We start from the raw sequence: 72,089 nt of genomic DNA on the forward strand, positions 1-72,089 counted from the left end.
ACAATTGTGGCATTCTGTGGTTTAAATCTGCATTTATCTTATGAGAGAGGGTAAGCAAACTTTCATTTGTTTAATACTTCCTTGCATTTATTTTCATTATTGTGAACTTTGTCTTTAGATCCTTCACCTTCTTTTATATGTCGTTTTGGCCTCTTTATTATTCTCTTACAGGAGCTTTTTAACGTACAACCTTCCATTCAACAGACATCTGCCCACAGCAGAAGCTCTCTCAAACCAACCACCTGCTCCCACAGGGCTGTCCTCACTGGTCCTTGCCTTTCTTTATTTTATGTTTAATTAAATTTTGTTTTTTTAAGTTTTCAGTTGCAATTGACATTCAATATATTAGTTTCAGGTGTACAACATAGTGATTAGACATTTATATACCTTACAAAGTATTCACCCCAAATAAGTCTAGGACTCATCTAACACCATGCATAGTTATTACAGTATTATTGACTATATTCCCTAAGCTGTACTTTACATCCTGTGACTATTTTCATACCTGCCAATTTGTACTTATTAGTTCCTTTCACCTTTTTCACCCATTCCCCCAGCCTCCCTTCCATCTAACCACCATCAATTTGTTCTCTGTATCTATGGGTTAGTTTCTGTTTTCTTTGGTTATTTTTACTTTGTTTTTTAGATTTCACACATAAGCAAAATCATATGGTATCGTCTTATTCTATTCTGACAATTTTCAACAACACAATGGACCTAGAGAGTATTATGCTTTTTCCTCCTTTATTTCCCAAACACTTCCAACAGGTTCTTTCAAATGTCCATTTCACAGCAAACCTTTTAAATACATACTTATATACATGTATACACACATACATACATATATACACACATACATAATTAGCACTTCATCTGTGACACTAGCTGCAATTTCTTCCCAGTTTACTATCTATACTTTGACTTTGTTTTTACTGTATCTTTCCTCACAGAATTCTTTTTCAAAAAGTCACATCTTTCAATAGTTCTTTCATTTTCTCCTAAATTTTATGGTTTCTTGTTTTAATATTTAAAACTTTGATTCATCTGACATTTTAGTAGAAGACCAGGGACCCAACTTTACTGTGTCTTCAGACTTATTTTCCAGTATGCCAAACCCATGATCTAACTTCTCCCCAATGAAATAAAATTTATAATACACAAATCTCCCCTATGCAGTTGGACCTACTTCTGAACTTCGCACAATTAGCCCTTTGAATTGGCTATCTGCCTATAGGTTCTTTCTCTCCCATTAAACTGCGAACTTCCTCAGGGTACTGTGGGGTCTGAGATTTCATTTTACATTTTTTTACAAACTGATGGGTCAGCCTGATGCTATGACAGGCATGCTGGCGGAGGACATGAGCTTCTCAGATCTGAGATTTCTGGCCAGAAACTCGCTTCTGTTCCTCTTGCTCCCCTCTCCCCAAGCACGATGACGGTGACACGGAGAGGCCCAATGGACACTACCCCAATGGACACTACCCCTGCAGGCGCATTTTCACAGCTGACACACTGGGCTTGAGGCATCCACCTTTTTTGTAGCAGGAAATAAGCAAGCCAGCTGCTTGTCCTAGAGGGAGCCATTATTTTATGGGCTAAGGTGATTGGCTGCAAAAGCAATCCCTAGAGGTGGCTTGAATAGATTAAAGGGAGGCCAGGGACATGCAAATTTCACTTGCCCAGCAAAAGGTTGGGGAAATGGAAGACTTCCCTACCAGCTGAAACAGGCGGAAGGGCTGTTGTAGGCTTGCATTTTGGTGTCCACAGGACCATACACACAGTGCTAACACAAAGTAGATGCTTGAAACATATTGACACATTTAAAAGAATCCAATATTCCATGGGGTAAATATGAATTTACCAGACTACGTAATTGGGAACCTCACTGTTATTCCATACTAAGAAGATAATTCCTTGTACTCTAGACCTAGGCAGAATCAATAGTATAAAACACTAGCTTTAAAAAAATTAACCTAAAAATAGACTAAATAGAATTACTGATGTTTGACTAATTAAAACTAATTTCCATGAAACGAAATTTAGAAACTTTATTTACAATTTCATTCCCTGCCAAGTACTCAGCTGATAACCTTGAAAGCACGCCCTGAGTTTAAGCACCCTTAATAGCTTTTAAATGGATATGTCTTATTTATAAAATGGGCGCTTGGTTATAACCATTAAAATGTTGCAATTACGCATTATTATGTTTGAAACTGTAATCCAATCATGATTGGGGATACTATCCAGAAAACAAACTCAGGGAGACTAAAAAGGGTTTTCCCCTCCTACGAAATTAGTTAGGATGCAAACACCATGTAGAAGAGAGAAAAGTGAACTTGTTTAAGAACTTTTGAAAAAAGAACCAATGGGAAATTAACAGTGAGACACCAATAGCAAATAGTTTCATTATATTTAAGGAGCATTTGGAAGTGAGTGGCAGGGACTTCAGTATCGTTACAAATGGAGGTGTTACTCTTTAACTGAACACTGAATAATGGGGCAGCCACGGTGATGCGTCTGTGGGGCACACTGAGGATGCCTAACAGCAAGGTGGCTGTGGGAGACACCACAGGAAGCTGCAGGATCCGGTCGCTTGCAAACCAATGAGGATATTAACTGCTCAATATCTAACATCAATCAAATAAAATAACCTTTAAAATAACATGAATTTTAAAGTTGTCCCACTTTATCTTTTACTTTATTCCCTCTCTTTTAAGTGCAAACAAAATTTTAATTAAAATTTAGTTCTAGTTAGTCAAAATGAAGTCCAGTTCTTCTTTTCTTAGTATATTTTCATGTCACCTTTTCCTAGAATTTTTCTGAATATGATGTGACATATGATATTTTGTGAAACTTCCTGGGGTCAAGATAAAAATCATTTTATCTACCATGCAGTATTAGTACGAAGAGGCTAATATAGCAACATTAGGAATTAAAATAAAGCATTAAGGAAATGAAGAAAAATGCCAGATAATGGTTTTAATAACATATAACAGTTTTTGTTTCCAAATTATGTAACAATATTTAACAAAGGTACAAGAAAAAGAAATCAGTAGTATAAAAGCATTAGTTTTTTAAAAATTAACCTAAAAATAGATTAAATAAAATTATTGATGTTTGACTCATTAAAACTAATTTCCATGAAACGAAATTTAGAGACTTTACTTACAATTTCATTCCCTGCAAAATATTCAGCTGATAACTTTGAAAGCACTCTCTGAGTTTAAACACCCTTAGTAGCTTTTAAATAGATGTGTCTTATTTATAAAATGAACGACAAGGACTTCAATATCATTAAAATGTAGTTGTTACTCCAACATAAATAATTTAAGAAAAATAGTGCCTTATTATTTAGATAGAAAATGCAAGGGGCAAAGACCTGTTTTAGATAATTCCTAAAATATGCTTGATAATTAACAAATACTTAACACATGTTTAGTAATTCAATGTTTGCTGATTTTTTTTAATATTTTGACTTGAGAAAGATATAAATTCACCTGCATAATAAACGATAATCCTACTTTTTAATTATTCTATAACTGAAAAGTAATGAGGATCAATGACAATCTGCATATTAATTTCCCTTTATTTTATACTGTGAAGGATATGGGTGCAACTTTGAAATTGGGATACATTTTTAGTTTGTACAAGTTTTAAAACCAGGTACACATTTACCAAAATAAAAACAGAAGAATCTCATGTCTCAAAATATTCATATATTTTATTTTCTGTGTGCTGCTTTTCAGGATGGATAACATGACTTTTTAATTCTTATTCTTTACTATCTAAAAAGACATCCCTGCAATATAAAACGTAATTTTAAGAAAAATTTAATGTATTTCTTATTTTTTCTCTCATTTAGCAAGACAATAAGCTGACATCTTATTTAAGAAGTAGCAAACTCGAAATACAGGCTGATGCTTACACTTCCAGTAGTAATTCTTAGAATGTGTTTATCTAAACTGAAATCTCTGTTTAACATTTAACAGTCCTCGGGAAATGGCAAAAGGTGGCATCTGCTTTAATTTCACAAGTTGTTGCTTTATCTATTTTCTTGTGAACCTCACTAATCCATATTTCTTCAAGTCACTTTAGTTAATATCATTTGTGTTGTAATTGTTCTAAACAAGGCAAAAAAACATAATGCATATGTAAATAGCTAATCATGCTTCTTAAACATGTATGTGCACTCACAGGACAGGTTAGAAAAGATTACCCAGTAGAGGAATTTAAAGACCTAGGCTCCATGCTCAGTTGTGTTAGAATCATAGATTTATCATATATTTATAATACTGGCATTATGGGGAAGATAATATATTTTTTATTTATCCCATAGACTGGTAAGAATCAAATGGCTTAACTTACATAAATACACTGGTAAACGACTCTCACTAGTTATTATTATTTTTATTATTGCTATTTTATATACAAGCTTTTTTTCCACCCACAAAAAAAGGTACCTGAAGAACATGTTTGATAGCAAATAAATTGTCTTCTGATCCCCCCACTCTATTTGGATAAATTAGCTCTAAATACCATCACTAACTTGAATATCTCTATCATTTGCATTGTCTAAAGACAGACTAAAGCAATTAAGATAGAAGATGTAATTTATACATTTAGAGTTGATAAATAAGTCCTGAGTACATAAGTCCAAATTATTTTAATAAAAAAGATAGCTACATTTGACATAATTACTGCTATTTGTCATTTAAAGTTTTAAAATGTTTCCATTATTTATAGTTTTCAAATATATTTTATTTCCCATCCATACTTTTTTCAAATTTTGCTTTTCAATAGGACTTGGCTTCCTCTTAAAAAAATGAAAAACGAGGCTGATAGGCCAATTTAGGGGAGAGATATAATTAAATGTTTACCTACAAGACAAGCAAATCTGGATTGTAACTCTTAGGATTACTATAGCAAACATTCTAAAACAATCATGAGTGTAGGTTCTTGTTTGTTTTTATTTTGTTGGCTAGATAGTTTTCTAAAATCTTACAAACTGGCACAGAAAATATGCAAATTGAGCTATAAAACGTATTAGAAAATGTGAACACATTAGCTTAACACGTACTCAACCACAAAAATAAGTTGGTAAACTTACTAATGTATCCATTCCTTATTTGTCATCTGATATCGTTCTTAGTCACTCATTGTCAATATTTCTTTGTTTTATTTCAAATTGTTTCTATCAACTTATTTAAAGATTTGTACCCCGCCCCCCCCAAAATGTATGTTAGGTTGTAACCAGGTTTCAAAAAAGCAGCCCCCACTCTGGCTGTGACAACTGGCAGGAGAGCCGGGTTCTGCCTTGGGAAGAAACACTGCCAGTTGGTGGCAGCATTCACAAGAGCGGGTCACATTTCCTCTGTTATCTTTGGGTTGGATTTCAAAACAACTCCAGAAAACAGACTCAAAGGCAAGCCTGGAAACAGCACGTGAACGGCAGAAAAGTGGAAGATTTCTGATTAAAACTCCGTTCCACAAAAACAGTAGAGCATCTGGCGGAAAAGGTAGCTCGTGTCCTGTTCACCTCCTGAGCAGTTTTGGAAAAACAGGTGAAAGCTTACTCCTAGAACAAACAGTGGGATCAATGACCAGGGGGCTGGTCTTTCCCCTCCCTAACATTTGCTCTCGGTTCAAGGACACTACCAGCCATCCTCACTGCTCATCCCCCCTCCCTCTCCTAGAAAATAGCTGTGTCATTTTAGAGACTTTTTCTTCTGTCACCTGCTCATGAGCTACAGATTGGGAAGCAGGCAATTTTGTTCTGTTCTGATAGAAAACAGCAACAACAAACAAACGTTTTTAACTCAGTAGCTAGAACACGAACAGCCATCACCACACCAGGCATCAATTTAGTCATGCAAAATGTGAGTGATTAGGTTACAGGGCCAGCATTCCCAGGAAGAGGAGTGTTCTAAGAGGAAACCTTTTGCTTTTTTTATGATTCAGTAATGTCATACAGTAAATAATGTAAAATTTTTATTTCAAACATTCAAACATAGCAAAATCCAGTGGTGAATTACTAAGAATTTTAAGTTACTAACTGTAGTCACTTTGTAATTGGTTGTTTATATGTTTAAATTTCTTCAACATAATTATATTTAAAACAAAAAATGTTTTTAATATTCGGTTAGCTGTTCTTGTGCCTACTGAATGAGTATTCTTCAAAACAGAATTAATTTTTATCGGTGAAAGTGGGTTATCTATAGTAGTTTGCTCTGTTTGTATGCACATGAAATATGCCTTTATTATGGAAAATCCTTCCTCTCTAAATGAATATTTAAGAAAAAGACTATTGGAAATATATCAGTATTTTTTTTTAAATATATTTTTATTGATTTTTAGAGAGGAAGGAAGTGGAAGAGATAGAAACACCATTCATCCACTGCCTCCTGCACGCCCCCTACTGGAGATTGAGCCTACAACCCGGGAATGTGCACTGACCAGGAATCAAATTATTGACCTCTTGATTCCTGGGTCGACCTTCAGCCACTGAGCCATATCAGCTGGACTATATCAGTATTTTTAATGATCAAAATAAATACTAAAGTGGAAAGTCTTTACAATTTCCAAGGAACTGATATGATCTATTAACAAATCCTGATCTTTTAGGCCAGTGGTTCTCAACCTTCCTAATGCCGCGACCCTTTAATACAGTTCCTCATGTTGTGGTGACCCCCAACCATAAAATTATTTTCGTTGCTACTTCATAATTGTAATTTTGCTACTGTTATGATGAATCATAATGTAAATATCTAATATACAGGATGTATTTTCATTGTTACAAATTGAATATAATTAAAGCATAGTGATTAATCACAAAAATATGTAATTGTATATGTGTTTTCCGATGGTCTTAGGCGACCCCTGTGGAAGGGTTGTTTGACCCCCAAAGGGGTTGCGACCCACAGGTTGAGAACCGCTGCTTTAGACATTTGGAATGCCATACATTAGATAACAAGTGATCTGCCAGTTTACATTCTTTCATATAAAGCATTGCTGCTCAGAATTAGCATGTTACAAAACTCTTGTGAAATTTCAGTTGAAACATATTAGCAAATATATTTGTGAAGGAAAAAAAAAACACCTAGCCACTATAATGTAGAAAGTCCCTTTATGAATCCTAGATGAGGAAAACTCTGTCTTTGCATGGCTCATTCATCAGAGAAAGGGAAACTTACTAAATGAGTTACTAAAGCACTTTATTTATAAAGCAAAATGTGATGAAATGTTGCCATTCTTTTAAAAGACAAATATATCCTGTGACATGAACCTCTGAAGTTAAAATCTATACCTCCTAAAGTACATTTTAATTTAAAGCTATTTTAACTGGTCATATAGTATTCCACTGAACGATCTCCCTAGGAAGTTTTCAGGTAGAGTTAATCTAGATAGAAAATACTGTCAAGCAGTTACAGTGTTATGAATTAAAAAGAAAAAAAATCCCCTAAGCACTGAATGTTATCTATTTTCTCTTCCTAACATGCCCTTTCTATATGAAACAGAGAAAGTACAAATGATGCTTACTATTATAAGTAGTATAGATTTTTATACATTTTAACATCTATATTTTAATGAATGGACTATTTTCTGAAAGGCAATTAAATTATCCCAGGAAAGGCTTTTTTTTGTTTTTAAATAAAAAGGGTCATTGCATACAATTTTATGGAAAAAAAAACCCAGAAACAAAACACACCCACACAAACAAAACACACACACAGAGAGACACACAGACACAGACATACACACACACACACACACACACACAACAAAAACGCTCCTTGCTAAGAGATATGGCCATTTTGTTATCCATGAAAGGAAAGAGGACTTCCAATGAAAGATCCTGGACCATGAGAAAAAAATGTCATCCAGGCTGCTTGCTGGCAACAGGCCACACAAGCAGTACCCAGCCTGCATGGAGAGCAGGTTGGCAGATGTTGTTAGCTGACTTTTGCTGAAAGAGTATGGGAGAACAGTTGGAAAATCACAAGGTGTCGAACAAGCTTTAAGGAAATAAATAGCTTATCTGGCAATAGAAAGGGAGAAAGACAACGAGTTCCTTCGTGGAGGAGGAAGACTGGGATACTTCCAATTACAGAGTTTCATGAACTGACTTCTTAATAAGAATAGAATTTGTATTTAGAGGTTCTAAGATGTCGGGAAGACAAGTAGTTTGCAGTTTTGCTGTAGGTTTGTGATCTTCTTGTATGAGAACACCACTGATACCGGTGATAATTCCTCCCCCTTCCCTCTTCTGCCCCTAACTGGTGACTGAGACAGCACATGGGGAAAGTGCAAACAGCCAACTTAGAGCCCCTGACACCTTAACCTGAATACTGGCATTTGACACTAGAATCGTCCTAAGGGAAAAAAACAGGACACTGTGAACACCTGATGGGCACAGCAAGTAAATATTCAATAAATATGTGAAAATCTAATTTTGTATTAAAGTCTGAATCAAAAAGAAAATATGAGACAATTGCAAAGGTACTTTTCAGAAGAAAGCATTATTGCATGATGCTGAAAAGAGGTTGCCCCATGATCATTGTCTGCTAGTTAGCATCAGTGAACATACAGGCAGGCCTGTTAACATCCCTTATAGTGGGATGTAAATCATCACAAAGCCAATAAAACGGAACCACATTTTCTTCAAGCCCTAAGATAAGAATCCTTTCATCTGAGTAGACATATTGCTAGGCAACATTTGTTAACATAGAAAGAGCAACAGGGTCTAAAAGAATAAAAAGGCCAGAGTACAATGTCCATAAAGGTGGGTCCCCCAGCATACACACAATTATACATGTATAGGTATACATATACATACCCATACAGACACACATATACATACACACATGCCTACATGCCTACATGCACACCTATATATACATACATACACAAATGCATACATACACACACACACTTACAAATGGCATTCTTGCCGTATTTTTTAAAGCATGGTTTCAAATGGAGGTGCAACTTCAAATATACTTCTTTGAGCAAATTCTATTGTTTGCCTCACTTATTCTTCCTAAATGTATGCTTCTCATAAGTGTATGCATGCTATAAATGCTATGATCTTCGTGTAAGTAGGGTTCTCTTTACACATGTTAGCTAGCAGAATCTTTGCCACATTCTTACACATATGTTATATTACAATATGTTATATTATAATATGTTTTCAAAAATTACAATCTTTACTTATTTTCCTTAGATTTAAGATTTCATTACATCTTAAAAAAATAAAGGCTTCTATAGACTACAGAGGACATTCAAAGGCAGGGCTTAATAAAAAAAATAGCCACATTATTGTTTCAAATTATTTCATGAAGACACATTTTTTTTTTTTTTTTAAGTAGACAGGGGTTGGTTTTGTTAGCTTTCTTAGTTTCTGCAAGCCCCTGAGCCTGATAGGATCTCAACCCAGGGACTCCCACCCTCACCGGTAGCCCTCACTTCTGTCATTTTCGAGAAGCCATTGTATGGGTTCTTATTTGTAATCCACTTTGAAAGTCAAAAGCGGCGCAGATATAAAAATAAAAGCACTTATTCAAGGGCATCTTCAACACAGCAGTTGCTGCCTGGTAAGGACGTACAGGTCTGGAGCCGCCCATTCCCAGCGCCTCTGTGCAGGCAGTCCAGGGTCGGAGGGGGGACAGGGGTACCCCGGGCGGGGGGATACCCCGCCATGGGCACAGGATCCCGAAGCTGTTTTCTCGCTGGAGCTCACCCTCTTCCCGGCACTATGGAAACAGCATTTTTTTTTTATTTTTTTTTTTACGTCCTCCTCTTTCTATTACATCCCTAACCGAGAATTTCAACTTCTCAAGACAAGTGAATGGTGCTGATGACGCCCGGAAAAAAGCCCTCGACCCGAGTGCGGGGGAAGGGCACCCCTGGCGGGTGGGGCCCTGGGAGCCACCCGCGACTGGTGTGGCCGGGAGTTGGGGGCGCCACGGCCCCTCCCGCACCCCGGCTCTCCTTCCAGGAAGGGGCACGAAGCTGATATCGATCCAGAGCTCACCGGTGACTAATGTGATGATCGTAAACAAGCCGCCGGCGGGGCACCAAGGAACCACCCAGGCGCAAACCCGCTGCGGCGGGCGGGCGCGCGCCCACCCTGAGTCTGGGCGCAGGATCCGCTCGCCGAAGTGTGTGTTGGTAGGAGGGGATTACGAGAGGGCAGCCAAGTTCATTACCCTTTCTTGCCCGCCGCGAGTGTGGCGGTGGCGGGGCCATGAGAGGCCAAAGTGGGGTGTCCCCCAATTCCCTGCGCCCAGAGCCGAGGGCGGTATCGGGCCTGGATCGTCACCGGCCCCCGTCCCCTGCAGTGTCTCCTCCTCCGAGCCCCTCCCAGGCGGACGTTCCGAGCCCAATTAATTGAGTAAAAGCGGGAGGGAAGGACCCTCCGCACCGCGGCTGGCCCCCGCCCCTTCTGCGCGCCCCTTTTCCCGCCCTGGGTGGCATCTCCTCCGCCTGCATCCACAAGGAGCCTCTGATTAATGAGGTTTGGGCCGGCCCCCACCCCGCCCCGGCCCCAGCCTCCGCGGGAGAGGGCGGGGACGGCGGGAAACGCAGCCCGGGGAGAAAGGGGGGCGGGGCGGGGGCGCGCGGTCCACCCCCCCGCGCCTCACGCCCATTGGTCGCGCGTGCCATCCGTCGGGAGGCGCGGCGCCAATGCAGGCGGCGGGGCGGGGCGGCCGCGCAGTGTGTGCCTGCGTAACGCCGAGTCACATGTTGTTTTGCTCTTCTTAGTTCAGTCACTCGGTGCGCGATGTGTTACTCACAGTGCGGCGGGGACCGCGAAGAGCCCTGGTCGCCGTTGGCAGCAGCAGCAGCAGCAGCAGCAGCCCCGGCAGCAGCGCGGACCCGGAGTGCCCAGGAGCACCCCGGCACCCCGAGCGCGGTGCGGCGGCGGGACTAGTGCGGCCGCGCGAGCCTTAGGCTCGGCCCCTCGACTAGGGGACCCCGACTCTCCGCCCAGCCAGCGAGTCCCCAGGCGCCGCCCGAGAGCCCGGGAGGCAGCGGCCACGGGCAGCCGGGCCAGGCGGCGGCCACCGCCGGCGCTGGGCATCCTCTGGGGCTCCGGATCGCGGAGGGTGCTGCGCCACCGCTCGGTGTCGGCCCCCGCCGGCCTCCCCGAACCTTCCCCACCTCCTGGGCCCAAGGGACCTGGGCTCGAGCGGGCGAGCAGGGGTGAGGGAGCAGCCCCCGCCTGCGCCCCCTCTGCTCCCCCCGAGCCCCTTGACACTGGGCTGGGCATCGCGGCCTGAAGTGCCCGGGATGGCGAGCCCGCCGCTGCACGGGCCCCCGGCGCCGGCGGGCGGCGATGGCCCCAACCTCAACAACAACAACAACAACAACAACCACAGCGTGCGCAAGTGCGGCTACCTGCGCAAGCAGAAGCACGGTCACAAGCGCTTTTTCGTGCTGCGCGGGCCCGGCGCGAGCAGCGACGAGGCGACAGCGGGCGGGGGTCCGGCGCCACAGCCTCCGCGGCTCGAGTACTATGAGAGCGAGAAGAAGTGGCGGAGCAAGGCGGGCGCCCCGAAGCGGGTCATCTCGCTGGACTGCTGCCTGAACATCAACAAGCGCGCGGACGCCAAGCACAAGTACCTGATCGCCCTCTACACCAAGGACGAGTACTTCGCCGTGGCCGCCGAGAACGAGCAGGAGCAGGAGGGCTGGTACCGCGCGCTCACCGACCTGGTCAGTGAGGGCCGCGCGGGTGCCGGCGACTCGGCCCCCACCGCGACCCACGCCGGGTCCTGCAGCGCCTCCTTGCCCGGCACCCTGGGCGGCTCTGCCGGCTCCGATGACAGCTACGGGCTGGTGGCGCCCGCCACGGCCGCCTACCGCGAGGTGTGGCAGGTGAACCTGAAGCCCAAGGGCCTGGGCCAGAGCAAGAACCTGACAGGCGTGTACCGCCTGTGCCTGTCTGCGCGCACCATCGGCTTCGTGAAGCTGAACTGCGAGCAGCCGTCGGTGACGCTGCAGCTCATGAACATCCGCCGCTGCGGCCACTCCGACAGCTTCTTCTTCATCGAGGTGGGCCGCTCGGCTGTCACCGGCCCCGGCGAACTGTGGATGCAGGCTGACGACTCCGTGGTGGCCCAGAACATCCATGAGACCATCCTGGAGGCCATGAAGGCGCTCAAGGAGCTCTTTGAGTTCCGGCCGCGCAGCAAGAGCCAGTCGTCTGGCTCCTCTGCCACTCACCCCATCAGCGTCCCCGGCGCGCGCCGCCACCACCACCTGGTTAACCTGCCTCCCAGCCAGACGGGCCTGGTGCGCCGCACGCGCACCGACAGCCTGGCTGCCACCCCGCCGGCCACCAAGTGCAACTCATGCCGGGTGCGCACGGCCAGCGAGGGCGACGGCGGCGCGGCGGCCGGGACCGGGGCGGCGGGCGGCAGGCCGGTGTCGGTGGCCGGGAGCCCCTTGAGCCCGGGGCCGGTGCGTACACCTCTGAGCCGCTCACACACCCTGAGCGCCGGCTGCGGCAACCGCGCGAGCAAGGTGACGCTGGCGCCGGCAGGGGGCGCCCTGCAACACAGCCGCTCCATGTCTATGCCCGTGGCGCACTCGCCCCCAGCAGCCACCAGCCCAGGCAGCCTGTCGTCCAGCAGCGGGCATGGTTCGGGCTCCTACCCGCTGCCTCCAGGCCCGCACCCGCACCTGCAGCATCCCCTGCACCACCACGCGGGCCAGCGGCCCTCCAGCGGCAGCGCTTCAGCCTCTGGCTCCCCCAGCGATCCCGGCTTCATGTCCCTGGATGAGTACGGCTCCAGCCCTGGGGACTTGAGAGCCTTCTGCAGCCACAGGAGCAACACGCCTGAGTCCATCGCCGAGACACCCCCTGCCAAGGATGGGAGTGGGAGCGAGCTATACGGGTACATGACCATGGACAGGCCTCTGAGCCACTGTGGCCGCCCCTACCGTCGAGTCTCAGGGGATGGAGCCCAGGACTTGGACAGAGGGTTGAGGAAGAGGACTTACTCCCTGACCACACCTGCCCGGCAGCGGGCGGTGCCCCAGCCCTCCTCTGCGTCCCTGGATGAATACACCCTGATGAGGGCCACCTTTTCTGGCAGCTCTGGCCGCCTCTGCCCATCCTGCCCCACCTCTTCTCCCAGAGTGGCCTATCACCCTTATCCGGAGGACTATGGTGACATTGAGATTGGGTCCCATAGGAGCTCCAGCAGCAACCTGGGCACGGATGATGGTTACATGCCCATGACCCCTGGAGCGGCCCTCATGGGTGGTGGCAGTGGCAGCTGCAAGAGTGACGACTACATGCCCATGAGCCCCACCAGCGTGTCTGCCCCGAAGCAGATCCTGCACCCACGGGTTGCTGCTGCAGCTCTGCCCCCCACCGGCCCTGCCGCGCCGGCACCCACCAATGTGGCCGGCAGGGCCTTTCCGGTGAACAGGGCCAGCTACAAGGCTAGCTCCCCGGCGGAAAGCTCTCCTGAGGACAGTGGCTACATGCGCATGTGGTGTGGCTCCAAGCTGCCTACGGAGAGCACCGACAGCAAGCAGCTTCCCAACGGGGACTACCTCAACATGTCCCCCAGCGACGCGGGCACCGCGGGAACCCCACCCGACTTCTTCACCGCAGCCTTGCACGGCGCTGGAGAGATGCTCAGGAGCGTCCCTGGCTACTGCTACAGCTCCTTACCCCGCTCCTACAAGGCTCCCTACACCTGCAATGGGGACAACGACCAGTACGTGCTCATGAGCTCCCCCGTGGGGCGCATTCTGGAAGAGGAGAGGCTGGAGCCTCAGGCCAGCGTGGGGACCACGCAACCGGCCAGCAGCGTGGTGGCTGGGGTCGGTGGGGGCAGCCACGCTCAGCCTCCTCACTCCGTAGTGCCTTCTGCAGGGAGGCAGAGTGGCAGTGGCAGTGGCCGCCCCGAGGGCTTCCTGAACCAGCGCTGCCGGGCAGTGAGGCCCACGCGCCTGTCCCTGGAGGGGCTTCAGACCCTGCCCAGCATGCACGAGTGCCCCCTACCGCCCGAGCCCAAGAGCCCGGGCGAGTACATCAATATTGACTTTGGCGAGGCTGGAGCGCGCTTGTCGCCCCCGGCCCCTCCGATGATGCTGGCTTCGGCGGCCTCGTCGTCCTCGCTGCTGTCTGCCAGCAGCCCAGCCTCGTCCCTGGGCTCTGGCACCCCGGGCACGAGCAGTGACAGCCGGCAGCGCTCCCCGCTCTCTGACTACATGAACCTGGACTTCAATTCCCCCAAGTCACCCAAGGCTGAGACCCAGAGCGGGGACCCAGTGGGCTCCTTGGATGGTCTCCTGTCCCCTGAGGCCTCCTCCGGGTACCCGCCACTGCCCCCGCGCCCTGCCGCCCCCTCCTCCAGTTCGCAGCTGCAGCCACCTCCGCCACCCCCTCCAGGGGAGCTGTACCGCCTGCCTCCTGCACCCACATCCCAGGGCCCCAGTGCTGCCTCCTCTTCGCCCTCGGAGACAGGGGACAATGGTGACTACACCGAGATGGCCTTCGGCGTGGCTGCCACCCCGCCGCAACCCATCGTGGCCCCCCCAAAGCCAGATGGTGCCCGCGTGACCAGCCCCACGTCCGGCATGAAGAGGCTGAGTCTCATGGATCACGTGTCGGGGGTCGAGGCCTTCCTGCAGGCTGGCCAGCCCCCAGACCCCCACCGGGGGGCCAAGGTCATCCGTGCAGACCCACAGGGGGGCCGCCGCCGCCACAGCTCGGAGACCTTCTCCTCAACCACCACTGTGACTCCCGTGTCGCCGTCCTTTGCTCACAACCCGAAGCGCCACAACTCGGCCTCCGTGGAAAATGTCTCTCTCAGGAAAAGCAGTGAAGGGAGTGGCAGCGTCGTCCTCGGTGCGGGTGACGAGCCCCCTGCGTCCCCTCGCCAGCCGCAGCCACCCCTCCCCCAGCAGGCGCGGCCATGGACACCAAGTCAGCCTGGGGGCCTGGTTGGCTGCCCCGGGGGCAGTGGCTCTCCCATGCGCAGGGAGACCTCAGCTGGCTTCCAGAATGGTCTCAACTACATTGCCATCGATGTCAGGGATGAGCCGGGGCTACTGCCATCTCCACAGCAGCACCCACACCTGCATCCGCATCCGCAGCCAGGCGACAAGAGTGCCTGGGGCCGGACCCGTAGCCTTGGGGGTCTCATCAGTACTGTGGGGGCCAACAGCACCGCTGGGGTGTGTGGAGGTCCAGGCCCTGGAGCGCTGCCCTCCAACACCTATGCCAGCATTGACTTCTTGTCCCATCGCCTGAAGGAGGCCACCATTGTGAAAGGTGAGGCCCTTCACCTTGTGGCTGGTGGGAGGAAGGGTGGGAAAAGTGGGTGAGCATTGGTGGGTTCACTCTTCTTCCCTCTTTTGGTACCTTGACCTAAATGCCCAAATATTGGCCTCGGCTTCTTGTTTTGTTTTACTTTAGGCTCCTGTGTCCTCCTCTTTCCTCAAAGACTTTGACAAGAACAGTCAAAGCATCTTTGAGTTGAATGTGAAGCTTCCGATTCAGGGAACTACTATTTGTTGTTGTTTGTTTGTTTGTTTTTTGGCCCCAAACATTTCTTCTTTCCCACAGTCCTCTTCCCACCTATTAACACTGGACATGCTCTCCAGGTCCCCACCTGAAACCCATCTTCTTGATCTGAGAGTGGGAAAGTTCTGCTAGGAAGGGCCCTGAAGTTCTGACTTCTCCCAGGCTTGTAACCTTCATTTTTCTCTTTGTTTTCCTGGAGCAGGGCCCCAGCTGATTCTTGCTGAGCCTCAAAGTTTATAAAAACAGGCTCGAAAGTCATTTAGGAAATGAGCATCCATTTTTGTGGCCGCTAAAGGGAACAGTTAACCATTTACAGTTTGCACATAAACTATAGGGGCTTTTCCATTAGAGATATTCCTTTTCTCCTAAGGGGCTGAAATAGTAATGCTGCTTAAACACAACTTAAAAGCAGTGGTTCTCAAACCTGAGCATACCTGGGAGTCACCTGGAGAGGCTGCTGAAACCAGCATGGCTGGGCTGTGTAAAGTCCCAGGGATTCTGATGCAGTAGGTGTGGGGTGTGGCCCAGAATTTGCGTTTCTAAGAAAGTCTCCAGGTTGTGCTGCTGCTGCTGTCCTTTGAGAACCCTCTCCCAGGTTAGACCCACCCGAGGAGGTATGAAAAATAACCTATGGGGCCTCATGCCAGACACTCAAGTAAAACATCCAGTGGGCAGAGTGGAGGCAGGAGCATTTTTCAGTTGCCCAGGTGATAATATGCAGCCAGGATTTAGAATCAGTGCTTTAGAGAAAACAAGTGAAGACAACATCATGGGGCTTTTCAAGAACAATCGGATAGGCTGGTACCCCGTATTGTTCTTCACATTCTCATCAAATATCCATGAGGAAAGAGAGACTGCTTGCTTTGCAGCTGGCGGTGCATTCTGACTGTTTCAAACTTTGCATGATGTGGGGGAGAGAGAAATAAAGGGGTGAGGGATGGTCAAGGGTTTCTTCTTTAATTGTGTAGCTGATTCTTTGCAGGGTTGCTAGTAACATAGAGGCACTGTGGGAACCACAGAACACATAGTGGTGGATGCTGTTCTAAGGTCAACAGTCTGCAGGGGTTACAACCAGGTGATGAACAAGGTGGCTTGGGAATCCATATGCCATTTTCTTTTTCTTTTTTTTCTTAAACAGATCAGTTTAATGCTGTCTAAATGCAGCATGTATTTGATAATATCCATGGGATTTAAAATTATAGCTGTAGGGTAAGTGCCCTGTTATTGTAATAGAACAGAGAAAAAGCTATTTACGTTTTTATTAAAACCATAGAATGAAAGATGAAAAGAGACACAGAATTGTAAGGAATGTGGTGCTTCAGTATCTAATTAAATCAATTGGAAGTTGTCAGAGTGTTTCCCTTAAATGGTGACTCTCAGCTGAAGGTCATTTTCCTTGGAGTTGTAATAGGCACTACAGGTACTTCGGAAAAATTGCTAGTGTGTCATGGAGTTAAGGATTAGCTGCCTTTCAAGACATAAACCATATAAACACACCGTATAACTGGAATCAAGTGGTGGTGGTGGGGGGTGTACACGCACACATTTTATTGGTATGCCCAAATGGGTATATGCCACAGTGAACATGAAAGTACATTTTGCTGAAATCTGATTCTAATCAGAAAAACAGTCTGAGAACATAACACCTTTTACTGTTTTTGGTGGAGTAGGCGGTAAAAACCTGGACTGGATTCAGGAGGGCCCCAGGAGTGGGTTCTTGTAGTAACAGGAGGAGTGAGCTGGAGTGTGCTTGCGACTGCAGGCCTAAAAGGAGTCGAGGCCTTTTTGATAAAGTAGATACATTGAGAAACGTGATTCGTGTATGATATAATGCCCTTTTCAGACTAGGGAAAATTTTAAACGGCAAGAGATAAGTTTAGCTAGAGACCCTGTTTAGCTTGTTTTGTTTTAAGATTTCCCACCAGTATAAAATTCCTTTCAACCTATAGGATTCAGGATTCTGAAATCAAAACAGCAGTTTGTATGTTTCATGGTGGCTGAACAAAGATGAGAGATCGTTTTGGTCGCTGTTTTTCCAAAGTCTGTGTGGTAAACACCATTTTAAGAAGGAAAAGAGTTCTTTTTAAACAAAATTGATAATTGCAATTGATCCATTGTGCCAAAACCACATTTTTTTTTTTTTTAAAAAGGATCACATGCCAAAATGGGTTTCTAGTAAACTCATTTGAACACAGAGAACAGTAGAATAGGAAAGAGGAGGGTGTCATCTTAATTAATGTGCAGGTTAAACTGTGGTCTGTGAAGCCAGGCGAACATTTAGAAACTCAGAATGAGCATCCGCTTGTATTTAACTCATGTATTCCCGTAGACATTTGTTTGAGGTGCTCATAAATAAAAAGCTCACAGGAGATTAATAATTTAATCCTTGGAGAGAATAATTTCTAGAAGGAAGACGTGCAAAGCATTTCTTTGAAGATGAGCTAGAAAAACAACTTCCTGGGTTATTGCGTGCACTGCTCTGGCTCTCAGAAGTGGCATATGTTTGTTTCCACATCGAGCTTCTTGAGTTCTGCATGGGAAAACCGCACTGGTTATACTGAAGCAGAATCATTTGGGGGCCCTGAGTAGTGTTTGGTATTTGCATAAGTGGTGACCAAGACTAAGGTTCCAGCAATCTTTGCTAGTTGTTTACAATATAATTGGGAGTGGGGGTGAGGTTTCAATGCTCAAGCCAATTAAAAGTTAGTACACTTGAGATAGATGTACATAATGTAGACATATTAGTCCAGAGAAAATAAAAATTTAAGTCTAAAGTTTGCATCTCATTTGTAAGTAGGGGAGGTTATTTACCGTGTGTTTTATGTGTGTGTATGTAGAAAAATCCTACCAATCTGTTAGCCTGTAGTTGTTGGGGAAGTTGGAAGTATGTTACTGAATTTACTATGCTTTAAAACTACTTCTAAAAATTATCTCTTACATATTTTTGTATTTTGATTATAGATTGGTACATACCAAAAATAAGGTATTTTAATGTTCGTTTTTAGTGGGATTTTTATTCTAAAATTGTTTTTCCTATGTGTACAAGGCAGGTTAGGTAAGAATTGCCACTGGAAGCATCTGTATTTAAATTATGTTTGAGTAAAAGGGTCTGTTTATTCATAGCCTATGGTAAAAGAATCATGGAATAAGAGGAATGTTTCCACAGGAACAGTGCAGTCAGGATGTATGTTTAAAAGTATTGCCTGCCGAAATCTTAAAGCAAAGAACTTGAACACTTTCAGAACGCCAGTGTGATTGCTTGACAAACAATACCCCTTATTTTTTCTGTTGTGCATGTTTTTCTGCTTTAGCTGGATAGCTTTGTCATAATGGGATAATAATGTGCCCTGCTTCTACCCTATTCGTAGTTGTCTAACGAAGATGCTAATGAAAACACAGAGGCTTTCGTGAATGAAAGTCACATGACTTGTTCTATTTCCTTTATTGAAAGAGAAACCTTTACAAAAATAGTACTTCGTAGAAGGAAGCATACATAGTATGTGGAACACTAAACCAGAAATCAGGAAACCAGGTTTCCAGTTGCTAATCTTAATTAGTCTTTGTGTGACCAGAGGGAAGCCATTTAATCCCTCTTTCTCACTTTCTCCATCTGTAAAATGGGATCATTATAAGCCTCTCCCTTCAGTGTCACAGGGCCACTGGGAGGGCCAGGAGATAGTAAACATTAACAGTGGTTAAGCTCTTCTAAAGAAATGTGCTAACACATCTAATGACGCTATTGACACTTGTTACCTTGAAACTGTGAGAATATACAGGAAAGATGCTTTTGTAAATGGGTGTTTTCTTAGAAAAAGACAAAAACTCATAGTTGTCTGAATGGAGGCAATCAATACCTATTTAAGAAATGTTTGCCTTTTCTGTTTGATTGCTAGTTCCACCTCAGTCTCCAGGAACCACTGTTTTTTCCCCTCTTTTTTTTTAACTTTTGTTTGTTTTTTTTTCTCATAGATAATTATCAATTGTAAGGAAAGAGTGTCTTAAATTACATAATAAAATAACAATTAAGGAAAATAGTGCCCTAATCCTGAAACTATACTAAGACCATACTTTTGATTACCTTTTTTTTATTTGTTTACATATTAAGAGATATCGTCAAATGGTGTCAAGATGAAAATGTATAATTAGAATATACATTTATTTAAATTGACAGTTTGGGTTCTTCATGCTGGCTGCAGTGAAAGGCAAACACAACTCTTAAACTTTCATTAGTTGAATCATCCATTGTTCAACCCTGGAGTTTTACTCTTTGGGGTTGATTTAATTAGAATGGTCACCCCTGCACTGTTTTAATTTGTTTGGTTGTCAAACATTAGGAAAAACTTGTAGTGTATGGTTCTTCTGTAGTTCCACAGACCCACCCCCCCACCCCCCAAAAAAGGAATTTTATTAGATAGTTAAGGTGTTATATCCTTTAGAACTATTAGTATTTAAATGAACGTCTTTCTGAAGAGGATAACTTGCAGAAGTTTTTCTAACAGCTCAGGTATAATGGGTTTTCTGTTGAAATTCCCACTAATGCATTTTCTGTAGAAGCATAGTTCCAAGAGCTAGTTAACTTTTGGTATCAGATTTGGCAAGTGGAGAGGTTTCTTTGTTTTGTTTTTTTTGGGTAGCACAGAATCAAGTGTTCCCATTTCACCTTAGAAACTTAAGGGAAAATGTAACTTTACTCTTTTATCTGCACTGCCAAGTAGAGTGGGGGAAACACTCGGAGGGAAGCAAAGCGCTATGCCCTGCCCCAAAGGCAGCCCTTCACTGGGGCCACTAATGGGGACTTCTCTGCAGACAGGCAGAATGTGTATCTCTATACAAGTCAGGCAAGGCATTTTCATGTTGCCGTTTTAGTAGACAAATGGAAAAAAATTTCCGAACCTCCGTAATAATCAGTTCATGCTATTTATCAGTGGCAGGTTTTGTGAAAACAGAGTTATCCAAATTTAAATGGGAACATTCTTTCTGTGTTAACTTGGTTGGTTTTAATGTGTTCTTAGGGACTGCAGTGGTTATTTTGAATCATTCACGGTAGATTATTATAGACAGTTGAGTGGTAGGTTTTTTGTGAACTGGTGAAGTTATCACTCAAGGTGGAGGAAATGCTGAGATTGATCATTGCTACTGATTATTCGATTTCTTTCTAGATAGCTACAGAGACTTACATTAGCTACGCACTGAAATAAAAGGCACAGAAGAAAGTTTGACTAGAGAGAGTTAGAGTTTATGTTGCATATTGTTTGGTGGGCATAAGGAATACAATATACTTCTCTGCATGGTATTGGAACTGAATTCATTGAATTTTGCTGAAATAGAATCTGGTTAAAACTTTTAGGCTCCCGATAACATAGTCAGTTTAGGGATTCTGATTTCTTTAGAGCTAGAAAAATATTAAATTTGCAGAAAGTCACTTCTACATGTCCAGAAACTTTATAAAACGAGCAAGCAAATGCATCTTTAAACTTGGCCTGTATTTGTGAATGTGACATAGTGCTTTTTCTATGCAAATTTAAAAGTAGTTACTTAAATCAGTCTATCTTTTGCCTCCAAATTCTAAGTATAACTAACAACACCAAAACTTGGTGGGCAATGAATGATTTTGAAAGGACGCTATTGAAATTGGAGACGACAAAAATGTAACCATTATTCTGATCAATATATTTTTTTTATTCTGGTCAATATTGAAAGATAAGTGCAAGCCCCTCTCCCCTTTGCATCAGAGTATTTGCCTAAAATTCAAAAAGGTGTTTTTCTTTACGTCATAGTGTTAAGACATTTTCATATGTATAGTATCACATAACATCCAAAAACCTTATGACATAGACAGGGCCACTTGGAGTCCCAATTTTTAAAATAAGGAACCTTCAGCTTCAAGAGGGCTAGTGATTTACCCAAGATTCTCAAGCCAAAGGGAATAGTGTTGGGCTTCATACAAAGATGCTGTTTCACCAGCATTTTCCTATAACATTTTGCTTTTTATTTCACTTGGGTGATAATTTCTCCGTGTGCATTATTCATTGGAGTAAAATGGAGACAGTTAAGCAGAAAGACCGGACATTGAAGGAAAGTCCCCTCTGAAGAGTTTAGGATTTGATACTACTTTCAGGGTTCTCATATTGTCAGGGATTTTAGGGTCAAATCAAGTTGGTTGGTTGGTCATCTGTTCAGGGTGTGTTTTTTTGTTGTTTTTTTTTTTTTAGTCTCGCTTCCAGGACTTCTAGTGGTCTGCAAGGTGGAAAACTTACATTCCTTCTCCTGTTTTTGTTTCAGAAAAGCAAACTATATATATTATACTTGATAAGATACCTCCCCATCACTACCACCACCAAATACATTAAAACTCTTTCCACACAGTGTAGTGACAACCAGGGAAAAATACAAGGTCGTTTTGAGGGAAAAGGGTAGGGGAACCATTGGTATAATGTAACTTATTTTTAAGGTTGTGAAAACAGAGCCCAAGGGAGGTCGGGAGTCTTTTCCAAGGTCACTGATTTAATTAGTTGGTAGGGATGTTTGTAAATATTATCAAGAAAATAGGGAATTCTCTGTCTCTGTAGGTCTTTGTGTACCGATGAATAACTTTCTCCCAGGATATGGCCTGTTCCCTCTAGAACAGTTTAGTATTTGGGGAAGTGGTATCCATCTTTTTACTTTGGAACATTTCAGTAAATTCTTTCATGCATAGACAAGGTATGCTAGTGGGCAGAAATAGAGAATGCAGAGGTGTTCCTAAATCAGGAGTATGTTTTAATCAGGGAACTAGAGCTGCTCGTGACTATGTGAGCCGTGTTACTGATGAGGCAGAAGAGTGAAGTTTTGCTAAACACTCTCATGTGCTTGTGAAATAAAAAGGAGAAGAAATAAAATGTTGGGGATAATTCAGATCAAAAGGCCTCTATTTGGGAAAATGTAAGTTCTTGCTCTTTGTAGATTGGTTCACCCTAGGCCACTGATTGCCTAAGGGGTCATTTGGTGTTTCGATTGCTGCTTGAGGTGTCTTTAAGATGCATTTACTCTCTAAGTAGTATATCATATACTCCTCATTATGAATAAGTCCATTAACAGGTTCCTAAGAAATGAGTCATTAACCTATTTAATGATGAGTTTATTTGAAAACTAACCAATTTAGAATTTGCCTAAGAACCCATAAGTAAGTCATCAGTTGTTGCAAGGTATTCTGCGGAGTGAATTCTTTTACCAGTGTCCTTTTTTAAAGGCGCCCTCCCTCTTTTTTTTTTCCCCTAATGAAAACATGTAATTGAGTTTTTATATGAAGAGAAATGTTTTTCCCAAAGGTGCTGCCTTTCTGCTAATGTGACTGTAATATAACCCCACATGCAAAAGAATAAAGAAGACCTAAGCAAACATAAAGAGTCATAAGCCACCCATATTTTTCAGAAATGTAATCGGGCATCCATGGCCTCGTGGTACTCGTGCGGGTGACTCAGGGTTTTGTTTACTTTCGCTGTCAGTCTCTGCAGCATCCTAGGAGAGAGTACTTCCTTCCTAGCAGATGGCAGCCTCGGGGCCATGCGCCTGCCGTTGTAAGCAATGTGCACAAGTGCTCTACCCAGCATCTCTGTTGACAAGAGGCATGGGATTGGAGACTCTCTGTCACACAGGATCAACAAAACAGGGGAAGGCTTTCTCCTTCCATTGGGGATGAATGGCGTGATGAAGCTATTCTTCAGGTTACGAAGAAAGCAAAGTTCAGAATATCCTTGCGGTAGGTTATCTGTTGATCACTTAGCAAGTCAGGCAGAAAAGGTGACAGGGTGGAGATTCCGGTGTGCTCTCTAGGGAATCCTCACTTTTAAGCCCAGCAGACTCCCTGCATGAGGTTCGGAGCTGTCTGTAAAATCTCGCCTTCCGCTGAGGGCCTGGGAATTGGCCCAACGCTGGTGGTGGAAAGTCACTGAAAATAGGGACTGAAGTAAGTGGCCATCTGATGCGGATGAGTTCCCAGGTCTGTTGCAGAGGCCACCCCCAAGCCCATCATGTGAGATTCACCACCAGCCACTGCCCTGCCAGGCCCACTGCACACCCAGCAGGGCCTCCTGCATCCCTTGCCTTGTTCCTGGCTTCCAGAGCCCCTGGTGGATGGATGAGTTAGAGGGAAATTGTGAAGTAGGGGGAAAAGTTTGCAAATAGGACAGAAATGAAGCAAATAATGCTGGAGGAACTCTGGACAGTAAGGCATGGATTAGAATGATGAGCAGCTTGGTTTTGTTTGAAGATCAGAAATGGAGGTACTAGCATTCTGGTACACGGTGGACATCACTGGGTTCTGAACTTACAAGACAACAAAAATTCTTAGAAAGGAAGGTAATAGCGGCCAGTTTCTTATACCACCCCCTGGATGCATTTAAAAAAAGATTACTGAAGTGATCTTTGGCCATGTTGTGCTTCTGTTTTATTCTCGTATGATCATAGGGGTTTTATTTTATTGTTTTCCAACAGAAAAGTGACATAAAAATAACACTTTTCATATGCAAAGGGAACAAAACAAATCCATAAGCTATATCTATGCTCTTCCAGTTCTATATATCAAATAAATTTGGTGAAACCTCTACTTCACCAAGTAGACTTCTAAAAAATGCACAATTCAGTTGAAAATATTCAGCTGTGCTTTAGTAAAATATGTTAGTTGCAAAACTGCAAGATCTAATATTTTTCTTCTTTAGGATCATATAAATTCAGGAGTGTAAATTTATTGTATAGTCAGTTTTAGAAAACTGACTTGAACTGGTTGAGTAAACAGATTTAAAACTTTTAATAATGGTGTGGATATATTAAACAGCAAAGCCTGACAAACTTATACACATGAATGACTTTTTAGAAATTCTTTAAAATTTTACTTATTCTGGCAAAGTTTTGCAGTGAGCATTTTCTTCTCAAGTTTAACATTTCTGTAGCTTCCAAATGACATTTTTGTCTTTAGGGTCCTATCAAAATTATAACGATGCCACAGAACTGACTCACCTTAATTCTGTTTTGCCTCTTATCATTATTTGCAGTTTAGCTTATCAGTAGTGCTGGTTTATTAGTAGTCTTAGTTCCAAGTGAAATAACCGCAGCAGTAAAATATCCACGTTTCCCCGGCATGGAGCATTTAATTAAGTTCCTAGAATAACTCCAGGCGATAAGCATTCATCTTCACAGCTCCGGGGTCCCTGCAGTTCAGTTGGAACATTCTGAAGTCAGGGGGTGTGCAGCCATTTCCTAAAGCTGGGAGATGGTTGATGTTGAAGCCAGTCGGTTTATTGAGAATTCATTGTGTACCAACACGGGAGTAGATGTTCTGGGAGATACAGGCAAGTCTGAAACAAGCCTCTGTCCCCTCGGCGCCTTTACAGTCCACTTGGACAGCACCCCACTCCAGCTGCTTTCTGGGCAGCCACTGTGAGCCCTACGTTAGGTGCCCACTCTTCAGGCATTCTTGGCCGAAGACAAAGAATGGGATGTCCCTGCTGGAGCTGTGGGTGCCCTTGCTCGAAAGTTCTGAAGGAACCATCCAGACGTTGAGCCCCCTCCCTACACAGACTTGAGGTGCATTCGAGGAGGCTGCATTTCTGGATCAGTTTTCTTCTCTGAGAAACTATAGGCTTGATTTTGCTGGGGTCCTACCTCCTAGGTGTCAGCCTGCTCTAAGCTCTTGGCAGCCTTGCCTCCTCACGATTCCAGTGTTTCTCTTTGTGCCCAGTCTTTGTTGGCAGTGGTGGTATTCCAGAAACTTCCCAGGGCTGGTTTATTGGTCTCCCTTTCCTGTGCCTGCTGATTCTTCTCTGGCTCGCCTTTAAGTATTGCTTTAAAAAGACACTCCCTCTTTAATGTGCGATAGGAATTCTTCCTGTGAATTCCCTAGACATTCACAGCTGCACCCACGAGAGAGCTCACATTGAAAATGGGGTTCATGCCCTAGCTGGCTTGGCTTTGTGGATGCAGCGTTGACCTGTGGACTGAGGGGTCCCAGGTTCGATTACAGCCAAGGGCACGTGCCCAGGCTGCGTGCTCAATCTCCAGTGGGGGGCGTGCGGGAGGCAGCCCATGAATGATTCTCTTTCATCATTGATGTTTCTATCTCTCCCCTCTCCCTGACTCTCAAGAAAAATATATTTTTTAAAAAAAGAAAAGAAAAGAAAATGGGGTTCATACTGCTGGTTGCACACAACTGGGCCTTTCCACAGAAAGTAAACATTTTTAGTTATTGTTTTTCTCAGAAAGAATCCACACACATTTAATATAGTCTTAGTTCTTTTTATATTTTATGTTTCAGAATTGCTTACTTTTTAATCATCCTAATAACTTCCCAATAGGATTGCGTTTTCTTACGAAGCACCTGGCACCTGGGTGGCTCTGACGCCTTTTGTAAAAGTGTGTATCCCGTCATTTTTGCAGACATCCATGATCTATCCAGGAGAGCCCCCTTCTCCTCCTGTGCGGAGGAGGCCTCCTGGCCAGCAGCAGCCCCCTCCACTCATAGTGCCTCCTGCTCTGGAAGCCTGCTGCTGCTGGACCCCCTGCCTTCCACCACAGTGGCCACTGTAGTCGGAGTAGGGCAGTCCCATTTGGTTGGGCAGCTCTGTGTTACCAACCCATCAGGCTGATGGAGTCAGCTCCAGGTGAGTTTCCTGTCATTCTTACCTTTTCCCACCTTTTATCTGTTCTTTCCAGAAAAAAACAAACAAACAAAAAACGACAGGAACTTCACTTAAGGGCTGCTGGGGAGGGTAGAAGGCTGGGCTTTGGGGCAGGAGGGACAGAGGCAGAAAGGGTTAGCTCTCCCTTCACCTTTCAAATTTAACCAAACTATTACACTTTCATATTTTTTCATTGCAAAGAGGCCAGTTGTTACATGCTAAATGCTTTTTTAAATATTTCACTCCTTTGAAATATATTAAAGTACAGGCTACAAGAAAGGGGTTTGGTTTCTAAGCTAAAAAGAAGAAAAAAAAAGCAGAAGGTACTGAGTCTTCAAGTCTACCTTTGAAACCTAGGAAATAAACTTAATTTTAAAATGTGTTCAGAATATGAAGTATTATAAGTGGTGATAAATGGTCTAAATACATCGGTCGGCAAACTGCGGCTCGGCAAACTGCGGCTCGCGAGCCACATGTGGCTCTTTGGCCCCTTGAGTATGGCTCTTCCACAAAATACCGACTTCTGTGCATGGGCCACGAAGTTTCAATCGCACCGTGTGTGCGCGCCCGCACGGGGTATTTTGTGGAAGAGCCACACTCAAAGGGCCAAAGAGCCGCATGTGGCTCTCTAGCCGCAGTTTGCCGACCATGGGTCTAGAAAATAAAGTGGGAGAAGGTGACAACTTCAAGGCGGTGAAGAAGCAAGTCTTGTAGGTATTTAGAGGGAGAATCCATATAGGCAAAGGGAATGAGTAGCCATGCAAAGGCCCTGGGGCTGAAGATTGCAAGTATTCCAGGATAAAAGTCAACCTGTGCGGCTGACATAGAGGGAGCTGGGTGAGAGTCAGTGACGTGAAAGAGGTAACAACGGGCCATGGAGAGTCTGGTCAGCCGTCGATCGTAAGGATGTTCGTTCATATTTAACTGTGAAAGGGAGCTATAGTCTCTTTGGAACAGAATGTAGTAATTTGGAACTTTTCTAGTGAAGTCACCTCCTTTTGTCATCGTGTCGTCTTCCTTAGTGAGGTTATGTCTAGTCTTCCATTTCTTTCTCAAAAGTAGTACATAAGACGTGAAGAACCCTAAAAGTTTTCTAGTGCATTAAAGATACCGAGGTGTGATTGAAGTGGGGAAGGCAGCCAGAAATTTGCACAAGATAAACTACGAAATCAAAGTGCCAGTGTTTAGTCATAGAATTGAATACTTGATTACATAAACATACTTGTAAAGCACCTTATAATTTATAAAACATTTTCAAATGGTATTTAATCCTCAGAACCTCCTTGGAGGGCAGGTCTTATTATCACTCTTATTTTTTTTAAGGAAAAACCCTGGGGTGGAAAGTTCTTCCCGCCGGCATGCCACGGCCATGCTGGAGAGCCTTTCCTGGCCCAGGGGGAGGCACTGTTTGGGGAGGCCTGCTGCTAGCTGGTTCTGTGTCTTCTAGGCAACACGGTGCCTTTGTCTGTAAAAAAATCCTGGGGCCTGGCCGGCATGGCTCAGTGATTGAGCGTCGACCTATGAAACCAGGAGGTCACTGTTCAATTCCCAGTCAGGGCACATGCCCGGGTTGCGGGCTCAATCCCCAGTGTGGGGTATGTAGGAGCAGTGGATCAGTGATTTTTCCTCTCATCATTGATGTTTCTATCTCTCTTTCCCTCTCTCCCTCCCTCTCTGAAATCAATAAAAATTTATTTTAAAAAAATCCTGGGGTACACCTTGGACAGCTAGATCTCTTGGAACTACGTCAGTGCCATGTGCAGCCTCACTTCTAGCTCTCCCTGACTCAGGGTCTCCCGGATATTCTGCTTTCCTGTGAGGGGTGCTAAATTCAGGCTATCGAACAAACTGACTTAATTCTTCAGCTGATCTCGAAACTGAAATCAGTCCAGGTATTTCATAGAATTTCCACCTTAAGAAAGCACTGTGGAATGGGTTTGGAGCGGAGGGTGTGAAGCTTGAGAAGCGCTGGTGAGCTGCTTGAGAAAGACACCCCCCGCCCCTCATCTTAGCCTGTGTGTGAGGAGCATGCATACTGAATCGGTGAACTTGGGTCAGCTCTGTCTCTTATCTGCACCAGAGGAATTTAAATGTCCATCTCTATTTTGGTGCATCTTTGTATAGAAGCCAGAGAAAACAGAGAGGCAATGCCCTGTGGCCCCAACTAATCAGAGCCCAGCTAGTTGATAACCCATCGTGCAGGCTGGGCACAGGCGACATGAAGAGGAATTTGTGCATTCTCCCTTGGTGCAGCTGCCTACCCAGGGACACATGGAGCCCCTATTTGGGCGTTTTGTCCCATCCACGGGGCGTGAAGAAAGCAGCTAGGCAAGGCGCCCTATGCAGCGTTTGAGAACTGTTAGCTTTACATGACCTAGAGTTACCCCCAGAAAAACAATTCTACTTCTGTTCTGCTTCTCTCCCATTAAAACAAGTTTATTCATTTTATTCCGGGAGCTATTTGCCATTGTTTTTGTGTATTCATCAGTTGTTTGTGTGCTGCTGAATTTGCAATTGTTCGTGATGTCATTCATGGATATAATTTTGAATGAAGAAAAAGCTGTGATGGCCAATGTACTCAGATACCACGGCTGTGGCTCCACAACTTAGCCCAAAGAGCAGGGTGGGAGGAGCAGGCTTTCCTTGGCAGCAAAGGGCTGCCCGGGCTTAAGAAGTCTTTGTAGTTCAAAACAAAACATGTGGTTACATGTGTACATCTTTTAAAGGTGCATGAAGCAAAAGGATCAACCACAAGATGCAAGTCATGCCAATAGCATGTGCTTTGCTGCATATGAAAAAAAAATATATATATATGTATTTGTGTTATTTATAAATTGTATACGTAGAATTTCATTTGGTAGTTTCACAATGACCCAGTGAAAAATTCAGGGCAGGAGGATAATGTCCCTATTAACAGGCTGGTGTGGTGGGTCCTGGGCCCCAGGACCCTAAGTCTGGTGGGGCCAGTGGCTTTCCACACCCACGTCTGCTTGAGCCATGGGACTGGCATGTGGTTTTAAGGTGTGGGAACAGCTTGCCCTGAGTCATTCCTAAGTTCCCAGGAATGCTTTTGTGGTGACTGATGATGGAATGAGTACTCTGACCTGTGCCGGGTAAAGAGACTATGCACTTCAATTCCTGAGTACGGTTTGACCTTCAGCCTTGACCTTACTGGTCGATCTGAAAGAGTGCCCATTTTCACAAGGGCTGTTACATTAGATACAGTTTTCCTCCCAAGAGGCAAAGCTGACGTCCTGTGTTATGCAGATGTTACACACCATAGTCTGGGAGGAATTTACCTACAGTTTAGAAGCAGATGCTGCGGAGGCCACTACATTTGTGCCCAGTGGGAGCTCAGTATCTAGAGCAGGGGTTCTCAACCTTCCTAATGCGGCGACCCGTTAATACAGTTCCTCATGTTGTGGTGACCCCCAACCATAAAATTATTGTTGCTACTTCATAACTGTAATGTTGCTACTGTTATGAATCGTAATGTAAATATCTGATATGCAGGATGTATTTAGGCGACCCCCGTGAAAGGGTTGTTCGACCCCCAAAGTGGTCGCGACCCACAGGTTGAGAACCGCTGATCTAGAGGGAGGATTGGCCCTCTCAGTGGCCTAGTGGGGTGGGGAAAAGGGGAGGCAGTGGATCACACAGTTTCTCCCTTTTTTCTTTAATCTTTTTTTCCCTATAGTGAAAGACAAGCACTTCAGTATACCTATTTTTAATACATTTTCAAATTACTGCATTTTTGTTAAATATGAAAAACATTATATTTTAGAATCCCAAGGGTATACCTATTTAGGTGTCTCATAAGTTTGTCACATTTAGTGATATTATAGAAGGTATTTGAGCTGCACTGGGCATAATTTCAGGCTTCAGAAAATGCATGTTTTAATTTCAATGCTAAAAACAAAAAAAAGGAGTTAATCATGAAATTAAAAAAGCAAAAAAATGTAGTAGCCACTCTTAAATATTTAAACACTTGAAAGAAAGGTTCATTTGTAATGATACGTAACAACAAGCTAACGGGGATGGATATAGTTTGAATAAATTGTTATTCTGTATTACCATATTTCATAGGAAAAGCATCTAGGTTTGAGAACTTCAGATATAAGCAATATGAACATTTTTATAGTGTAAATAAAAAACGTATTTTTTTACATCAGTATAAAATCATAACTATAATGTGTTAAATTTGAGGAAAGAATTACACCGTACATAGGCTATTTGCAACTTTTAGGCAAGTTATCATTTAGTCCAGATATTCTTACCATTTTGTAGGGCGGAATCATAATGCTTATATTCACATTTTCTAGTGACCTAAGGAAGAGAAAAAATTTGGCCCTTTTCCATCGCAGATCTGATGTGTATAATTTTACCTCTGTTAAAGTTGAGAGATGGTAGTGTGAGATATATTTAGTAATAATCAGAGTTATTCAGTACTTTTGTGCTATACATGAGAAACCACATAGAAGAACCATAGGTAAGGAAAATTAATTCCAAAAGGGTGTCAGCTTCATAAATGGTTTCATAACCTGCTTCCTTATTTTCAGTAGGGTCTGTAATCAGATAGCATGGTTTTTAGTAGATAGTATTGCATTTCTAAAGTATGTAAGCTTGCAGATAATTTTCAAAGGGGGTATCAGTTAGTTCCCAGGTGTAATATACAGATGGAAATATACAGTATTATTTTGACAAATTAGTCCTTCTTTCTCCTCATTGTCTTCCTTATGTCGTGGGGCATACAGTCTCTGTAACAAATACTCAACTCTGCTATTAAAGTGTGAAAGCAGTCATAATGCAGATGAATGAGTGTGGCTGTGTTCCAATAAAACTTTATTTGCAGAAACAGGCAACAGGCCAGATTTGGCCGTACTTTGCTGACCTCTGTCTTAGAATGCCATTCTCATTCTTTTAAGGTCTTTTCTCTTGAGCCTCAGACAGTTCTAAAGTTTTGTTCTCCTTTAAAAAAAAAATCTTTAGCTTTTCTGCCTGTGAGAAATGGCATAAACCACATGGGTTTTTGTTTCAATTTAATTCAACAAAGCTTTGTAAGGACCAAACAAGTACTGTGCCAGATGCTGGGGACAGGCATGGTCCAACTCTTCGCCTAGCAGGGGAGATAGATGCACAGAGCAGAGATTCATTGTCTGCAGTGTTTTGTATTGCTGGGAAGAGTTGTGTAAAGAGCTCATGGTACCGTGTAAATGTCTAAACTCTGGGTCCCCAAGTGAAAATTCCAGGCCTCCTCCTCAGCCTCACTCCCTTTTCATCCTTTGCAGAAATTGACGTTGATGGCCCCAAGTGGAGTAGTGAGGAAAGTTCTGGGAGAAGTTAAGGACTTTCCTCTCCTGCTGACCAGCTGTGAGGTTTGGGGCAAATCACTGATGCTCCCTCACCTGGATTTTACCTAGAAAGGCCTAACATTTTATAATTGAACAGCAGGGTCCACCGGCAATGAGAGGCATTGTTGCCTCTTGGGCGTTTGTGCTGAAAAATAACAATATTTCTCCTATGACGTTGGACACTGCTGCTGCAGGTGTGGTGGGAAAACCTTGCCATAGAAGAGTAGCTTATAGGATGCACACATCAGTCCTTTTAATAACAGGTACAGGAAAGAAATGCGTACTTAGGTATTCTGATATAAAGTCGGCTGAAGCTATGCAATATGGAATTAATACAGTGGCTGTGGGTGAAAGCTGGACTAGGTGGGGGTCATTGGAAGCGTGTAGCTAACAGTCCAGGAGGCCTGGTTACTCTAGTCTTTGGGGATCAAGACAAAGTCTTATGTGAAGGATTAAACAGGAGCTAAAAAAGGAGAGATACCTTTTATTAACCCAAGCCTTATATGAACACTAGGTTTTCTCATTGTCTCATCCTGTTTCATATTGTGTCATTAACATCAAGTTACAACTTGATGCTAGGAAATTTCTTTAATAACAAGCATTCAGAATGAAATGGTTTTCTCAGTGGAAGTGATGAGCTCATGTAACGTTTTAACTCTTTCACAAGTAGGGTTGGTAAAGTAATTTACTACCCCAATTTATCCAGGGAAACTTGTTCTTCCATATTTTCCTTTTAAGTGATTTTTTTTTTCCAATTTAAAAGAAAAGTTCTAGTAACCGTTTTTCTTAGAATCTCTGACTTGTTCGTTATCACACCCAACCTTAACTTTTTTTTTTTTTTTCCTTGTATATTCTAAGAGTGTTTTGCTTTCAGTAAAATATGGAGATACTGAACTATCAGGTTTATTTTTCTAGGAATTTCTGATTCCTAGAAAAAGTTTATTTTTCCCTCCATAATTCTATGTTTAACACAAAAGGTCTGAATGGGCCTGAAGGACAGGTGTGGGCTCACCAGAGAGTTCATTTCTTAATCATAGTTGCTACCAAAATATAAATTTTTATTTTAAGTATATTTTTTCATTTTGTCATGCAAATCATGTCTATAGAACTCTTAATTCGGATATGCCTGAAAATGTTACCTACTAAATGGATTTGTACTCTATTTGGTCCAGTGTTGCTTACCGTGAGGCCAGTGAGGCCCTGTTCCCTGCAGCAGTGCCGTGGAGCCCTCCATGGGACCATCTACATGGGCTGCACATGAAACTCTGCTCTTAGCTTCATATGGGGCTACATGGAGCCTTACATGGGACTCTATGTGGAGCCCTACATGCAGCTGTATATGGAGCTCTACACGGAGTTGTATATGGAGCCCTACATAGAACTGTGTATGGAGCCCTCCATGGAGCTGTGAATGGAGCCCTCCATGGAGCTGTGAATGGACCCCTCCATGGAGCTGTGTATGGAGCCCTCCATGGAGCTGTATATGGAGCCCTCCATGGAGCTGTATATGGAGCCCTCCATGGAGCTGTGTATGGAGCCCTCCATGGAGCTGTGTATGGAGCCCTCCATGGAGCTGTGTATGGAGCCCTCCATGGAGGTGTTGATGGAGCCCTACATGGAGTTGTATCATGGAGCTATATATGGAGCCCTCCATAGAGCTCTACATTCTAGACCTGATGTTTCACTGTATGTTCCACTAATGTGACTGGAATCATGGAGCCCAGCAGACAGGTGGCGTGGAATGTTAGTATTTAACATTTGTGCCACCTAGGGAAAGGGAGCTTTCCCACTTGTTTTAATGGCAAAGTTTTTCAGTTATCTATCTATCTATCTATCTATCTATCTATCTATCTATCTATCTATATCGTCTAGTAAAATAGAGCAGATTGAAGGTTTGGTCTTTACTGGACCCCACCTTTATTTTGTCATTTGCATTCTGATTGCTCTTCAATATTTTAGAAATGGGGTGGAATTATTAGTAGTCTCCAGGGAATTAACTGGAACCTGGGACTGTACTCATATGAACATCATTTGTCATAGTGACAAAGCAGAAAAACAAAATATGGGGACTAGCTAGCCTGGATGACCTGTCATATGGAACAACTTTAATCTTTTTGCTGAAAGTTGTGTTTTAAATCAAGTAACTCTAGATCAATGCTCCTGTGAATGGGATTTTGGACAGAGCAATGTCTAAGCTGCAGAATAGTACAGTGTGTAATTATATGACAGATTCAATGAGTATCAATAAGTTTATTTTTAGCTGCATTGCCTCTAGGAGCAGAATCGGTGCAGGTTGTTCTGTAATTGCATTCATGACCAACACATGCTTCTTGCTATATTCTCTTTGTTTTGCTGCTGCACCTAATGTGTTCAAAGAATGTCTCCCCTCTTAATGAATATTCAGTGTGCAGTGATCCTAAAATTAATCATTTGTTCTTTGCTTCTACTAGAATTAATATAGATAATCAAATAAATAAAATTTTGCTGAATCTCATCATTAGGAAGCCCTCCATGGAAGCTGAATTTATCAGGACAGTAGCAGTGTTAGGAGACATTTTATTTGCTCGTTTGGAAGAACCAGATTAATTTGCAAGGGGAGGGATAACTTAACTTACTTTAAATAAAAAGACTGAAAGTGTGCTCACATTCCTAGGTTCTAGCTCCTGCCTCTCTCCCCTTCTTCCTGTGGGTGGAGGAGTGACCCTTAAGAATGGTTTCCACAGCCTAAGTGCCCATCAGTAGATGAATGGATTAGAAAACTGTGGTACATCTACACGATGGAATACTATGCTGCTCTAAAAAGGAAGGAACTCTTACCATTTGCAACATCATGGATGGAACTGGAGAGCATTATGCTAAGTGAAATAAGCCAGTCAATGAAGGAAAAATACCACATGATCTCACTCATTCATGGATAATAGAGACCATTATAAACTTTTGAACAATAATAGATACAGAGGCAGAGCTGCCTCAACAGATTGTCAAACTGCAGCGGGAAGGCCGGGGAGGGTTGGGGGGCAGGAGGTAGGGGGGTAAGAGATCAACTAAAGGACTTGTATGCATGCATATAAGCATAACCAGTGGACATAAGACATTGGGGGATAGGGGAGGCTAGGGGACTGTCTAGGGCGGGGGGATAAAATGGACACATATGTAATACCCTTTGTAATACTTTAAGCAATAAATTAAAAAAAAAAAGAATGGTTTCCAGGTGGCCTCCAGACCTGGTTTGATGCTAATGCTTTTAGCCCTGGCATCTTTCCTGAGTAGTTCCCATGCCACCTTTTCCTTTGGCTGATTCCCTCCTGTGTTCCTAAGTCAGAGCCCTTGCTGGCATGTGCACCAGAGATTTACATCCCACCCATATTGGAAAAGGGTGTTTTAGATCTCAGTTGAGACACTTATCTTCTATATCCGGCTTTCTTTCCATAACATTAACAAGTTGTAGTTAGGTTTCTAAAACAGACCCCTTTTCCTCTGCGCATTCTTCGTATTTACCTTCCATAGATTTTGTCAGAATCCTTTTGCTCACCAAGTAATAGTCATCTCACTCCGATTTGGAGGTATCCACAGCCTTTTCCTTCTTTTGCATCTCAGCAAGGATTGCCTTTGATGGCTAGCTCTATTTATGTTTGCTGTGGGTACTTCCTGTGGGGGAGGATGTCCAGGGAGTTGGTGGTAAGCCACAGATGTTTCAGTGGAGGCTGCGGGGTGGCACGGACTGAGGTTCCATGAGCCACGAGGAGACCCGCCAGTCTCAGTTCTCTCCCTTTGCAGTGATAGGAGGCGTCCAGGGAAAGCCGTTGTTCTATATCCTAAGAGGAGACAGGTTGCATCCATGTTGTCTTTGCTCTAGTGCACATCTCTATATTCAAAAATATCTTTGAAGCACTGCACACCTCATGCCCAAGCAACTGCCTCTGAGCTGGTGGCCGTCCTCCTTCTGGCCCCCCTGGCCTGAGCCTGCTCGCTCCTGTCTCAGGTACCATGAGCAGATTCCTCCTCCTGCGACAGTACATGCACGCGTGTGTCTGCACCTCAGTCATCAGTGGCTCTCCCTGCCCCTTCCTTTCCTTAGAGGCCTAGGGCAGCTCATCCTCCTGGGAAATTGGGTTCCTTACTGTCCCAACATTAAATTGCATCACTGGGTTGCTGACAGCCCTCGCTTCTGCTGTGCTTTTGGAATAGCTTTCTCCTTTGCTGGTAACCGCAGCCTGGCAATCCTCTACAGTCTAGGCATTTCTAGAGTGCTGCACATGTTTCAAAGGCCTGCTTTCACTCCCTCCCAAGAGAAGGGCTGCTGTGGGACTCCCGTTCTGATAGGAACTCTCTCACTCATGCATATCCCATGTGCCTTAGAGAGGCCCTGCGCCAAACTAGAATTTTTTTTGTAAAGGTTATTTTATGAATAAAAGCATGAATGAATGATTTCCTTGCCATTATCAACTCTTTTCTTTCATAATGGTAATGCATAGAAATTAAGGTCATGATAATTGTATCATACTTCAGAAAATAAAAGTATGTGTTCAAATTGATGAGAGCTCATGAACATCTGGTGATAGGACTTGTTTCATAGCAACAAAGCATCCTTGAAAACGAAGTGACAGTGACCATGGCCCTCTGACTTTGTAGATGAGAATGGAAAGTAAATTTCCAGCAATCATAAACCCCCCATTTATATGACTATGTGTTTTAAATTGGGGGAAATAAAGAACTTGTTTAGCTGCTTTCAAGAAATGGGTATGGAGTTAACAGGAGACAGTTTAGCCACATTTAGCTAATCATTAGTGTAAAAATAAACTGTGAATAGAAATCTTTCGTTAAGTGGATCCATGGGGTCTGGATTTACTACTCTGGGTGGTGGTGGATTCGTCTCACAATCACGGCTTGAGTGACAAAATGCAGTCATTTTAGAGTGAGTGGCCAATTCAGGTACATTTTAGCAAGTGCCTGCCTTGAAGGTGTGCAAACCTTAAAATGTTCATATTCTCAGTGCAGCCTCTCTTAGACCCGGAAGTCACAATAATAATAAGTGAAATAGCTGGAGGACACATCTTTCCTTAGAAGGACAGTTTGGGTCCTGTTTTCCGTTAGGTTTCGTTCATAGAACAGTTTGCCTATTATATTTTTTGAAGGACCTAAGTAATGCTTTTTAAAAATAATAAGTCACACTTAGCACTGCCTCCTTGTAGGGACATTTTAAAAACAGTCATGATAAGAACCAGTATTTCCTTCGCAGGTCGACAGCACCCAGTCTATGCAGGCTTTTGTTTTTCTGGCCACACGATGCAGTCGGTGCTTTCAGTTTGAACCAGGGGACTGCCTGCCTGGCGTGCAGAGTCCGGGAGGTTTCACACACTCACTCCACGTTGTGGGACACACTGGAAATTTCTCTCTTGCTGGGATCGGTCCTCTGAACTCAAGATGAACAGCGGAGAATGAGATTTACAAAGAAGTAAACCAGAGAGGGTGGTGGGTGTCTAGGATCAGAATTCGAAATGATCAGAAATGCAGGTTATGGAAATACAACTGCAAGGAAGGACATGACCTGCTTAGGGCAGGGCGTGACCAGCAGTGCTCACGAGTAATCTAGTAGCTAGAGTTAAGGAGAGCGGGGAGATGAACAACTTGGCATGTTTGTTGAAGAGCCTAAGCTTTTTTGAAAAGGTACTATGCCATGAAATGTCAGAGTCTGTCTCTTAAAGAAGGAACAAGTCTGGTAAGAATATGCTGTAAATGTTGGAAACTGGAAAAAGGTTACAGCAGGGGTCCTCAAACTTTTTAAACAGGGGCCAGTTCACTGTCCCTCAGACCGTTGGAGGGCCAGACTATAGTTTAAAAAAAAACTATGAACAAATTCCTATGCACACTGCACATATCTTATTTTGAAGTAAAAAAAAACCAAAACAGGAACAAATACAATATTTGTATTTGCATGTGGCCCGCGGGCCGTAGTTTGAGGACCCCTGGGTTAAAGTCTTTAGTCTGGAAGGGCAGTAGCAACGATGGCTGGTTGGGGTCCAATGGCATGCCCCCTCCACGCTCAGCAAGGAAGTAAATTAACCTGGAACATGGAGACTTGGGTGGATGGAGAGTATGTAACAAGTGCATCATTGCAGGAGCTTTTGAAATCTTGGGTTGTTTTATGAATAGGGTAGATGATCCAAATTCCTGAGAGCAGGACTCATCACTTCTCCCTCTTTCTTACTCTAATACACATTTTGGGCAGTCGGTGTAGTTTACAATGTACTTTAACGTGTGCCGTGTTTTCTCGTCTTCTCAGCAGCCCTGTCAGGAGGGCAGTGGGTTTTCCCCCTCAAAGCATCAAGAGGGGCAGTTAGAGGAGCCCTTGCCAGGTCACACAGCCCCTCTCTTTAAAGGATAGAGCTATGGCTCTATATCTCATTCAATGGAATGACTCACAACAGCACGTGTGAATAGTTTTCTTCAGTTGAAAATGTGAGCTTCACTCTGGACCTCACAACTCACTCTAAACCTAGTAGTTCTGCCTCCGGGGAAACCAAATAGGACTGTACCCATCAAACTTGTTTCTGGAAGAGGGAATTGAATAAATGTTTGCTTCCCAAAGTGCATCATTTTATGAAAGTCACAGATTAGAAAGGCAGGTTAAGAAGGATCTTTCTCTCACTCTAAGGATCATCTTGTTCTCCTGACAATCACTACTGACTGACTTTCTGTCTTTTTCAGAGTGAAGACCTGCCTGGCTTCATTACCACAACATCACACATCAGAGAATCACATGGAAAAGAAGAGGCTCAGCATTTTATAAACATTTGAAGCTGCTTACAATTGTTCTTTTGGACCTGAGCAATTACTTTGTTTTCAACATCTGCGGCTGTACTAGAGATGAAACCAACAAGGCAAGAACGGCCGCCTCCCTCACTGGTTCCCATAGGGGGCATTCATCCTGTGCTGTTTGTGTTGTGTTTTGTTTCGTTGTTTTAACACAATTTGCCGAAGAAGTAATTCTCAAGAGAATGGGATGTTTTCATTGGCCTTTTAAATTGTGGCCAGTGTCTTAATTTCTTCTGACGTTCATTTTGGCAAAGCCAATTTGTCCCTCGGCATGCTAGGAGATTGTACCAATACCCATTAAAGTGGTAAAATCTGGTATTTACTGGCATACACTCAAAACTACCACAGTCCTACCTCAGTTCCAGGTGAAGCCGGATTTGCGGGGTTGGGGGCCGGCAGGACCTCCGTGTATCTCTGCTGAATGTGGCGCCAGTGTGGTCATCAGCCTTATTCAACTGGTCCCAGTACACAGCTGCTTGTTGGACTCCAATCCAGGTTCCTGCGTGTTTACTCACAGACAGAGCCCAGTGTGGGGCTGACATTTCTCTATGGGAATGAAATTTGTGATTGGACGTTGAAGATGAATTAATAAATAATAATTATATGTAACTAAAGCAGCCTACTTTTGGAAATCATCAACTGTATTGGGTATTGGGGGTGGGAGGGGAGGTGTTGGGGCAGGGGCTGAATATCTCTTTTTAACAGAGTTGTTTAATCTCTATGTAGATGTTTATGTAGGTACTTCAAATTGCAAAAGCCTTTGATCCTATTTACAAGCTCAAATGTCTCTGCTGTCCTTAATCTTGAGCTTGCATTTCTTTAACCAAAAACTCCCCAGGCATGCCAGCAATTCAAGGGTGGTCACCGGTTTAGCAGAGTTTTTAAAAATGTATTTATTATCTTAACTATAATGCTATGGTGTGGGCCAACGAGGCTTTCCTGAACAACAGTACAACAAAAAACGGGATGGGGGGTGGAGGAAAGAAACTGATAAAAGAGGCATTTCGGGCCCTGCATTGTTAATGGAAAAAGAAAAAAGAAGGAAAACAATCTCACAGTACATGCCACGTGTTGGAAAACTCCTGACAAGACTACGCTTACGTTTTCAGTGTTCTGAAAATACCAGTGTTGTGTCGATTCTCACAGGTGTCCCCTAAAACTGCTGCCCTTGACCAGCAGAACGTCATGTCATCTTGCTGCTCCCTTGACACATGATGGAGGGCCCCAGACCTTTTTCTCCCATGGGTGCATCCCCAGTGCCTATCTTCTCTGATAGTCCTGAAGAGGTTACACTAGTTCATTGGAGATGTGAACTTGTTTTTTTCTTTCTTTTTTTTTTTTTGGAGAAAAAATTATATATAAATATATAGATATATATCGCTATAGAATAATGCATTACTAAAAATGAGGCTTTTTTAGAGGAAGACCAAAAAATTCAATGTCTTAAGAATATATTTAATGGCAATGCAAACGTCTTCCTGCTTCCATGCTGAACTCTTAGAACAGAGGATTGTATTGCAAGACAAAGTTGAATGTAAAGTGATCCCCCTGGACGTTTTTTAAGAGTTTTACTTTTCTAAAATTACACATCACAGCAGTGTATAGAGCGTACGACGTTAGTTTGAAGGTCAATTTCAGTGTATAATAGACATACTTTATAAAAATGTATAAAATGTCCTAAAGTGTTGATTTAGTCTTGGGACTAGGACTCGGGTGGTATTTGCTATGTGACTCCCCCAGGTACGTAGGACTGAATATGGGCCCTGCTGAATACAGTGTATGACGGTATTTAAGTAGCTCTCTATACTTAGAGTAGTCATGCCTCTATATCAATGGTTCATGTTCATACTGCAACTTCAAACTAGCAAATGAAAAGTCGGTAATATACTAAATGTTCCTCTATCCTGTACATTTCAAAAAAGGCATATGCAATATTTACAGTTTTAATTTAGTTTACAGAATGGAACCAAAATGTATAAATGTTATGTTTGCTAAAACTTCACAATGTATATTGGGGTCTTTGTACATTTTGCCTGACTTACCTTAAATTTAAAATATTTTTTGCTATATAAACTTTAACAGTTATTAAACAGTGTTTTCTTTTTTGGGTACGTATTGTTTCTGGATATCAAGATGTTAAATATATTTCTTGCTATTGTGATATGACAAAAGACTTAACTAATCTTGCTCTGTCTTCCACTGTACACGCTGTATATAAGGGTCAATGTGATGCTGCTGGAGACAAGAATAAATGGAACTAGAATAGTGCATTGTATTTAGTCTGTATTGATCATGGATGCTCTCCTTAATAGCCATATGCAATAAAATAAAATACATTATTTATGAAATGAATAAAGCCTTGAGGATATTTTTTTCAAGATGGATTCTGGATTTAACATGAAGCTACTCCTGGTGTTTTGGAGTAAACAAGTAAACACTTGGCTCCTACAAAAACATTTGATGCCTCTCAATGTTAATATGTTCTGGGAACCAGAAAATCCCCAAATCACAAAATTTTTGAAAAGAAAATGTGTTAAGTAAACAAAAAAAGACTTTTACTTTACAAAACAGAATCCTTGCAAGATGCTGGTTGCTGTTCTAAATGCTATATAAATATTAAATTCTTTATAGCTCACGACAACCTCAGGTATTAAGAATCACCCCATCTTATAGATGAAGAGACTGAGGCACAAAGAGGTTAAATGAGTTGGAGGACACATAGCTCATGAACAGCAGAACCAGGAGTCAAACCCAGAACTGCAGTCCCAGAATCTGTGCACCTGTGCACTCTGCCATGCAGCCTTCCAGAGATGCACACAGGATTAAACCCATGCGTACATACATGGAGAACACGTAGAAGTAAAGACAGAGCCATGAGGTGCAATTTAGGAGGCAGAAAATATAAACATAACTTGATTTTTACCAAGGACAATGCTTCCTCCTTGTCAGAAATATTTTTATACATTTTCACCCTAAAATTATAGCAGTGCAGTAACATGGGTGCCATCTCTTTTGAACAAATAAAAAGCAGAGGAATTTAGAAGGTGATTTTAAAATAATGGCTCTTAATTCACATGACTGGCATGCACCATGTGGTGTGTAGGAACTTGCAGGGGACAATGTGACCTATTGTGCCGTGATGGATTGTTCTGAGGGTTCCTGTTTGGCAAAGAAGGAGGCATGATCTGCAAGGTTAAATATCTCTGAAGTGTAATGACAAGAGGGTAAATGATAGATGTCACTCCAGGGGAGTCTTTTCAAGCCGGAATTGGCAAATGTGTTTTCCCAGAAGAGCCAATGACAAATAAAAAGTGAAGAGTTGTTTCAAAGGGCCTGATTAGGTCTGGAAATACTCAAAACCAATTCATAAACTTTTAGGAGGAAGCTAAGTGTTATAACAAGATGAAAGATAAAGATTGCATCACATTGATGTAGGAAGTTGGGTTCTGACTCATTGATGGTTTTAGTAGTCAGCTTGGAAGGTGCAGATGGCTTTTTGGTGCTGTCATATTCTCGTGGTGCTGTCATTAGACTCGAGTCCAATATCATTGAGCTGATCTGCAGACCACAGTTAGTCCCTCTTGAAGCCACAGACCCAGGTTTAATGTCACTTAGCAAGAGCAAGTTTCCAGGCGGGCTTGGGCAGACTGTTCATTCATTTGGGCATCTAACCCTGTGTTGACGAGGTGTACTAGTCTTTGAGTGAAGCCAGCCTTACGTATGGCAGTTCTTAGATGCCACCAGTTGAAGGACAAAAGGCAGAATTGCTTCTTTTAAAATATGCAGTGTCTTCATCTTCGCCCCAGTTGTGCGGCTCTTCCACATTTCTCTGATTTACACAACTAAGTGAAATGTGTTTACAATTCTTGTTTGGACAGTGGTCTCTAAATAATAGAACTCTGTAATCTCATGTGGTGGACAGTTTGAAAACACTGAACATCCCTCCAGGCTCTCCTGTTAAATTTGAACTTTTCTACCTGCGTTTCTGCTCTTGTCTCTTGAGCCTGCTTTCACCTCATAGCTCCAAAGGAACCCACGTAGCAATTTGGTGGTTTCCTTGGCACCTCCTTGTTGTCATGCTGAAACTACTTTTTTTAAAAATATACTTTTCTTTGTTGATTTCAGAGAGGAAGAGAGAGAGAGAAACATCAATGATGAGAGAGAATTATTGATCAGCTGCCTCCTGCACGCCGCACACTGGGGATCAAGCCCTCAACCCGGGCATGTGCCCTGACCAGGAATCGGACAGCATCCTCCTGGTGGTTCATAAGTCATCGCTCAACCACGGAGCCACACCGGTTGGACTGAAACTACTTTTCTTGAATCCATCTGAGCCCTCAAGTTCCCACAGCCTTTGCCACTGCATGTAGAAAAATTCTGCCCTCTTTGGGGCACTGGCTCCTCTGTTTGGAGATGTACTTTTGAAGTTGTTTCTTCCCTTCTATATCAGAATTTCCTCTGCTTACCTAGGAACTCTAAAAGCTCTAAATTTTTACCAAAATTCCGTTAACCTTAAAAACCCTACCTCAACTCTTGTCCGCCTACCTGGGGGGCCCTAGACTCTTATCAGAGAATATACAACATGTTCTCATTTCTCCAAATCTTCCCATCCACAACATTCTAAATGTGCAAATGACTTCAATATGAAAAAAAAAAAACCCAAACACATCAAATTAACTGATAGAGTTTCCCAGAAAAGATACATATAATACAAGTACTTATAATTATTAGAATATGTTTAGCTGCAAATAATAGGAAACCCAACTCAATGGCTTTTAAACCAGTGGTTCTCAAATTTGGGGGCTTATGCGAATCCCCTGGCATGCTTTCTGGACCAGCTATCAGGGCCCACTCCTAGCCTTTCTTTACACTTGGTCCGGGTAGGACCCAAGAATTTGCATTTCTACCGATTTCCCAGGTGATGCTGATACTGCTGGTCTGGGACCACACTTGGCGAACCACTGAACAATAAAGGACTTTATCATCTCACATAATGAGAAGTTCAGGCTTAGATTCATAAGACAGCTAAATGACATCATCAGGGGCCCAGGATCTTTTCATCTTTCTACTCACTCAGCCATCCTCAGGATCTTGGCTTTTATCTCTCAGACCTGTCCCCTCATGTTTATAAGATAGTTACAACAGCTCCAAACAGCATATCCTCAAATAATAATATCCAATAAAGATAATCCCGCTTTTTTGGTGTCTTTTTGGAGAGAAGCAAACAGGCCCAAAGCCGCCCACTTCACCCAGCTCTGCCTTAAGTCCACTGAACAGAACTGGGTCTCCTGCCCATGCTGACATTGGTCCCTGGGAAAGGAGACTGCACTGTGGCTGATTTACACTAAAAGGGATTCACATTCTGGGCTGAGAAGCAGTCAGTATCCCATGAAGCACCAGTCTGCTAGATACTGAACAGAAGTTGGGTGGTGGGAACACACGCAGAAGGGATGAAGTTCCAAGGGCAGTAGGAAACCAACGTGTGATCAAAACCCTTTCCAAGTACAATTATTCTTCAAATGTGTTCTCTCCATTCATGGTGCTCATACTCCCAATCTCCAGTGATTTGGAAAAGGAGGATTTCTAATATAATAAAATAATTTTGCATTATCAGAAATGTAATATGATGCTGACCTATAAATACAGAATTTTTATTTTCAAGACTGTAGACATAATTCTACTACTATGTTTCTCATGTATGTTTGCTTTTATTATTGAATACTGTGCAACACTGGAAGCTAGTTTATAATATATTTTTATTGATTTCAGAGAGGAAAGGGGAGGGAGACAGAGGGAGAAACATCAATGATGAGAGAATCATTGATCGGCTGCCTCCTGCACACCCCATCCTGGGGATTGAGCCTGCAACCCAGGCATATACCTTGACCAGGAATTGAACTATGACTTCCTGGTTCATAATCGACACTCAACCACTGAGCAACACTGGCCAGGCTGTAAGCTATTTTATAAAAGATCAAGATACAAAGGATGGGAAATTAGAAGGTGCCTGAAAGAGCAAGTACTATTTAGTTGGAAAAGAGAAAGCTGTGGTGATTTGTCAGCATCGATTACATTAGAGACTATGCCAAGCAAATGATTTTGTCAACTGACCTTCTCAGAAGAAGAAATAACCAGAAGAAAAAGGGGCAAAAGTGAGAAAAATGTGTCCATTTTCCACAAGAAATAACTTTATAATAATGAGGATTATTAAACATCAATATTATTTTCAAATGAATTTTAGATTACATTCCCTGAGGCCTTAAAAAATAGGACTTTGTAGCCATCTTTGTTTGAAGGATGAGAGAGGGCAGGCTGGCCATACAAGATCTACTAGCTCTTCTCACCGCCCGGGGCCTCCGCAATTCACAGCTCCAAAAGCAGGGGGTTCGCTCTCTTCCGTGCTCATGGCACAGCCACGAGGCTTTGTGCAGGGCCCAGCCTGAAAGCCCATATATCCTGGTTCTTTTCCTTGTCCTGACATCTCTGAGGATTAGCATACTACTTAGCATTAGATTTAAGCAGGAAAAATAAAATTCTTATAGTTTATTTTGTAACGAAAGTTTGTACCCACATAATGTTTATGAATCTGAAGGAAAATCTACAAACTTGAAGGAAAGATCAGGAACGTAGGTCAATCCTGACTATCATCTAGCTTTGTAAAACCATGCTATCTCCAATTCATGTCACTTCAAGGGATTATAAAAGATGGTGCAACCAAGTGACAGATGATCTTTTTAAACTACACGTGTGAGCAGGTCTCCAGTTGGGTTAAAAAATCTATTGGTTTTATCCCACCCCTCTCCATCCCTATTATTCTATAGGAAAAGTCAAAATTTCTTAGCCTGGTAGACACAAAGTACTTCATTATTAGCTTCTGCCTACTTCCTTAGGCTTCCCTTCATGGCCCTCTCCTCCGCATTCCACTCTTACTGTGAGTCTGTGCCCACGCCTTACCAAATTACATGAATGGTACTCAGCTCATGGATGAAAGAAAACAATGAACTGAAAAGAATTGCTAAAGTTGAAATAAATGTTTATTTACCAAGAGATGTTATTTCATAAAGGATCTCTCAAGAAAAGCTAATGCAAAATATTAGAAGTTTGATGCATTTTTAAATATATACATTTAAATGTTACACATTATCCCTTCAATTCTTCCTTTAAAATCTGAGGCCATTCGCATGATCATTTCCACTCCCCACCTCTTTCCTCTTTTTCTCTCTTATATGTGTTAGTTATATCATTATTTGTGCATTGTCGAGGATAAAAAAGTTACATTTGTTCTGTAATATAATCAACAGGATTTTAAAATTTCAACTTCAACTTGAAGTGATTCATTTCCTGCCACTGGTCTTTTAACCATGCTTACTTTTTGATCCATTTATGAATTGTCTGCTTTTCTTTACTAAAAGCAAACAAACAGAAAACTCAAAACTTTTCAAGAAACTTTTCTATATGCTATCTTGCTTAAGTTCTCTCATATGTGAGAATATTTGCCTGTTGCCTTTGTAGATGAGCAACAAATTGGTTGGGTAGAATATCCTTAGCTCATTAGGTTCTTTTCTCAAGAACTTTACATACATTTCTCCATTGCCTTCTGGCATTGAATATTGGTAAATAGAAATATTACCTACGCTGATGTCTTACTCTCATACTGACTTTTCTTTTCTGTTTAGATGCCTGATAAGTTCTACCTTTATTCTTTGAAGTTCAGTAACTTAACCAGGGTATGTCTCAGTGTTGAGTATTTTATTTCAAATACTCTTGGCAATACTGTGACCTCTGTGTTTGCAGATACAGATCTTTCTTTCTGTCAAGATAACGTCCTTGTTTTATACCTTTGAATACTTTTTATTTTTAATGTATTGAGTTCTCTACCTTACGGGCAAGATCATTTTGATGGGCTTTATCTTTAATGTATCTTTATATCCATATCTTTAGCTTCTTTCTAAATGTCTTTTTATCTTGGTCCTTTTTTATCTGTTTGTATTCATCATGAGTTGAAATTTTTCCTGAGTCAGTAAAACATTTTAGCCATGTCTACCCCATTTCTTACATTTGTAATATATGTATTAGTACTGTGTCAATGTTGTTTTTGTTCTTAATTCATTGATTTTAGAACTATATCCCACAAATTTGCATCTTATTCTGATTTTTGTTTACTAATTTGTTTTTGAGCTCTTAATTTATTGAATCTAGAGGTTCTACTGAATGGTTTCTGAGTTTGAATCTCTTTGAGGGAATTGGCATTGTTAAAGGTTCCCTATATACCCTGTCTCCTATCTACCTAATTTCAGGAGCAACTTCTGCCTCTCTGACCAGTGTTAGGAGCAGTTGCGCTGAATTCATCACCAAATGTTAAACCTTTTATAAAACTGTAACTTTGCATTAAAAATTCTCTTGGTGCTCCTTCTTTGCCTGGAAATGGGTACTTAGTCTTTAAATATCACCTGGATCAGTTGGCAATACTGCAGTGACAAGCAGCCCCCAAATTTCAGAAGCTAATTTCTCACTCGCAATATCTCCAATGTGAATGGGTGGAGGGATGAATGGGGCCTGGCTTATGGTGCTACCAGAGACCTAGGCTGATGAAGGCACCATCATTTACTCCACAATCACAGCACAGTTAGTAGGAAACATGGTAAATTGTTCACTGCTTCTTAAAATTTACACTCAGAAGTGAGACGTTGCTGCTGCTCATGTTTTCATTTGGCCAAAGCTGATCTTAAGGCCAAGTCTTCAAAGAGGATGGGAGACAACCTTGTCATGTGTCAGAAGGAGGTAATCCAGAAATATTTGGTGAACAGTTTTCATGAAAACACAACCCATTTTCAGCTTACCTAAGCAGAACTAGCTACTCACTTCTCTGGATTCCAAAATACTCTGCTCACCCCTCTGTCATTGGATCTTCCAAGTTTCACTCTATCATCTATTTATGTATGTTCCTCCATGAGAAAGTTCCTTGATGGAGAGAATCACATTGTAGATTCAGAAGCTACCAAAACTCTGAAGAAATTGTCGTATGACATTTATCTACATTCCCATTTCACATTCACAAACCCCCTGGGGCTAAGTGTTATTTAGAACACCGAACCTCAGAAAGATTAAATAATTTGCTCAAGGTCCCACAGCTAATAAACAATGAGCCTGAATTCAAAGCTGTTTTTCTGGCCCCCGCTTTTTCCCACTATGTTTTGGTAAAGCTAACACAACACATGATGTGTAACAAATATTGGTTCAATATTTTGAATGATTGCATTGCTCTTCTATATTACTAGAATAATACCTGTATGAGTTTGTTGTTTTTAATGGTTATAGTGCATTATTTCTCCATGTTTACCTTGTTTATTGGCTTTGTGAAGGCATAACATTGCTCAGGAAATGAAAATACATGCTCTGAATTATAGTAAGTGACCAATATTGCATCTCCATGCTCCCCCAATGCCGAACATGTATGGGAATCATATTTAGCTACATGTAATGAAAAGCCAAAACAACAGTAAAGATGTAAAGGTTTATTTTTGCAGGTAAAACTAGACCAAATGTGGGCATTCCAATGTGGGTATCAAGTTTCCTAGGACCGAGGCTCCCTCTGTCATGTAGCTTTGCCACCCTCAGTGCACATCTTTTATCTTCAAGTTGGTGTCATGGTCTGAGGTGGCTCCTGCAGCCGTCACATTTGCTTTGACAACATATAAGGTGACTGGAAAAGACTAAAAAAGTTTCCCCTACTGACTTAGGCAGTGACTTTATAAGTGAACCTTCTGCTCAAGTCTTACAGGCTGGACTGTAGACACGTATAAAAGCTGCTGCAAGAGATGCTGGGAAACAACAGACTTGGAACTGGGAACACTGCACTGCAGAATTCATTCAGGCTGTTAGTTTAAGGAGGATGGAAAGAATGGCAATTGGGTGGACAGCAACCTCTGAAATATCATATATGTAGCTCTGACTTCAAAAGCAGCTGCTGCCTTTGGGTGAACTGGATCATATATTTTGCTTTTTAAATATATGTCTTTTATTAGGTTTCTTTCCCTTTGAAGAGTTTTAAAAATAGCAGGACTCTGAAGTGAAAGGACTTGGTCTGAAGGCAGGGTGCTTGTGGACGAGTGCTAAAAGCACTGAGCATAGCAGAATAATGGCTTCACTAACATGCACTTCCTTTGACGTAGGCAATGCTGAATAGGAAATACACATATGGATATGTCTATTAAAAATTACATAATCTTCTGTTGTGAGAACAACACAGCTTTTCCAGGGAAAAGTGTACAAATTTAAGTCAACTAAGATTACATGTGAACCTCAATTGTGGTAGAACAGTCTTAGCTCTGGTCCCTCACTCAGCTGCCCGGAGACAACAGGGAAATTCATTTAACATGACTTCATGGCAGGAATTCCATGAGAAAGGGCAGGTCATGCAGAAAATCCACTCAGCCTCTCCCCCTTCTCAGAAGGTATAGAAAAGCACAGCCATCCCTGTCCAGCTGTGAAGATGGTTGCCTTTCGGTAACTGAGAAGGCAAGACGCAGTATACACTTGCATATTTGAAACACATATTTGAACATCTCTTCTCCATTATTTATTTCTTCAACAAATGTTTATTGTGTTTCTCCTCCACGTCTGGTTCTTTTCTGGGCACAGGAGATAGCGTGATGAAGAAACCTTAGTCCGGCACTCTCTGAACTCCCTTCTAGCGATAGACAGATAAGTAAATAAATATAAAATATGAGATGAAAATAAATAAGACAGGAAATAAATGTAGAGCAGGCTAGAGCCGGAGTGAATGGATGAGCACTGTTTCTTGTAGGGGCGGTTGGAGAAGGCCTTTCTGAGGTTACACTTACACAGAGCCCTGTGGGGGGCATGGGGGACAGGAGAGCTCTGTGTGGATATTCAGAAGGAAAGCATCAAAGGCCAGGGGCCAGCATGTGTTAAGGCCCTGGGGCAGGAACATACTAAACCAACTGGAAAAACAAGGGGGAGGCCAAATACTTAGTTCCTGCTCCACCATTTCACTCTTTACCATTCACTATTTAACGCTCAGGTTTAAATGAGAATTAATTATGCACATAATCTATCAAAGTTGTGCCATTTAAGTTTTGCCTGGCAGGCATCCATGGATCAGTGGTTGAGCATCAACCTATGAACCAGAAGGTCATAGTTCAATTCCTGGTCAGGGCACAGCCCGGATTGCAAGCTCGATCTCCAGTGGGGGGCGTGCAGGAGGCAGCCAATTAATGATTCACTCTCATCATTGATGTTTCTTTCTCTCTCTCCATCTCCCTTTCTCTGAAATCAATACAAATATATTTATTTATAAATAAATAAACACATCAATAAATAAATGTGACTATTGACAGCTTTGCTTTACTGCTTAATACAGAGAGCAGGTGAGCCAGGAGGAAGGACAGCATTAAACAAACAAATAGAAACTTCCCTTGGCTTTGAAGGGTTATTCATTCAGGTGGCAAATATATTCCAAGTGAAGGGGCGGGACCTAGTGGGCTGGACATTAACATAAACAGTGTGTATCCTAGCAGAAGGAATGTGTGATGTCCACACACACCAGATGGGCTGGAAGTGAAGTCTCAGGCAATAGTAAAGTGCTCAGAACCAGGCTTCTGCTGGGGGAAACGGTCTTAGCTCTGCTGTTTCAACAAAGTGCTTGATTTCCTTAGAGACCCAGAGCTGCCGCAGAAACCACAGCTGACAGCGCAATGATCCTCTTCGTATGGACATGCTGAAGGACAGTGCGTGGGAGCCAAGGCTCTCAGGGCCAGCGTGCATGGTCACTGCACGTGGCCATGTGCTGATAGGCTGTTGTCTTTGGCCCAAGTGTCCTGCCGTGACCAGGCTGGTCTCTGCTGCAGGAGAACACATGTGCTATTTCATCGCTGGCTAATCACACAGAGGCCTTGGATGGCTCCACAGTTAGGAGGAATTGGGCCCTATGCTAACAAGATCTTGATGCTGACGAGTCCACCACCCTAATTTGAAGATAATTTTATGAGTCAGTTTAATAAAAAAATTACTAGGCCCCTTATTTTCTTTATCCACTGTGATAATTATTGGTATCATATCTTAGTTATTGTCATCATCAGTGACGTCTGCAGTCCAAAAGAAAGCAAAACGCACAAAAGTCACGGTCCCTATTCTCACATGGTGATGATTATTAACTGGCGTGCTGAGGAGGAAGATGGGCATGTTCTGTTAAAATAATCAGATATTGGGTTTTGAAAAAGGTGTCATCACTCCAGGTGTGTTTTTACATGACACCTCACTGCCTCATCCTGTGGTGCCCGAGGATGCCAGAAATTGTCACGCCCACAGCGACTCTGCTGAGATTAGAAATTTGGTTTATAACTGTTGTGCTGGCTGTGGGTGAGCAGATTTCCCCTAAAGAGCAAGACGAATGCCCGGCTGGTGTGGCTCAGTGGTTGAGTGCTGTCCTATGAACCAGGAGGTCAGGGTTTAATTCCAGGTCAGGGCACATGCCCGGGTTGTGGACTCCATCCCCAGTGTGGGGCATGTAGGCGGTAGCCAATCAATGATTCTCTCTCATCACTGATGTTTCTCTCTCTCCCACTCCTTTCCCTTCCTCTCTGAAATCAATAATAAAAAGATGTTTATTTTTAAAATGAGCCGGAGGACCAAACTTGACAATGGCAGTAGATGAAAAACCTGCGGTCTGTCTTTGCCAAGTTCCTTTTCTTCTTGCAGATGTGTTCGCACAGCTCTCAGACCACTTGCAGCAGAGGGAGGGAAGCCTTTGGCTAAGACAAAGCCATGCCCTCCATAAAGGACCTGGTGGCCATTGCCTGGGTGGCCATGGAACCTTCGCCTTCGTGGGAACAAGCTCCTGGCCGGCCAAGAGCACCTGCTGGCAAGAGCTCAGGGTGACGCCGCCATCCCACTGCTCTTAGGAAAGCTGAGCCTGGGTTGGGTTTATCCCCAGACACCAAAACCATCCTGGGTTTTTCCTCTCTGCCATACCTACACCCTGAGGCACGAGAAGGGCAAGGATGCCCACTGCTCCTGGCCCGGCAGCCCCTACCCGCTGCCCCCTTCGCAGCCCTAAGGAGGCCCCATCGGTGGCCTGAGCTTTCGAGGATCTGTTGGATGTCAAGCTCTCCTCCCTGGCAGGCAGCCAAGATTTTGTTTACTGCTCTCAAAGCAAACTCGCACTCCTTCCTCCCGCCCAGCCCCCTTTTTCAAAACATTAAACTCTTGGCTCACAGTCATCACTTCCTGCTTTCATCTGTTTGGCCTGAGCCGCTGACATCGGGCCGGGGGCCAGAGCCAGCCATCCCTCCAAGGACAGCACCACTGCCCCCACCAAAGCACACAGGCCCGTGGACAGCAAGGCCAGCGCGTAGTGCTCTGGAGAGCTCCGTGTTCCCTTTTCTTATCACCTCCCCTGTGGTTGCTAAAAGTTAGCTGACTTTTGAAGACTCCCTAGGAAGGGGGTACGTCTAACTTGGGCCATGGCCATATGAAATTAAAGTAACACAGCAGCCCCCCCTGATCCCTGGGGAATACAGAGCAAGACCCACAGGGGCTGCCTGAAACCGCAGATAGTGCTGAACCCTATGTACATCATGTTTTTCCTACGTATACATAGCAACGAGAAGATTTAATTTATAACTTTGGCACAGTAAGGGATTAACAACAATTACCAATAATAAAAGAGAACAATTATAACAATATACTGTCATAAATGTTATGTGAATGTGGCCTCTTTTCCTCTCAAAATATCTTATTGTATTGGACTCACTTTTCCACTTAAAGGAAGCACTTTAGTGCTTTTCTTTGGAATATCCAAACTGCCAGCATCACTACTCTTGCATGGTGAGGCAATTATTAAGTAACTGGGGTTACTTGAACACAAGCACTGTGATACTATATGTGATACGGTGACAGTCAGTATGATAACTGAGATGGTTTCTAAATGACGACCGGGTGGGTAGAATGGATACACTGGACAAAGGGATGATTCATGATTCCAGGGAAGGACAGAGCAGAAGGGTGCAAGATTTCATCATAGTCTCAGAAAGGCACACGATCGAAAGCTTATGAATTGCTTATTTCTGAAAATTTCCATTTAGCACTTTTGAACCATGGTTGACCGTGGGTAACCGAAACCACAGAAAACAAGACCACGGATAAGGGGGACTACTGTACCTCTGCATCTGGTTTAATCATGACATCCTGCTTTGGTTTCACACCATGTTTGCAAGAGGGCAGCCCCCTGGACTTGTCCTCCAGAGTTCTGGTAAATCCTGGAGTCACTCTGATAATGGAATTCCCTTCTGGCATCCTTAAGAAGCCTAATTGAATACAGCAGGAAGCAGTGACGAGAGCCTTTTAGCATGTCTATCTCCTTCCAATTGCACACTTTCCCAATAGGAAGCAAAGTTGCTCTATTCTGAGGAGAGTAAGTAACCCCCCTCCCTCCCACTCACTTTCCCCTGCACACACATTCCAATTATTCAAAGCTATGCTATTTCCCTTCCACTAAAAGTTTTCTCCCAATTACCTGGAGGCATCCAGGTGTGGCTGAAATATGCTCAACCCTGGGAGTAAATATACACACCTAAGGGCAGTGAGCAGCAGATCAAGACAGCCTGTACAGGGAGCCTAATAGCTGTTTACCTGGTGACTCAGGAAGGATGCAAAGGCCAGATGGTTGGCATACTGCAGAGGCTGACAGGCACTTTCATTTGATTGCTTAAGAATAAGTTCAGTGGAAAAGGGGTTTCACGTGCCCTCTTCCTTTTCCTGAGTTTCATTGTGCTGCTTTCTAAACTATTATCAAGGGGAAGAAAATAAAACTTTTTAATTGTTTTCTTTGCACTCAAGGTCAGGTAGGAAGGTGAGACTTAGAAATCTTGAACTGCACAAAGGTATACATGTACTAGTAAGTAAACTTAAAACATATATTGAAATAGTTTTTGTCATTCTGTAGAATACTTTCTAATCTTTACTTGTTGCTATAGACTGAATGTTTGTGTCTCTGCCAGATTCTTGTGTTGAAGCCCCGAGGTGCTGGTATTGGGAGGTGGGACCTATGGGAGATGATGGAGGGGATTCGTCCCCTATAAAAGAGGCTCAAGAAAGCTCCCTTGTCCCTTCCGCCACCAGAGGATACAAGGAGAAATCAGCAGTCTTCAACCCAGAAGTGGGCCATCATTGTGTTAGCATCCTGAGCTTGGACTTCCAGCCTTCAGACTGTGAGCAATAGATTTCGGCTGTTTTTAAGTCACCCTGTTTACAATAGCTGTTATAAGACGTTTGTAAAATACCCACTTGTGGCAATTATGTGGAAGTGACTGAACTGAGACACAGTGGTAAATGTCCAAACTAGTAGATAGCAAAGAAAATATTAGAGTTTGCTCCTCTCAGTCTCTGACACATGAGATTGCAGGAACTACAGCATCAAAGATCCTGGGATAAAAACTCAGAGCCTGGGTCTGTGTCCTGCATGACATTGGACAAACGTCACTCGTCACTCAACTTCCTGCTCAAAAGCTGGTACAGGGGAAATCTCTTGGACTGCTGCTGGGTCCTAGAAATAGTGAACATATATAAGGGGACTCTTAAAGGAGTGAGAGAGTGCTGTACCAAGTAGGTATGCAGGCCACATCATCTCTAACAATATATCTCTGCAATCTGCATTGCTTTGCCTTGCCTCTTTGGTTCACACCTAAAATAACACCTAAGTAAAGTGTTATTTAATACTAGAGGCCCATTGCAGGAAGATTCCTGCAAGAATAGGGCTTCCTGAGGCCGGAGCAAAGCAGAGAAGGGAGCCAAGCTGCCTTGCTCCCTCCTGTCTCCGCCACTTCGCTCCCTCCCTTCTCTGCCACTTTGCTCCCTCCCATCTCTGCTGCCTCGGCTCCGTTCCCTTCTCGCTTCACTCCCTTCTGCAGCACTTGCCTTCCTTCTATGCTGCCTTCAGTCTTCACTACACGCCTGTGTATGCAAATTAACCACCATCTTTGTTGGGTTAATTTGCATATCACTCTGATTGGCTAGTGGGCATAGCGGAGGGATGGTCAATTTGTTTCTCTTTTATTAGTGTAGATTCTATAGTAGTGCTTCTCCAACGTTAATGTGCACACAGATATTAGATGCAGATTCTGATTCTGTAGGTCTGGGGTGGAGCCTGAGACTCTGCATGTCTAACAGGCTCCCAGCTGATGCTTATGCTGCAGGTGTGGGGACCACACATTGGGCAGCAAGGGGTATAATGCTAAGCACAGAGTGAGTGGATCACACACATTGGGAAGAGGAGCTAACTCTTAAAAATTCGTGTTTTTCACCTTTTATTTCACTCATCTTCAAAATCTGCCTTTCTAAATTGGCACAATAATGGGCTAATGAACCAGAGTGGAACCGGGAGGATCACTCATGACATGGCACAAGGGTAACTGTAACCGGTTATCTGAGTGTGTCTCCCCTAAGGCGGACATACTGAAGGCCTGGGCCCTGCTGGGGAGTCGCTAAGGCTTCCTGGCATAAGTCATCCAACGGTGACACCAATGGCACTGTGCAGTGAAAAGGATGTCTGCAAAACCACTCTGAAGCAGGGGAAGAAACCTCCACAATCAGCAGCTGCCTTCTCCCTAAGCATCTCCTTATGTCACCACATGTCACAGAGGTCCACGTAAGAGTAGTCTTCTGGATTTTGGGGAGAAATGATGAGAAGTTATGCAAAGTCGTGGTAAGAGTTTCTTTCCTATACCTACTTATACCCGGGGTTTTACTCCATTGTGGTCAGGGTATGACTTTCCTTCTCTTTTTCTGCATATTTACCCAAATGCCCCTTAGGAGTGTTTATGGAATCAAACCCCCTTTTCTTATGATTGTACTGCTTGGTGGACAGAATTTCCATGGGTGGTAAGAAGGGACAGTGATGCTAACCCGGACATGAGAAGCAGATCCTCTCTCTTGACTAGAGTTTGTGTGACACAGCTTCTCTCATTAGCACATTTCCCTCTTCCTGTGCTATGAATCAGTGTTCTTAACTGTCCCATTGCTCACCTTACTCGACATCCTTTCTGGATACTCTCATGCACCCTAATTCTTCAGTTCCCAACACTATATCCTGACTCTCTCCAGTCCTCAACTCTAATTTTCATGAGTCTCAACTTCACTTAACTCCAAGCTGAACAACTCATAAGGGTGTATCACAGACACCTCAGGCTCAACATATCAAAAAAAAAAACAAAAAAAAACAAAATCATATTCTTGCCTAGACCTGCTCTTCCTCCTCCTGAATCCCCCATTCTGCTTTTCTTGCCAAATATCCTCATTACCACCTCCTTCCAAAACACAATGTTTGGATGGCGATCTTACAAAAACATATGGCTCCAAACACCATCTATATGCCAATGACTCAAGTCTACTGAACATCTCACCTGCATGTCTAACAGATGCCTTGAAATCAACATGATCAAAAAAGACCTCTTATTTAAGACAACCTGTCCCACCCACCAGTCTTCCCTACTTCAGTAAATAGCACCATCATCCATCAAACACACAGGCCTGAGAAGCTGAGAACCATCTTGTTATCTACCCTCTATCTCATACCCTACATTTAACCCTTCAGCAAATCCTAATTTCTTCACCTTAAAAGGATGTCCTGCCCTTAATCTAACCTTCTCACCATCTCCCCTCATAGTTCATGTCATCATCATTTCTTGATTTAGCTACATTGCTGCCTCCAAAGTGATCTTCCCTGTTGTATTATTCCCACCCACCCCCCTCCATTTCATTCTCCATACAACTCAGTGAGATATATGCCATATAAGTCAGATCAAATCATTCCCCAGTGGCTTCCAGCACACCTGAAGGAGAATCCACACTCCTTTCCATGGTTGACAAGTGGCTAATCATTTGTTATGCCCATCCATACTAGTACAGGTCTATAATCAATACATTAATTTACCTTTATATTTTTTAGAGTTATGGGAGAATTGAAAATGGGAAAGGAGAAAAGAATGATTCAATTATTATTAGATAATTAATTTATCCATTCACTTGAATTAAAATACATACATACATATCTGAATATTCACACAGACATGAAGTTTTAAATACAACCAATATATTAATTTATATAATAATTCATAATAATAAGCTTTGTTATGGGATAAACAGGATCCCATGTTTTCCTTTATAATGTCATGCCTACAAATCCAGTTTCAGCACCCTCAGCTTTTACTTGCTGATCACTTCTGCTGCTGTTACAGATGCTTCTAGTCAAATCACTTTCCATGGCACATGCTCATTGTGGAACCTTGTCTTTGGGCTACTTCTTCTTTTTTTTTTTTTTTACTATTTTCTGCAGCATCATTCCTCTGTGGTTTGAGGCTGTTTTTAGCAAAGGGCTATAATGCATTTTGGGGATAGGATCTCCACTTTCTTCTTGACAAAGGGAAACACTGACAAGCAGATTAAGACTATAAAAACAAGGATCCTTTTTTATGAAAGCCTTCCTTGAATAAATATGGAATGAGTTGTCATGGAAAATCCTGATGCTGAAATAAATACGGTACAATAAAATGATTGAACAATGTTCTTGCATTTGATTTTCTAAGCCATGTTGTTAAGTAATTAGCATGGAATCTATATAATAGAGTTTCTTATATAATAAGATACTCTATTTCATACCACATAATGTATCACATTAGCCTCAGTACTTCTTTGGGGAGATGGGATAAATAAAAATTACATGACTTAATGTTACTGTTACTTCAATCATTTTCTTTTTTTCTATCAGGCATATAAAACTTATTAACAAAGAGTGAAAAGAAGATAGGAAAGACTAGGAGAATATTCTTCTCCTGTGTCACACTGAGCAAGTTATCTTACCTTGCTGGACCTCACTTTTCTTATAAGTGAATTATCTCATGGGTCATTAAATTATACCCATTCAGCAAATATCTATACTTTTCACTTACTTTGTTCCAGGCACAAGCCCTTCGTGAAGTTCATTAATTTTATAATAGGTCATAGCATTAAAATAGATCATAAGAAATGATGACGATTTCTTACCCAATTCATTAAATGACATTCTGCATGACAGATTATAGTATCAACAAGCAACTCCAAGATTTACTCATTAGGCCTTACCAGGAGTTGAAAGTGATCCATTGCCAAGACCTCAAACTCCAAAGTCCCTTGCCTGGCCATCTACCAATCTTCTTTGTTCCCCTTCTCTTCTTCCGGGTTCCTGTGGTAAATTGATTGCAAAATGGTCCTACATACTCCTCTCTCTTGTCTTGCCCTATGCCCAACCCCCTGAGATGTGACTTTGAGGTTTCTTTCACCAAAAAATAGAGTCTAGTTGGCCTGTGACTTGCTGTAGCCAGTAGGATGTGGAGGACGTGACAGTACCTGGTCCTCAGGAAGCCTTGCAGCTTTTTCTTGTTTTCCTGGAGCCCTGCCTTTACCATGGTACATGTCCAGGCTAGTCTGCTGGCTGATGAGAGACCACATGGAGAAGACAGCAGTCAGTCCAGTTGTCCCAAACACATAAGAGAACCCAGTCTAGATGAGAAGTCACCCAACTGACTCACAAACTCAAAGCAAAACCTTCAGAGCAAAGGTGAAGGTTTATTGGTGTCTGCCATTGAAGTTCCGTGGTTTAGTTTGTAAAGTCACATGACAGTAGATACTCCTCTTGAACTTGTGCACCAGTCAATGGTTACCACTAGTCCCTCCCTTCTCTCTATTCTCCCAGTTCATCCTCCCTCAATAGCTTCATATGCATTTCCATCCACGTTCATCCTGTAGAAGTGAGGAGATCAGCCATGAAAGGCCTGACAGGTGTCAAATTCCTGGCAGGAATTTGTGATCCTGTAGTAAGGGGCATTCTAGCATGGGGTTGCACATGACACACCATGTCAAATTTCTAATTTCAATTTGGGTTTCATTGATGTTTTGTTATTTCTACATCTTTGTCTTTTTAACACCCCAGAACATCATTTGAACCTGTTATAGGACAAGGACACTGCATGGGCTTTCTCAGTCCATCTCCTCAGTCTTCACCACCCAACAGTGGCCCTGGCTTTGTCGAAATGATCCTTATTTCCACGTAATTGCATTCACCAATCAGAGCTCCTTTCTTCCTCCTCTTCTTAACCATCCCCCCGCCCGGCCCCCTCCCCCCGCCCACTTGGCACGCTCGTCCTCCTGCTGTGTCATCCATAGTCAGTCATCATTCCAGTTTGAATCACTCTCAGTCTAATCAGTGTGGGCGAGTTCCTGGAAAACATGCATGTAAGAAAATGAATGACTAGATTGTGTCACTGGGACCTAATATAAAGAACAAAGACCTATCAAGACACCAAAGGCTGGAGCCACTAATTCTGGTTTGAAGAGTCAAGGAAAACCTTCAAGAGATAAATTGTCAACTACAATTGGAAGGAAGGAAAAAAGACTTTCTCCAGGTCAAGAAAAGAAGACAGAAATGCTTGTCTATTTCCATAGTCACTCCCTCCCTAGCCCTTTGTAGTCTGGCTCCCACTATGCCAGCCAGTGAAATGGTTGTGTTGACAACTTTCTACTTACCAAAACAATAACACATTGCTGTTGAGCAGCTCCCTGTGACTCATCATCCCTGCTTAATGAAGTCATGACACCTTTTCTTGAGTGCTTGTTGTGAGCCAGACCTCCCACCAAACACCCCTCTTCTCATTTCACCCTCACAACAACTCTCATTTAAAACATGATGGATTGCTGACAGAGAGTTGAGACCAATTTTCCAAGGTTTTATGACCACAGAAGAGCAGGATCAGGGCTTGGACTCCAATCTGTCTGATTCCAAACCTGTACACACAGTCCCCATGCCCTCACTTCTTGGTCTCTGATTGCTGAATGATCCTCTTCCTTCACCCCTTCTTGCTTCTTCTGCTCTATAACCTCATCAACTCCAAGTTTCCATCAGTGACCTTCTCAGTTCTTCATTTTCTTTCTCTATCTATGACCTTGCTCTTTGGTTTCTCTTTGCAGCTGCCTCTCAAATCCCAGAAGCCACAACCTTGCATGCACAATTGCCTGCGAGATGCCTTAATTTGGGTTTCCCTTATGGCATCTTAAAAATTCAACATGTCCAAAACTGGATCGTTGTCTTCCCCAAAAACCAATTCCACCTCCTGACCATTTTCTCTGAGTCAGGGCTACTAAGACTTAGAGTGGGCGGCTTATTTCAGACAGCCTCCTTCACTCTGCCTACAGCCAATCAGTTTCAGTCTTTGACATGTCACTGGAATCCATCCATTCCCACTGATAACATTGCTTATTACGCCTGGACTTCCTGTCCCAGTTTATCTCACTTTAGTCCACCTCTGCACAGAGACAGACTAATGGTTCTGATGCTCAGCTTGAATTATGTCACCGTTCTATGCAAAAAACCTTAACAGTTTCCCCTTGTTACCAAGTCCAAAGTCTACATATTAGTGTTGCAGGCCCTTAAAGCTCCAGCCTGGACTCCAGCCTTATTGCTTGTAGCCCATCTGCACATCTCCTGTGCTGCAGCAGCCCCATGGCAGGCAGGAATAAGGAGTCCTCTCTGCACATTTACACCTTTCTATCTTCATGCTTCTGTTTCCTAACTGCTTGGCAAAAATTTGCCCATTGTTGAAGGTCTTCTCCATTGTTACCTTTTCCATGACTTCCCTGATCCCCTCAAACACATGACTGATCCACATCACTTTTTTGTCCCATTTTGCCCCTGAATTAGGGTAACTGTTTTAGCTCTCTACTAAAGTGTATGTCCCTTGAGGGAAGGAATGAGTGACTGTCCCATCTACCATGAACCTTGAAACTCATGGATGTAAATATTTAGAAAATTGACTCAAAATAATAAGTGATGATTATAAAAGTATGATGGTAACTCAGGGATAATCCTTTTAGAAATGTGCAAATCATCCAAAAGAGTGAACTGGAGAGGAGTGCCATGTGGTTAAGAAAGACCAAACAGCTTCAGGGAGCTTAAACCTCGTGCGGTGTCGGCCTCTCGGTGATTGAAGTTTTTGTACCAATAGCGTTGGATCTCTCAAAAAATGTGAATTTTTGGGTATTCAAAATCATTTGTTTGTGGGATTGTGGGTTAGTATGAAAAGGCAGTTCTGTAGGAAACTAACTTTGCATTTTGATAAATAGCTTTTGTGGCCAGTTTGGGTACCTCGGCGACACTCTTCTGTATATTTTGGCAGGGCTGTTCTTGAAAGATATGATTATGTGTAACAGGCAAATATATCATGAGTGTGTATCCTTTTGGGGGGCCTCTTGGATTTAATAAACCTATTCATAAAATGTACCCTAGATGTTCCTTTAGAAGATCTGACCATTTGATATTAGCATTTTGAGAAACCCTCTACCTGAATTCCCTCATTCATTGAAAATTATGTTAAATCCCACAATATGCACATTCACTTCTTTAAACATGTGGGGACATTATAAGGAATAAAATAACAGTTTGAGTCAGAAGCAGCAGAGTTCAGCTCCCCCACCCCCACTTCCCCTGCCCCCCCCCCCCCCCCCCCCGGTCAAGGCAACTAAACAGAAAAAGAATACCATCTGCAAACCTTCTCTTCTCTTCTCTTCTCTTCTCTTCTCTTCTCTTCTCTTCTCTTCTCTTCTCTTCTCTTCTCTTCTCTTCTCTTCCCTTCCCTTCCCTTCCTCCTTCCCTTCCCTTCTCCCTTCCCTTCCCTTCCCTTCCCTTCCCTTCCTTTCCCTTCCCCTCCCTTCCCTTCCCTTCCCTTCCCTTCCCTTCTCTCTCTCTCTCTCTCTCTCTCTCTCTCTCTCTCTCTCTCTCTCTCTCTCTCTCTCTCTCTTCTCAGTCATGTAGATTTGACCATTGGCCACTTTCTTCTCCCTTGAATGCATCTCTGGTTTCCAGGACAGCACATTTTCTTGCATTCCTCCTTCATCTCTGCCTGCTTTCATTTAGTCTCTTTGACGTTATCCCACCAGCCTCGGGCCTCAGACATATGTGCTGCCTTTCTACACGCACCACCATGGTCACACCATCCAATCTCATGTCTATAAATATGCAGAAACCATCTGTATGCCCATGGCTCTCCACATCCCCAGATCCGTGTTTCCCTGTGGCCTCCCTAATCCCTGACCTTACTGTTCCTGTCACCTCCCCACCACACTATGGCAGCTCCATTCTTTCAGCTGCTTAGGCCACATGTGGTGGCAGGTGGCAATCTTCCTGGTCTCCAGCACAGCGGCAAGTCCTGGGGGCTATCCCTTCAAATGAGTCCTCTGTCCACTGCTGAAGGCTCCTCAGCTCCCACTGCTGTCACTTGGCTCGGCTGCTTCCTCTGGCCTGGATTTTGGCTTCCTTCTTAACTTGTCACCCTGCTCTTGCCCCTGCCCCCTTTTGATTTATTCTTTATTAAGAAGCACTGTGATCCTGTTAAGAAAATAGGTCAGATGTGTCCCAACTTCACTGGGAGGAAAACTCTAACTGTGTCCTGAAAAGCTTTCTGGTTTGGTTTGGTTCCCAGCTTCTTCTCTGAAAGTTTCTCCTTGAAACTTCTGTTCCCATTGCCTGCTGTGCTTTCCCAGGTAACCACTCTGCTGCGTCTCTTAGAGTCACCTTAGCAGGACTTGGGGCCCACCACACCCCCACTCTGCTCACCACAAAGGGCAGCTCCCTGTGCCCCATGACCCCTGCCACCTCACCCATGGTCCTGCCTGAGGGAAACCCTGAGCTGTGTCTTCCCTGTTTATGTGGTCCTCAGCCACTTGGAGTCCCAACTGCCCCCGTGTTAACTCATTCCCAAGCACATCCTTCACCACATTCCCTTCCTTGTAGACTCCCCACCTCCCCACTGGGCTCTGTGGAGTTGCCTTCCAAAGTAACCACTTGAATCCACTAAACTGTCCCTGAGGCAAAGATTTGGGTTCAAGTCATTCCTTTTTCAACAAGTATAACATCTGACGATGTTGGAATTTAAAAAAGCCTCAGAAGGGGTTGCAGCTTATGTCCTTCTCAGGGCAGAAAACCTGATGACATTCCTGACAGGTAATCAATGGCTTCTCTCTCTTTGGATTATTCTTGTGATGGGGATTTGCAATTTTGCACGGGCTGTTCCTTTGCTACAAATCTCAGTCAGCTTCAGTCAATAAACGTTTCTTAAGAGAAAGCTAAATCCAGGCAGACCTTAAGCAGTGAGGGAGGCTGGTCCCACCCACAGCTCCCTCTGGGAGGGGCAACTGAGCCACCACCGTGCTGTTGAATGGCTCAGGACTGCTGCACGCCTGGGAAGGGAGACTTTTACAGCTCATGGAGGGCTTTCCCAGCCAAATGAAAGTTCTTCTGGAAGCGATTATTCAGTGGACATAAGCAAGCTCTCAGGGGATCAGCCCAGGACACCAAGAGGTTTCAGTGTTGTGACAAAACTAATGCAGGCGAGAAACTGAGACTGAGGACACGGTGGACTCCTGGCTCCCCCAGATAGGAAGCAGCCCTATCTCTTGACTTACAGCACAGGAGCCACTAAATTTCCTATTAATTAAGTGGCTTAGTTCAGAATTTCTGCCATTCTACTGGCACATGTACAACATGCAGGAGGGTTTACTGTAGACATATTTTCAAGGAATAAGTCAACAGTAATACAATTTCTGATGCTACCATTGATAGATAGTATGGAGGTTACCCCTAAACTCTCATTTCAATGAACCCTGACCTTCATTACTCTCTCTTGAATTTTACAAATGAATACCAAGCAGGAAAATATTGAGAGTAGCTTTATTTTCTTTTAATAAATCAACAAGATATACTTCTCTGTACTGGGATTTACAAAATATCCTTTATATCAATTTTGGAATATTCTGCTTTTAGGTATATCAATTTAATTACTTTCATTACAGATTCCCAATTGTCCCTACATTTTATAGCCCCTACAATTTATAGTTTTGCATTTTATAGTTTTGTTGGTGGCTAGAATGGCACCAAGTGTTACCTGGGATAGTCAGACCACACTTTGGTTCAGCAACCTTGGTACTTGAGTTTGGCTAAGAAAGAATTCAGAGCCAAGACTCAAACTATAAGAGAAAGTTTATTTAGAAACTCACAGAGGTGGAAGAAGTGAGTGGTAGAAGAAATGTGCTCAGGAGGTAAAGTGCTTGGGGTGGGAGTATAGGGAGTGAAGATGGGAGAGGGGAAAGGCACTGGATCCTCCTTCCTAAGGGCTTTTAAGGGTGGTGATTTTAGGGGGCAAGGAGGTCTTCTATTCTCAATAGAATATTCATCAGCATTCCTGGTGTGTCCTGGTTTCCACTGATTGGTTGGCACTAGGGCGGGGTCATTAGTCAATGCAGCTGATCCTGAGGTCATGAGAGGGAGGCTTTTGCTGTTTTTCTGTGCCTAGAGTTTGAATACAACCGAGGCCTAGATGTATTTGATGAGGGTCAGAACCTCATTGTCCTGGGGATTTAATGCTTAAGGCCTGTTATCTGGCTTCCTTGTTCATTCCTCCTCTGAGGTGGTCTAACCCTCATGACTAGCAATATGCTTGGGGAGGAAAGGTCAGGGGAGGGTCCAAACTGCATGACCAATGATATGAAAGGTCATGGGGTCTAAACTGAATGACATTGTGCTAGGGGAGGAAAGGTTACTTGGGGTTGAGATCCTTATTTTCCCAGTTTTTCCTGTTGCTAGGCACCTGAGGCTTTCCACCCTGGTGACTTTCTGCACCTGGCCTATCACCCTTGCTCTGATCTTGTCTGTCTCACTGCCTACCAGTTTAGATCACTTAACACTTGATTTTATAGAAAAAAAAATGGTTATCTAAAATCACAAAAAAAGGTGTTTATTTAACATAATCCAAGAAGTTCGTGGAAACAGTCCAAATTATAATTCAGAATTGAAAAGAATATATTGGGCTAAAGTATCCAAAACCTAAGGAAGTAACTATGACTTAATTTTATTATCTTGAGTGGCAGAAATATTAACTCGTACCTAGATAGAAAATTAATCCTGGCCTTATTGTGTATCTTAAGCACATTAAAAAAAATGATATTCAAAGTTGAAAATGGGGCCATAAAAAGTCTGACAATGCAGCAGGCGATTGGGGTCTGAACTCTGTTGAACACTTGCACACATTGGGGGATCTGATCTTCCACACCTTCAAATTTTAAGCCACCAGTTTCTCTAAAAACAAATAAATTTAAACAAGTCAACTTATTCATAAAATGTGAGTTGTTTCACATGTTTTCCAAGCACTGATGGAAAAAGAAAAAGAAAGAAGTGGACTCATGAGTGAGGTAACTAGAGTTGGCTACCTTCTCAACAATGTCTTCTACAACACACTCCCCTAAATTAGCTCTGCACAGTCTGTCTTTGGGGAAAAGAAACAATGACTTTTAAAGGACATGCTAAAGTGTGTGCTCTCTACGACGAAGCCAGTGAAGGGAGACGGGGGTCTACAGCAGACTTGGGAAAGTTTTAATCATTGAATTCTGCACAGCCGTGGCTGGGGCGGAGCAGCAGGGAATGAACTGCCTTTGCAGAACCCAGCCAGCCTGCAGGCATTCCTGATCTGAGGAAAACACTTTAATTAATATGTAAAACAGCAGTGGGAAGAAAAGCAAGGTTAATTTCCAAACCACATCACTGCGGGCAGCATCCAGGTTATGAAACCCGGGGACACTTACAGGAGTTCCTGTTTTAAAGGCACAGAGGTGCTTTTGTGTGTGAGCAGCTTCGAAGAAGTGCTCAAAGCCCTTTTACCCACCCCCCACAGTGGTATCCCTCTTTCTGTGCTTAGAAACATTTCCTTTGACTGGCAGGCTGTTGTTTTTAATTTGCAATAGACCTCCCCGCTTTGTGAAGGGTTCCCAGTGGCTGCAGGCAATTGTTCCGGATGGATCTAAAAGCTGAATTGTGGGGGTAGTGGTGGGGGGACTGCCAGCTTCCTTTCTCTTTTTTGCTGCTTCCTTTTTTCCTGCCGCTGGCTACTTTTGGAATGTGTGAAGCAGGCTGCCTCGTGCTGCTCAGGAAACTGTTCTGTACTTGGCCTGGGGTGAGGCTCATTTCCTGGGCTGAGGTCTCTAACCATGACCTGGGCAGTATGTATCGCATTCTCCTGGTGCCCAGGATAACTCTCTGGCTGACACATGGATCTTCCAAGGCGAGATGAGTGGAGAAACAAAACTGACAAGTCTTCCCTACTTTGACCTGAAACAGCTTCACTAGGTGCTTGAACAATTAGCCTCATTAAAGAACACGAGCAGCTGCCCAAAGATTTGCCTACGTGTGAATGCATGTGCACCTCCTGATTCCCACCTTCTCAATGGCTCACAGACAACTCAAGAGCAACATGCCTGCAAACTGTGGAGGAGACATCCTGGGGAGAAGCCAGAAGCTTGGGCATGATGCTGTGATCGCTCATTATCCAATAAACTACCCAGTCCCGGCCAACAGACATGCAAGCATCTCCCAAATATATGGACATTTCTTGAACCACAGACTTTCTAAACAAATTAACTCTCCCCAGGAAGAAAAGCAAATTTGCTCATATATGCAAATTTGCACACATTTTCATGGTTTTTCCGCACACCCACCTCTAGCCCAGTTGTCTTCCTAGAATCGTCCTGTCCAATTTCCTCTGCCTTTGCCCCCATTTGGAGCACCACTTAGCACCCATCTCTTGCCTGGATTGTTACTATGACCCCCCAGCCTCTGGCACCAGTTTCCTTCCCATCTACCACACTGGCAGAGTTGACTTTCTGCCCAAAGGCTCTTGATGGCCTTTAGAAGAAAGCCCAAGCACTAGCTCAGACTTACAGTCCTGTGGAGTTAGTTCCCCTCTTGCCCTGGACATGCAGAATGTCTTGGGTTTTTCTGAACTTGCTCATTCTTCCCTCCTGCTTCTCTTAGTACATCCAGTTGACTCTCTTTTCAGACTGGATATCTCATATTAGGCCTCCGATATTAGGGCTCAGGCATTATCACTCCCTCTGGGAACATTCCTTGCTCTCTGATGGAATCGTATGACCCCGAGGTACACACTGGAGCACCCCGGTCTACTTCTCTTAGCATGTTCTACACAGTTGGTGTTGTCACTGTTAACTGAATGTCTGCCTCCTTCACTTGACTTTCAGCTTCTGTAATTGTTACTGTAGGTAGCTAGATATTAAAGCAAGGAAGCAAAGGGACTCAGACATTGTTGAGCCTAATGGGCTGGGGAGCTGAATGGGATACTGAGCCTGTTTGCTTCCCCAGGAAGCTACAGCTTCACACACACTATAGGGGACTGCCCTAGAGGAGACTTAATCCCTCAGAGTGAACAGGAAATCTCCCCAGCAGCACTCCAGTACGAATTGTTCAAGGCAGGAGAGGATGGGGGGTGGAGTAGGGGGAAGTAAGCACATATGTAATAGAAGTCAAAATGGCAAAGGAAGGGGTACTTGACCATAGAGACCTTTCAGCCTATCCTGGGAAAGGGATCATTGGTCAGGGTGTGGGCCCATCAGAAGCCTGCAAAAGGTCGCAGAGTTGATTGGTTATTTTGGAAAAGCTCCTGGTCTCTCCCTAGCCTGAGATGATATAAACCCCAGGGGAACAAATAAGTCTCTCTCTCTCTCTCTCTCTCTCTCTCTCTCTCTCTCTCTCTCTCTCTCTCTCCTCTCCCACTAGCCCCATTTGTTAGTGTACTCTCTTGCCTAGGAACATGCCACCATGTGGGTCTAGCAAGCCAACCGGCATGGGGGCAGTCCATGCAGGTTCCAAAGGACTAAGCTTTAATATGAAAAAGAAACTCCAGAGACACTGGCCTTTGTTTTGACCTTGATGATTGGAATTTTTCCAGTGCCAATGGGATGGAGATGGGACATTGGAAACTCAGGGACAGCCTTCCTGAACAAATCTTGCCACACCACAATCTCATATGAGGCCTGGGTCCATGAAATACTTTTGTTTCTCCACTCTGTAGCCAGCGGCAGTTGTGGTAGATGGGAAGGAAACTGGTGTCCATGAAAGAACACAATTTCCACCAGCAACACTGTATTGGTCTTCTGTGTACTCTTCTCTACGCCTTCTAAGGCAGTCACTGCCCTTAATTTCTAAGGACAGAGACCGGTAGAAAGGTAGTAATCCTTGCTGAATTTTATAGCAAGAACAGTGTTCTAATTTATAATCTGTATGTATTTGATATATTTGAGGCGACTTGAGGAGTTGATGGAGAACAGAACATACAAGGTGGGAGCTAAAGCTCCTATTCTACCCTGCAACTACGCCATTGAGAGTTGCTAACTGTCTGTGCATAGCCACATTGCCTGGTATGTACGTGCTCATGAACATTTGTTGGATGAATAGATGACTGCCTCTGGAGAGACATCATGCAGATCTATGGGTAGAAAGAACAGAACCCAGGAATTGATTTCAGCCCACCTCTAACCTGAGCTATGTGTTCCTTCCTCCCCCCCCCCTCTCTCTCTCTCTCACACACACACACACACACACACACACACACACACACACACACACACACTCCTATACCCATGAGCCTCCCTACTCTTTCAAGGATGTTGGCTCATAGGTTATCCCATATCTCCTTGCTTTTTCATGGCTTTTTACTCACTTCTCCCCTCAGTTTATATACCCGAAGTAACCTCCCCTCTCTTAGAACAAGCCATCCTCAAGGCTTTACGTTAACCTTCTGCCATCCATGTGTACCTCTCACCCCCAGGACAACCGCTGGTAGCATCGAATAAACCACTTTCCGGTTTAGTGTGGCTCCCATCTCCCCAGCTCTGCCAAAACAGCTCACCAGCATTCTTGATTGGCAAATCCAAGATTCCTTCTAAGCCTATACCCTTTGACCTCTGGGTGGTGCTTTAAACAATTGCCAATGTTCTGCTTCATTGGAAACACTCTAGGAAACTGACCAGCATGGAAGTAAGGAAGCACTGTCCCTCATTCACTATTCTCTTTACTCTGATATCCTGCGCTATCTTTCTGGGCTTTTTATTCTCAACTCATTTAGTAGAAGTAAAAATGTAGTTCAGGTACATCTTTCAACTCTTTCTTCAAAGATTTCATTTTCTTTTGTTTTCTGTTATTTGTTAGACTTTTATGTTGTTTTAATTATGATGTTGTCCAATGGCCAGATCTACACTTCTGGCCCTAGTCACCTTTCTGTGGCCCAGACTGCTTTTGCTAACTGCTTTCCGGTTAACTCTCTTGTAGGACAGGCAGCTCAGCTTCCACATGTCCAGCAGTATGTTTCACTGGGTCATCAAGTACTTCCATGTGTGTAGCTTCAAATTGCCTCTTTCTTGCAAGCATCAAGGGGATGTCTTGACTCCCATGCAAACAAACAAAACTGAAAGCTACCTCAAAGACACGTATGGATTGAATATGCAAATTAGCCGGGACGCCATAACAGCCATGACCACTCAGGAGGAGGCTGCATGTACAGGCGGTGGGAGATTGTTGTGTGGTGAGGCAAGCTACGGAGGGCACAGGTCGCTGTCTGGAGAGAAGAGGGCAGGCCTGCCCGCAGCCACTGTGGCCGAGGGCAGGCCCGGAGAGGAGAGGGCCTGCCAGCTGCGGAGTGCCTGCAGTCCCGCCTCTACCCGTGAGCTGCAGAGGAAACACTTTTTCTGACCACTCATTGGCTAAGCTCCCAGTATGCCACTTGCAGTGTTCTTGGTAACTTGGGTAATAAGAATCCAAGAAGATGATGTAGGGTTTTTCCACCTCACTCCTGGAGGAAAAAATGAAGGTCTGCTGCTGGAGGGGCTAAGAAATGTCATATCTTGCCATAGCCGGTTTGGCTCAGTGGATAGAGCCTCAGCCTGTGGACTGCAGGGTCCAGGTTCAATTCTGGTCAAGGGCATGTACCTAAGTTGCAGGCTCCTCCTTGGCCAGGGCCCAGGTCAGGGCTCATGCAGGAGGCAACCAATCAAAGTGTTCCTCTCACATTGACGTTTCTCTCTGTCTTTCCTTCTCTCTTCAACGCTTTCTAAAAATCAATGGAAAAATATCCTCAGGTGAGAATAAGAAGAAAGAAAGAAAGATAGAAAGAAAGAAAGGGAGAAAGAAAGAGAGAAATAAAGAAAGAAAGAAAGAAAGAAAGAAAGAAAGAAAGAAAGAAAGAAAGAAAAAAAAAAAAAAGAAAGAAAGGTCATATCCTATGAAAGAGACATCTTGAAATGGCTAAAGAAAGTTGTCATTTTTTCATGGTGAAGGGACTGGAATCTGTGTTGATGAAAACACCTTGGTGCTGCAGTGGCCAGCAGTGGCATCAGCAGTGGGGTGATGGGGGCGGCGCCTTTCTCTGATCAGCCCTGTTGCCTCCTGCAGAGGGAGGCCAGACTGCAACTTAGGGCTGCTAAGCAGTCAGTAGGATATCCCCTGAGGGCTCCTGGACTGTGAGAGGGGGGCAGGCTGGGCTGAGGGACCCCTCCAGTGCACGAATTTTAATTATTTTATAACTAGAGGCCCAGTGCATGAATTTTCGTGCACTGGGCCTCTAGTTATAAAATAATTAAAATTTGCTTGCAATTTACAAAATGACTTTAAATTAATTTTATGTGAAAATAAGTCAGAACTATCTTGGTTTTGTTTCTTTTATTACAATCAAAGTCTGTGTAAAACAACAACAACAAAAAAAAACACAGGAGTTTATTGACTCATGAAACTAAAAACTCCATGAATTGACCAAGAGCAGAGGTTTTCAAATGGTTTGAGCTTCAGACTCACCTGGAGGGTTTGTGAAGAGTTATCACTGAGCCTCAACCCCAGAGTTTCTAATTCAGGGAATCTGGGTGGCTGGGAATTTGTATTCCCAACAAGGTTCCAAGTGCTGCTCCTGCTCCAGGACCCCTCTGAAGACCACTGGCCCAGAAATCCTGGTGCTGCTGGATCCCTGTGTTCAATGATGCTCCCAGGCATCCATTTCTCTTGTCACTTCTCCACATTATATTCCTCTGTGCTGATGTCCTGACACAGAAAGTTCCTGGCAGTCCTGGGCCAACACCCCCTTTAGAGTTAGTAATTTCAGAAAGAGATTTCCCTAATATCCATACAAATTTCCCTCAACATGACTCTGGCTCCTCAAGACTCACATGCTTACTCCCAAGCCAGTTACTTAGTACCTTGTGAGGTAACCCTTATGTGGCTGGCAGCTTCTTTTGTGACAGTGCTCCTGCCCACCCACATTCAGAACCCTATTTAAAAAATGGGAAGGAACTCCGGCCAAACAAAGTGTTATATATATCAATATACAGGGTGTCCCCAAAATGTATACACACTTTAAATAATTATTAATTCCATTGGGTTAAATCTGAAAAGAAAGGAACAAAGGCAACCTCAGGGAATCCATGTTTTGATGAACCTCTGATTTTAAGCACCAAATTAATTTCAGAAGCTGCATAAGGAAAGGTTGACCTTTCCATTTTCTTTGGCAGTGGCAGAAACATTGAGCTGTATCAGCTGTTAAGTGTGTATACATTTTTTGGGGGACACCCTATCTATTGAGCTGGGCAAGGTACTCAATTGCTCTTAACCTCGTTTCTCTTATCCAGATAACTGATTCAATAATAGCTATATTTTAGGATCACTGTGGGAATTAGAAATATCACCAGTTTAAAGCAGCCAGCAAATTGCCTACTACATAAAATATGTGGAATAAAAGGTAGTTAGATGTTAAGGGAAACTTGCTTTGTTTCTGACTCACGCATCTCCCAGTTAAGGTGGTTCATCAGATGCCTGGCAAGAGAATGGATGGACCCCAGTTAAGGGTAGCCACCCTATCATTTGCCCTCACCCATCTCTTTCTCCTTGACCAGTGATCACGCCCTCTCCACCCATTCATGGGAGGGCTGAGGTTCTTCATTAGAAAATGAGCCACGTGTTTGAGGAACACTCATCCATTTAGTATCAATCAAGTAGCTGCCTCCTTTCTGCTGCTAAGATTAATTTTTGTGTGGCTCTCACTATTTCTTCCATGTTTAAACCTTCTCCAATACTTCAGGTCTTCACAGGTCTGCAAGGGTACCCTGAGGTTAAAATTTCCCTCCTGTTTGAGCTGATAATTACATCTCTTTAGCTCTTTCTTGCAAGTCTCTCCTCTGAGATCTGATGTAGAGAGCTCCTCGTGATTAGATTAAGGTAATATCAGGGTTCTCAATTGTTGGAGAGGAGGGATGGGTCAAAGATCTCCATGTCCTTTGCTTCTCAGTTGAATCTACAACAGCAACCTGGAAGATCATAACAATAACCATTACCTGCTCAGCGCTTATGTGCTGGCATTGAATCCTCACAAAGCCTGTGAGGTAGGTATTTGACTTTATAGATGAGGAAACGAAACTTAGTGAGATCAATGGCATGGAAGAGCTTGGAGAGCCAACTCCATGCTCACTGGTCTGTGAATGCAGGCCCCCTGCTTGGTGCGCTGCTCTTAGCTCTCTCCAGTTCCCGGCTGGATTTCTCCCAGGCAGAACTGGGAACACGAAGTTGCTGGTGTTGTGTTGTTGTTCTAAATTGGATTACATATAAACTCTCTTTTCCTCCAATATTCAGTGAGATGTCTGGCAGCCACAGACGACTCATTGCCTAATTGTTGCCCTGGGTGATTTTCTCAAATCACTGCGCTGGGCCCTGGGCCATCACACCGACTCACCACACTGAAGAGATGCCTTTGTTAGTGCAAAGGCAACCTCAGGTGATCCATGTTTTGATGCACCTCTGAT

At 43.4% G+C, this 72,089-nt stretch overlaps 1 protein-coding gene across 4 annotated transcripts; it reads left to right on the plus strand.

Annotated features, from left to right (window-relative positions):
• Positions 1-11,254: 11,254 nt before the first annotated feature.
• Positions 11,255-40,718, plus strand: IRS2 (insulin receptor substrate 2). 4 transcript variants are annotated; one of them, XR_004966321.1, is made up of 3 exons: positions 11,255-15,295; positions 32,723-33,293; positions 38,259-40,718. XR_004966321.1 is itself a non-coding variant. In XM_036301139.1 (3 exons), exons 1-2 carry the CDS (start codon positions 11,290-11,292, stop codon positions 26,164-26,166), a joined length of 4,215 nt encoding a protein of 1,404 aa, XP_036157032.1. In that variant the 5' UTR covers positions 11,255-11,289; the 3' UTR covers positions 26,167-26,181; positions 38,259-40,718. The 4 variants fall into 4 exon arrangements, 3 of the variants coding, with proteins under 3 accessions (XP_036157032.1, XP_036157034.1, XP_036157033.1); XM_036301139.1 differs by lacking the exon at positions 32,723-33,293 and adding an exon at positions 25,958-26,181; XM_036301141.1 differs by lacking the exon at positions 32,723-33,293.
• Positions 40,719-72,089: the final 31,371 nt, after the last annotated feature.

This window comes from Myotis myotis, unplaced genomic scaffold, assembly GCF_014108235.1.
Source record: "Myotis myotis isolate mMyoMyo1 unplaced genomic scaffold, mMyoMyo1.p scaffold_m19_p_3, whole genome shotgun sequence".
Lineage (NCBI taxonomy): Eukaryota > Metazoa > Chordata > Mammalia > Chiroptera > Vespertilionidae > Myotis > Myotis myotis.

What these genes read in the sequence shown, in the direction of transcription:
- IRS2 (XM_036301139.1), top strand. Translation starts at nt 11,290, where the DNA reads ATGGCGAGCCCGCCGCTGCACGGGCCCCCGGCGCCGGCGGGCGGCGAT. An exon ending in GGAGGCCACCATTGTGAAAG is followed by an intron (nt 15,296 to 25,957) that starts GTGAGGCCCTTC and finishes TCATTTTTGCAG; the next exon opens with ACATCCATGATCTATCCAGG.